The sequence below is a fragment of the Catharus ustulatus genome, chromosome 8 (assembly GCF_009819885.2).
Source record: "Catharus ustulatus isolate bCatUst1 chromosome 8, bCatUst1.pri.v2, whole genome shotgun sequence".
Taxonomy (NCBI): domain Eukaryota; kingdom Metazoa; phylum Chordata; class Aves; order Passeriformes; family Turdidae; genus Catharus; species Catharus ustulatus.
The window spans coordinates 18,947,888-19,018,560 of NC_046228.1; the positions used below are offsets into that span (position 1 = coordinate 18,947,888).

General features: G+C 46.2%; 2 protein-coding genes and 1 long non-coding RNA gene across 4 annotated transcripts; 1 reads left to right on the forward strand and 2 right to left on the reverse strand.

Annotated features, from left to right (window-relative positions):
- Positions 1-2,554: 2,554 nt before the first annotated feature.
- On the reverse strand, positions 2,555-19,677 carry PKD2L1 (polycystin 2 like 1, transient receptor potential cation channel). 2 transcript variants are annotated; one of them, XM_033065551.1, is made up of 15 exons: positions 18,599-19,677; positions 14,731-14,844; positions 13,281-13,408; positions 11,912-12,168; positions 10,865-11,089; positions 10,276-10,504; positions 9,719-9,889; positions 8,824-9,005; positions 7,698-7,818; positions 7,017-7,115; positions 6,177-6,298; positions 5,746-5,863; positions 5,378-5,514; positions 4,484-4,613; positions 2,555-3,518 (listed from the first exon to the last, which is right to left on the reverse strand). In XM_033065551.1, exons 1-15 carry the CDS (start codon positions 18,891-18,893, stop codon positions 3,330-3,332), a joined length of 2,517 nt encoding a protein of 838 aa, XP_032921442.1. In that variant the 5' UTR covers positions 18,894-19,677; the 3' UTR covers positions 2,555-3,329. The 2 variants fall into 2 exon arrangements, with proteins under 2 accessions (XP_032921442.1, XP_032921441.1); XM_033065550.1 differs by having other exon boundaries at positions 4,466-4,613; positions 18,599-19,676.
- Positions 19,678-22,334: 2,657 nt separating this feature from the next.
- On the reverse strand, positions 22,335-28,730 carry LOC116999202. Its single transcript, XR_004418537.1, has 3 exons — positions 28,437-28,730; positions 27,494-27,618; positions 22,335-22,433 (listed from the first exon to the last, which is right to left on the reverse strand). It is a non-coding gene; the product is annotated as an uncharacterized LOC116999202 (long non-coding RNA).
- Positions 28,731-34,108: 5,378 nt separating this feature from the next.
- Positions 34,109-55,977, forward strand: SCD (stearoyl-CoA desaturase). Its single transcript, XM_033065552.2, has 6 exons — positions 34,109-34,471; positions 38,573-38,858; positions 45,983-46,113; positions 49,332-49,537; positions 50,745-50,977; positions 52,213-55,977. Exons 1-6 carry the CDS (start codon positions 34,445-34,447, stop codon positions 52,410-52,412), a joined length of 1,083 nt encoding a protein of 360 aa, XP_032921443.1. The 5' UTR covers positions 34,109-34,444; the 3' UTR covers positions 52,413-55,977.
- The last annotated feature ends 14,696 nt before the right edge of the window (positions 55,978-70,673 follow it).

The following is a 70,673-nucleotide window of genomic DNA, read 5'->3' on the forward strand; positions in this document are numbered from 1 at the left end:
CATTTGGTGTATCAGTATTATTTCTCAACAAGTTTGAAAACACAATTCACAATTGCACAAAAGCAAATGCTGGGGACAAGTAATTTCTGTGCCTGCTCTAGGACACATCATATACACGGCAGCACGGACAAAGAACAGACAAGGCACGGTGGTACGGTGGCGTGAAGATGTACAAGAAATATGAGATTAATGCAGGCATAGGCACATGCCAGTAACAGAAGTTGTTTTACACTGAGAAGCACTAGCACTACTAAAATCACAGCACGGGGGAAGTGGCCTTTCTGCCAAGAAGCAGGGAAAGATCTGACCTGGGAGATCACTATAGCCTGCAGTTCTTGTGTCATCTCAGCCAGAGTTGATTTAGGGCTCCTCAACATGGCAGGCTGACTGCTGTCCCCCAAGTCCAAGGGAGAAGAAGCTGCCAGGCTGTTCTTGCCAGAGAGAAAGGGAGAGCCCTGGCAAGCTGGGCTAGAGTCTCCTGCATTCATCAGAGACAGGAAGAGTGAGAGGCAGACATCTCTCCCAGCTGCAGTGGCCCTGTGGAGATTCCCATGCTCTCCCTTTGCAGGGGAAAACTGGCTTCCCAGGTTTCAGGCATGAACAAACACTGCACGTTACCATTTTGTTCCTCCTGCAGCCCTCAAGAGCAGACTCAGTGCCTGGGAGCTGTTGCCTGATGCTGTTGGTCACTGTCCCATGGATCTGAGTTCAGCTGTGGCACCTCTGCACTTCACCTGCCTTCTCTGATAGATATGGGAGTCCCTGTGCAGAAGGGAGCAGGGGGGTGAATGTTGTTTTCTGCTGTACAGTGACAGGCAGGGCTCCTACATTCTGCTGCTGTGGCTGCAGCATCTCTGTCTCAGTGGGAGGTTATCTGTGGGGATGGTCTTGGGGCCTGGCACAGCTCAGAAGGGGAACAGAGAAGAAACACTGGGCAATGCAGAAGGGGAGGTTCTGAGTCACCTTCTCTGTTGAACAGAGCAGCTAAACAACACTTTCGTCTTGTGAGAAATCTGAGGCTTTGTAAAGTCAAGCTTTACAGATAGTAAGTTTTACCTTCATTTGCTTAGCAGAACCTGATTTCAGGATCCTATTACCCTCAGAGTAGTTATTTCTAGGTTAAGGAGATCAGCCTCAGCCAGCATCATGTCTTACACTGGCTACTAGCACAGGTTCAACCACCTAAAGCAGACAACTGCTGCTTGGATCTCTCCCAAAGTGCCAGACTTAGTTCCTAAAAGATCAGCATCCCAAGCATTTGATATCTGTGCAGTAATACGGACTCCGAATCTCATTCAGTAATTTGAGTCCATGGAAAATGCAGACACTCTTTTAGAGACCTCAAAAGAACAACAATTTTTTTTCTTACTTTGCAATTATTCCTTGGTACTCATAGTCCGCTCTTGAGCCAGGATCTAAAACAAGGTCTTACAAATTAATTTGTAAGAACTTTCCTCTGTGCCTTTCAACACACAGAAGACCTGATGAATTTGCTACAAAGGGCTGTGTGCACTATTTAAGCTCGTTATAGAGCACATAACTCCTCTGCTGAATTACAGTTTAGCATATGAATTTTCTGTTTCATTAAAATTTGGAGGGGGAAAAAAGCCTACTTCAGGAAGCTTTCCTGACAGGCTGTTTTCTTCTGAGTAAAATAATAGCTTCAATGCAGGGAGGAAGGAGGAGGAAGTAAGCAACACCATTGTTCTGTTTTCAGCCAGAAAAGCTGAAGGTAAGAGGTTTTGCTCAGTTCTGGGTTCAGTAGAACTGGGAGTCAATATCTCACAGATAAGTCTTGTTCCCAACAGCAGGACCAGCTGATGATGGGAAGTGAGTCATGAGACCCCCACAGTTCCTGCCTCCACAGCTCCTGTCTGAAATCTAAGCTCCCTGTGGGTTGGACAACAATCTCCTTCTCACAGCTCCTGCTGGGCCCTTGTAGTTGAATGACATTGCTTCAATTTACCAAGACTATCTTGTGGCTGTGGCAGCCCTGAAACCTGGGCCATCTGAGGACAGGCTCATCCTGAGGTCCTCCAGACATTGCCAAAAAGGCTTTCCCCAGAATGCAGTGACGCATCCATCTTAAAAAAGGTGGCAATAAAAGCTTCCCCTGCACAAGATCCCCACTAAACCTTTCACTGCACTGCACAGCACACTTGAGAGTGTAGCACTAATGAGAGCTGTTAGCAGTGGTCTGGTACAGCTGACATTGCTATTGGCTTTAAGCCTACGGACTCTATTTGAGGTTAACTATTGCAGAATATCAGTGATTAAGGTATTTGAAATATATTTACAATGGCCCTGTAATAGCAGCAATAGTCTGCACAAATTACAAGGAAAGAGAAGCCTCAGAAAACAGAAAAGTGCTTGGAAAAGAAGTATTTTGCATGTGTTAAAAATAACCTGACACTCATCTCACTTTCACAATATTCTTCAATGCAAATGGTGTCAGTACCCACAACTGCAAATTTGTTTCCTTAACAAAAACAAGAAGCATCAAACTTTTTAAATGGGGTGTTAATTTGCAAAGTGCAAGAACCTTGAGATGCAATTTAAGGAGTGTGAAAATAAATGACAAAGATTTATTAGTGTCAACAGCTATATTAGAAATCATATAACCATAAGTTTGTTCCTTAACACTCAGATCTAGGACTCCACCAACTGCTTCTCATTTTAGAATATTTCAAACCTTATCCCAATTACACTGGTGTCAAGTCTTATTGTAGTTATCCAGAGTTAAGCACTAGTAGTCTCTTTCCTCAACAGTTGAATCTAAGGTACAGAGAAGGTTACCAAGGTAATCTGGAAACAAAATACAACCGGATTTAACCTGGTAGAAACCACTACATTTCTTCCCATTTCACACTAGTGATTATATTCTGCTTTCTTTACATGACAACCATACCTTTCTCCTGCAGACCATCGCGTGTTGGGAACAAGTTGCCACTCTGGACACAAATGTTCAGAGTTCTGGGGTCCCTACTTTTTGGAGAAGGCTAGATAAATTATATTCTGCCAGCCTGTTCAGAGACAGAAATCTAATACATCACCTAAGTGCCAAATTTCACCTCTTTCTGAGATATGGGTGCAGAGGAGAAGGTGAAGGGGGACAGAAGTTCTAGCTCTGTGACATGATACATCATTACACGGGAGAACAGCATCCCTGATTTTTCACATTAAGAGTTCCTGGCAACAGTGATGTCTGTGTCCAGCTGTCTGGATTATCCTAACAGTGGGGGAACAACTGACAGTGACTTGGTACCATGGCAGCCAGACTGGGAGCACTGGGCTGTTGAGCACTGCTATAGAAGTGCACATCAGACTGGCTAGAGGTTCTTGGGCACCTGAGAACCCAGCAGACTTGACTTGGGTAAGATGTGATAGACCCCATTTTGGGAAGAGCTGCCACTCAGGTTGTTTCTCTGTATGTGTTCCATCCCCCAGCTTTCTGCTTCTTCTTTCCCCAGCTGGTCTAGGCTCTGGGGGTGCAGCTCTTCCTGACTGGCTTCTTCCTCCTGTGAACAAGAAGAAAGTGTGACCTGCAATGTCAGCAAGGTACCAAGAAGTCTAGCAACACTCCAGGAGAGACGCAAGGTGTGCATGATACTAAAATATCTTCCCACATTCTCTCAGAAATTAGAACAAGCCTGCTTGTCCATTAGAGATCCAATACACCTTTGTGAGCACATGCCACAGAAATTGTGGCAAAGCAAATCTGCAAACAAACACTTGCAGAAGATTTTGGGCATGTTCACATGAGAAGTAGCACCTCCCAAAACACTCTTTCAATAGGAAGGGATCACAAGACTACTCTGTGAAAGGGGGGTTTCTTTCTGACTCTGCTAGGTCACTTTGTGCTGTTTGGCTATTCTCATTATTGAAGCCACAAAACCATGAAGCAGTGACATGGCTCCCACAGCCTTGCTGACTTTGACTTTAAAGCTGAAGATTCAAAATACACTGATTGAGTCAATATGGGCACTCTTTGTCAAAAGTCACAATTCTGCAGTGATATAAGCACACAGCTGACCAATCTTCTGCCACATGTGTGATAAATAATCCACAGGCAAGATGTTAAGATCACAGTTCATAACAGCCATGAGCTGCTCTTGCTAGAAAGGACAGTTTGATCATTTTAATGTCTGAGGATGAACAGTCAGAAAGCAACTGAAGAAAGCAAATTTCATCCACTGCCACAGGGCTGGGGTTGGCCTCAAAGGAGCCAGAAGGTGTGTTTAAAGGTACTAGGGTTAACTGTGGGGACATGAAAACAAGAGGGTTTGTGTCATTTTGCTTAAACAGAAAAGGATTGATCATACAAAATGCTGACCCTGCCCAAGCCTTTTTGTCTTAAGTCAATGAGGATTGGAAAAGCAAAGATGGTTCCAGGCCCATTTCTCCCAGCAGAGCTGGTCATCTGATCTGAAAAGCTGGTTCAAATGCATGGTGGAGGGCTACCAACCTTGCTAGCATCACCCACCGGCTTCCCCAACAGATCCTTCCTCTTCAGCTCTTTTCTTTCTGGCACATGGAGCTTGTTCACCACTGCATCAATCTTGGCGCCAATGCTGTTTATGGACTGTTCCAGCTGCAGCACACGATGCAGGAGGCTGAGGGAGACATGAAGAGCATTTGTAAGCTTTTTCTTGTGATGAATAAAGGGATTTGCTGCAGATCTCTCCCAGAGAACTCAAATAGAAGTGAATGCTCCCATATCACTGATCCACACCTACTGGTGACATAACTCTCTGCTACACTGTGTTTTCATCTGTAATTAGTGGTTCTGCTTAGGATGAATCCCAGCCCAGACATAGCATAATTCCATTATTAAATATTGCACCTGCCTCTCCTTTGATATGGCCCTATGTGGTTTGCTCAGTGTTTCTCAGTAGCAGAACCAAGATACACTAATTCTCTGTGCTGTGTTTATCCTGCACTCCTCCTATGGAAGAAATAGAAAAATGTTATTCTTGGACCTGGAGGATAAAGGCCAACTAGGCTATAAATCAAGAATATTTGTTGCTATAAGACCTTCTGTAAAGGTATCAGCTTTCCTGGCCCAGTTATTTGGGCCACCTTCTGACCTGAAACATGACAGCGTATTGCCTGTGGCTAGGCGACAGCTGCAGAGGTTATTCAAGAGGCAGAAAGCAAAACTTCTCAACTCAGTCTTTTACAGGTACAAGCAAACTACATTACTAGAATAGTCCCAGTTATCTCCTGACCTGCTTATTTACACAGGTGCAAGATAAAAGGGACAAGATCTTACTGAACCTGCTCAGCACCACTGTAAAGAGTTACATCAGGTATGGAAGCAGCAGAAATTGGACCCCTCATTTGCAGGGTGTTTGAACTACTGACAGCACAAACATACACTTGGAACTCTTCTTTGGAGACCCAGGTGGCCTTATTGGTTTGGTTATTCCTTGCTTCCATGTAGGTCAGATTCTCATCCAGGTTGTTGTCACCATAGGATTTCCCCAAATTTTCAATCTCTGTATTCAGAGCAACCTGGAAAACAAAGAAACTCCTGCAAATATGCATCCTAACTCTGTGGTCAGCTTTACTGTTAATAACACAGAGCTTCACAGGCAGAAATAGACTCAGTTGTATCCACGTGGAGTTGGAACTGTATTTTAGTTACCTGCTTAATTTATATCATAAACTCAAAGATTCCTGAGGCCACTTTGGAGTGATGTCTACTGAACAGAAGATCTTTTTCCTTGCCCCTATTTTTTTTACCTTTTTTGCCTCCAGGTCATGCTTCATCTGCTGTTGCTCCTCTTCATCAAGGATGTGGTTGCCATCTCTGTCAAATGTGGAGAAAGCTGCTGTAATCTCATGGTCTGCATGGCCCAGTCTGCAAAAGAATAGAAAGAGAAAACTCAAAGCATAGAATTATACTATTAAACTCTGACAGAGCAGGAATTTTGACATCAGAGTGTTGTTTCCTCCTGCCAGTGACAAACCTAATCATCCCAAATGGGCAAGAGATAGTTATATAAACCTATTTAGAACAGGAAATTAAACATTTGAGGAAAGATTTTTTTTTTTTCAGTCTTAACTTGCCCAGATCTGAGCTAACTGCTCTCCTTGTCTTGAAAAGCAGAAAATTAAAATCACATGTTTTACTACAAGAAAGGACTAAGTGCGCATCCCTCGAGCTGACTCACTCCTTCAAGCTGTTCTTGAAGTCTTCAAAGTCTAGTTGTTTTGTACCATTCTGCAGGGTTTTCTGCACATCAGAAATCCTCTCCTTCTTCAGCTTCAGCCTCGTGAGTGTCCGGTTGTAGCTCTGTTACCAAAGATACAGACACAGAATCACGCACACAGAACAGTGAGAAGTAGAGCAGAGTGGGCAATGTGATACAGGTGAGCATATGCTAAATAATACCAGGAGTTTTCAAGCTTCCTGCAAGCAAATAAAGCACTGCTGTATGAACCTCATTTCTAAACTAGAATCATGCCTTTAGAGTGACACTAACACTCTAACCCTTTGCTTTTCTCATCCCAGATCTTCCTTTATCTGATTTCCCAACACATCAGCTGCTTAAGATAATGTCTCAAATACTATTCTTTGCAGAATATTGGTCCCACAGCAGAATTGTGAGTTTCCAGAAACTTTTCTGGAATTTACCCATGGGAAAGCCAGATTTAACCTGCTAGATTTGTGCCACTGTAACAGGCTCAGCTTAGCACAGCAGGACTTGCCATGTTGTTGATCAAAGTACATTTTATGAAGGACCGAAAGAGCTTTGTCTAGAGACATCTTGGGAAAAAAAGTCTCTCAGAAACACTGCATCAAGTACAGGATTCCCCCAACAGCTGCTTTCTCATCTTCTTATTGACAAAGGGTCTGGAAGCTTGGTTTGTCCCAGAAAGAAATTGTGACTCTTGTGCACACAAAGAAAGCATCTACTGTTTCTCACTAATAAATTCCATTTAGGTCAGGGACTTCCAAAAAATGCTTCATGATTTAGCTAGAAAGTAGCAGAGCTTTAATTATTCATCACCTGCTTCAAGATGTCAGAGAGCTGCAGCTCATCCTTCTGGCTTGAAAGCTCCTCCTTGACTTCTGAGTAGGTGTCATTGATGATGGCCAGAAACATATTCTAGGAAAAGGGGAAGAAGTGAGATGAATATGCCTGAGACATCTTGCCGGCTGCAGCAGCTGAAGCAGCAAGAAACAGGCACAGCAGTGCAAGACTTAGTTAAGCAGGGAGTTGTTTCCCTGTGGGGTATCTCTTGGGCAAATTAAAGAGGGAGAAGAAAAGGCCCATTTCAGCCACACCGTGTTTTCTTAAGTTTTTACGGTTAAAGCAGTGGCTGAAAGTACATTTGTTCCCACCTCAAACGCTACCTTTGTTATCTTCTCTTGCAAAATCTTATGTTAGGTATGGACTTCTGACACTGGGTGTTTAACCTGGTTATGATGAACATCCCTCTGCATCCATTGCCTAGGAAGTCAGTCAGTTTCAGTCTTCACCTTCACAGATGCTGGCCTTTAACCACCCTTATAATCCAACCCCCAACTGTAGTAACAAACTCTTTGCCTACTGTGGTCTATTTGCACTGCCAAGTTATTGTAACCAGAACTCCTTTTCTAAGCATTTACACCTAACCCAGGGATTGTCAGGAGGGGTCTCTCAAACACTGCTTTCAACACAGGGACAAAGGAGGACTTCGTTGCTTACCAGAAGCACAAAGAAAACAAAGAACACATAGGTGACAAAGTAAATAGGCCCAAGGACCCTGTTGGCATTGTCAATGGAATTGTAGTCAAAATCACCAAGAATGATCCGAAACTGGGTGAAACTAGGGGAAAGAAAGAGCATAGGGTCATACAAAGGCACAGAAGTGATGCAAACAGTTCTGAAGTGAACCTGAACCTGCCTGCAGCCCAGATGGGCACAGGCACAATGTGCCTGTGTGCCCAGAGCACGGTCTAAGTCACTCCAGAGTCGCAAGTTAAATGCATCCATAGTATTTCAGGGGTGAAGCAAGCTGATCTGGTTAGAGCAGTGGAAAATAAAACATGGTTTCCACACAAATTCGGTTTGTCCAAAGCATGTTTTCGTATAAGTAGGAGTCAAAACCAAAACTTCCCTGATTAAAGGCATTTGACTCAACAAAGCCATCTCTTGCAAGAGAGTTTGTGAGACTCTGGAGGGATGTTAGAACTGGACAGTGCTCTTCAACCTTTTGTAGTTCATAGCCCCTATAATGAAGAAAGTTTAAGTATATTGATCCTAAGCTTCCTTATCTCAGTTTTCTCTTGTAGAGCCCTCAAAGGCAGTACCTGGATGCCCAGAGGTCTGTGGAACACAAGCTGAAAACCATTGCTGTAGCAGATACCTCCGTTAACATATCATACATTGCTTGAGCAGGCCCATGGACTGCAGGATTGTCTGAGACAGGATTTTAACTCACTTCCCCAACGCTCCCTTCTGTGTGTGCTCACCACCCACTGGTCATCCTCCATCTCAGATATATTGATCAATATATGTGGGATTTCTATGGAAATAGACATCCTTAGCAATATCCACCATACCTCTTGTCCTTACTGATAAACACCAGACAAACAGAAATCTGCCCTCAGTTTTCTCATTGCATTCTTTTGCCCAGAAGGCTGTGAGCAATTATTATTAATAATAATATATTAATAATAACATTAATTATTATTAATAACCATTGTGGCTTTATTACTATGACATACAACAGGTGTCTGACACTGAGATTTGCAACTGGAGGGAAGAGTGGAAAGCAGTTAAAATGATTTTAATAAAATTATGGAAACATGGCACTAACTTACTCACTTACATGCATTTAACAAAGGTACTGAAGTTTTCCACTTGTGTCCCAAAGAGAAGGTAACCCAGCTGGGCATAGGCAAAGAAGACAATGAAGAACATAATGGCAAAGCCCAGGATGTCCTTGGCACAACGTGCCAGCGTGGAGGAGAGCTGGGTCATTGTTTTGTTAAAGCTAATGTACTTGAATATCTGCAGGATGGAAGAATGGGGACAAAGTTAGGCCAAACCATCAGCAAGGTCAGTCCCTCTCATGTATGCAACATGCTTACTAAAACAGGAGGTTCACTACAGGACCAAAGTACTGAGGAGAAAGTTGGCTAGGGAATGGTGGCTTAGTCTTCAGGACATTTATCCCAGGTGTGCCACCATCCTTCTCTGGGTTCATAAGCATATGACTTTGTTCCCTCTGTCAAAGGAAAATATAAACAGGGACTGCTAGAGGGACAAATCACTTAAGGCTGATGTGGACCCCCTTGGTGGCTTTCTGCCACACCAAAATACTTTAGTTGAAATGCAAAATCCATGTCAACAGATGAGTCATTTCCAGCTCTTGAGTGACCATCATGAAAAAAAAAAACCCCATGGTTTGCAAGATTATCCTCAAAAATACCAATATAGTACAGGATGGACAAAGTTACATGGTACTCAGCATTTTCTAAAAACACTTTTACACCACAGCATCTGAGCTCATATTCCTGTTATCTCAAAATAACTGACCTTAGAATGCAGGGTGGAAAGTTGCCCAGATTTACTGCAAAACAGAGCATATGACTGGGAGGAAAATTCTCTGTTCTGTAGCTGTTACACTCATTTACTCAGAGGCATGGAAGAGACAACCCTCAAACTATCTAGAAGGAGAGGCCTGACTGGAGACCTGGCACCTCCCAGACCCCCTACAGTACCTTGATCCAGGCAAAAAATAAGTTGACTGCATTCATATTGTTATACTGTGTCTGCCAGAATGCCAGGAATTCAAAGTCTGCGTAGGTGTTGGGGCGTTTCAGCAACTCTCCTAGCAGCCTGTTCACCTCAGTGGTGCGAAAGATGTGAAACCCAATAGCGACAATGGAGAGCTGCAAAGGAAGAGGAATAGTCTGCAGTGACCACTGTTCCTATGCCTTCCATGCAAATTAAAATGTCACAGAACTCACTGGAATCCCACTTCAGAGCTGCAGTCTAGTGGTGGGCTATAGAAATATGGTCTTGATGTGCTGGATGATGCCCTGACTTCACAGTCTCTTGAGCATCTCCAAGAAATAATTTTCTCCTAGCAATTTTTCCAGACACAAGAGCGTGTGTCCATTTACTCTGCTGTCCATTTTAGCATTAGAGAAAACATGTGAAAAAAACATGTGACAGTTCTGGTCTTGTCTAGATTTATTTCCACATTCCTTCATTTATTTTGGCTCTTATACATCCTTGCCATTTCTCCCCCAAAAAAGCGTGCAAGGATCCTCACCAGAATGACAACTACATCCAGAATGTTCCAGATGCTGGTGAAGTACTGAAGCTTGTGGATACGGAGCTCCAAAGCCTCTTCCACCATGTAGTAGAAGATAAAGACACAGAATACAATTTCACAGGCAACAATGAAGAAGTCCCAGGCACTGACATATCGTATAAGCTTCACTGTCCGGATTTGCCAGGATGGAATGGCACCACCAGTGGCTGGAAACTCAACCACTAACCTTGAAGGGAACAAGGAAACAATTTCAAACTAGGGAATGGATGCTCAGAGACAATTTTGAGAGGCATCAAACTTGAGCATGGGCTACCCACCAGAGCATGAGTGGAAGTGTTATGTATGTGTTTATGCAGCCATATCTCTGCTGTTTCACTGCCTATGATAGGAAAGGATGGAAGGTGATGAGAAGTGCAACTGGCTATTTCAGGAAGACCAAGACTTCTGAATCCATACGATTTCTACTGACATCACTCAGGCCCACCCCACTGGTGGACCATAATAAAATATTTGCATTTTAAGAAACAGATTGAGGCATTGAGGAAGATGCAAGAGGCTGAAGAATTTTTGTCAGGACTCAGCTTACCTCAGAACACAGAACAGATTGATATTTGCATTATACACAGAGAAATCAATAAAGACAACTCGTGTTCCCCGATCCAGCCACAGTTTCTCCTTCAAGACTTGCAGGGCTTCAGCACTCTCTTCTCTGGTCATCTTGAGGTCTATGTAGTATCCTCCCCCACTGTAACTGGTTAGTCTTCCCCAGTGGGATGAACCACCCAGCTCTTCCTCAGAATGGTACCTCCACCTGCAACAGACAAGGCACAAAGGCTTCACCTGCCCAGGCTTGAATATGGCCTTGTACACAGGAAAAATTGCATCTTCAAGGGGCAGAGCAGTTTTCAATTTAAGAATTGGCACCTAATTCCTACTCCTTATCTAACCCTATATAATACTGGTAACCACTGTGGTTAGTTTTCTGGTTTAGTACTTTCCAGCAGTGACACAACAGGATTTGCAACACTAGGGAGGGAAAATTCTGAGGTTTGTTGGCTTTATCAGTCTTGTTTTCATGGAGATTATTCTCAGGATCTGCTCTATTGCCTTCTACCACACCATACACAACCTGCTTAGAATGCTCTTGTATTTCCTAATGAATGATAGCTTCTCATACATGGATCAAGATTCATGCAGTAGAAGAGTTATTAAACTGCAGCTGCCCAACATTATTATAGAGAAACAGGTTGCCAAGATAGAAGGGATGCACTTCCTTTTCTCTGGCTCCTGAAATCCCAGAGAAAAGCAAATAGTAACTTACTAGCTGAATGCCAGCTTGCCATCTGATAGATCTGGCCCCAAAGGTCTGTCTTTATTCTCACTCTCTTAAAAATAGACAACAATTTCTTCTTATATTCCCACTGGATTTTTCATGGCTTTCCCAGCGTGAAAACTCACTCTATTGTGCTTCTCCACAAAGAGACACTAGACCTTATTGGTAGATAAAAAGGACTTTCTGCCTTTGACTGCAAAGGGAATTCCAGCCTTATGTGAGAAACTTACCCCCCAAATCCTGCAGCTTAGCAGTTCCTCATTGATCTAGAAGAGACTAATTTGGATTAGATGAACTTACGCCGTTCCATTGATGAGCCCAAAGGAGACCTTTTCCTCCTTGTCCTCGGAGTATACATCATAGCAGCCCGAGATTTCCTCCTTGAAGTCATCATGGACCACACAGGAGTTGTTCTTCACCTTCAGCTGTCTCATGCGTGGGACCCCCAGCAGCAGGTTCTCGTAATAGATGTATGACTGGGTGCTGTGTGCTGCCAGGGACTCGTTGTTGTACCACTTTGTCCAGTAAAGACTGTCCAGCAGGGGACCTTGTGCATACTGCAAAGGAGGCAGAGGAGAACTCCTTCATAGCTCACACATCGGAGGAATTTTCTTAGTCTGGGATTGAGGTAGTAAAACCTGACCCACTCCTCTACGGTCCCCAAGATGCAAAATACTAGCAATTTGTGTTGCATGTATTTTAAGGAGAAGAAAGACCAGGGTTGGTGGTAGAGGAGGAATGCTGGGCAGCAGGGTCAGTGTTGGTTTTTCACAGGCTGTGGCACCTTCTATGCCTGATGAAGAAACAAGAGCCCTACAAGTTCATTGTCTCTTCTACTTCAGTCAGCACAATTCTCAAGGAATTGCTGTGGCACAAGTTGTGAATGATGAAAAGCGTGTGTGCCAGTGTCCTGGAAACAGGGGTGGGGAAACAATAGTGCCATTGTTTGCTGGAGTGTTTTAATATGACAGAAAAGGGCAACTCTAATTGACAAATAATTTCTGGCTGTCAGAGATAAGTTGTTGTAATTAATCAATGGCCTTCACTGAGAATCTCATTATTCTTTCACTCATTCTTTGACAGAAATATGTTAGACCCTGGATGTTTTTTCCCTTTCTTATTCTCTTTGATAAAAGTCACTGCAAATTTTAATCCATTTTATTCCTAAAGAATCTATAGATTAGACAAGCCCAGGCATTAATTACAGGCTGGTTAATTTTGATGTTCTCAAAATGCCATGAAAACGGCTTTTACTGACACTAGCTTGAAGAAATTGAGCTCTAGGATTCAAAGTCACTTGTGTCACAAGGAAACCTGAAGTACATTTCTTAGCTTCTCTAGGCCACTACTTCCTATCTGTGCAATGAGCTAATGTTTATATCACCAAAATTATTTTGTTATGTCCTGTTTTACTGGGAAATGGACTCTTCTGGGCACACATAAAACTTAGCCTAGCTAGTATTCTGGACACAGTGCTCAGGGATAAATTATACTTTAAACCAAAGAATATTTTGCAAGCACATGTTATTGTAACTATTTCTAGTAGCTGGCAAGAACTTGTGGCAGCAAAATGTCTTGCTGAAATCACTAGACAGTACTTCAGCGGGAGCTGGATATCCCAGTCTAGCTGAGTTTCAGGATTCCCCTGGCAGGCCAGATGTGTACTCACCACCCAGAAGTCAGCCATGCTGCTGATGGACTGGAAGGAGACACGGCCATCTGTAGAGGTCTGCAGGAAGAGCTCAGACATCACTTTGGTGTAGTAATAGGCATTGGAACTTGTCATTCCATATGTCACTAAGAGAACAAGAGGAGGGTCCTTCCTTATACCTGAATATTGGAGCCTGATATGAATGCATTTATATCTTCACTTTCTAGGTACCTTATATTTTCACAGGCTGAACAAGGCACAGGAGACTAAATCTTAGGGCTTTTTCTTTCTTAGAGATTTACAAACTTATCTGCTCTGTGTTCCAGAGTTTAAATGGTCAGACTGACCAACTATGAGAGTTAATAGTGAGAGACAACCCATGGAGGATGCAACGGAACATTCTGGATAACAGTTTTTGCTCCCAGACAAAATTTCTGAGGGAAATTTTATTTCTCAGAACAAAGTCCACGACCTATATTTTGAATTTCTGATGTGAAGTCATGAAGGCACAAAGACCACCCTGTTTTCCCAAGTGAAAAGCTCCAGGTAAGTTTTCATCTACCAAGAAACTCCAAGAGGAGCAGACTCTAACTTCCACAAACATGTTGTTTCAACTCTCCAGTGCTCCTTCCTTCAGAAAAACATCCATCATGGTGATCACCAAGAGCATGTCCTACCCTTGAAAGGACACTAGGAAAATAAAGCACCTGACATTGAAGACACAACCCCTCCACACCTCCTGGACGAGTCAGTGTGTGACAGCAAGGACGTCTGTGTGCGTGTCTTGGTTCCTTGGGAAGAGTGACTGAAGCACTGTCTCCCTGGGCCAGCATGATAGTAACTTAGAGTGGTATTGTCTGTCCATCTCTCCTGCCATGGGGTCCATGAAATATAACCCTCTTCACTGTCCCATGCCACAGGTGCTCACTTGTGATAACAAATGAACCTTTGCAAAACCAAACAGCCATTGTCCTACTGACACAAAGTCTATATTAGCATTAGCATTCAGTACAGGGACACATTACATTCAAGAACAACAGAGTGAGCTGCCATCTGCTTTATCACCTCAGCCACCCATCCAGTCTCAGAGGGGAAAATCTCCCTGAACTGTGTCTTTGACACCAGGAAGTTTCTAGAGCTGCTCTCTGGTTGTTGAGCATCTGCTGTGAAACTGAGAAAAGGCCTTAGGCAGATTCTCCTGGGACTGAGGAGTCAATGGCTAGAACTGATAATAACAGTCAGAAAATACTGCTCAAGTCTAACCAACATCAGTTAGCATTGGTCAGTAATTTTGCTTCTCTGTGCAGCATCAATTCTGTAGGTTAGTGACAGCTTTTTGCTGCAGTGAGAGCAAATACAATCAATGTAACATTTACAGCAGAGCAAGGAAGACTAGTAAAAAAATCTCACATTATTCCCCTCATTATGCACACAGAAATGGTGCCTATGAGATACGACAGCTACTTACATAGACAGATGTCCACCAAGAACATAACATAGACCAGCAGCTCTCGCAGGGTAGTCTTCACATAAAGCTCCCTGTTTTCCGCTGTGTTCTCAGTCAGTGTCGTGCCCCACAGACCTGTTGGGGATAAAGAAGGGACTGAGTTTTCACAGTCATTCTCAAGGGCCATGTTAGGAGCTGTAGTCCTGTTCCAAAAAAACTGTTGGAAGTTGAAGTTTTGTCACTTTTCAAGGCCAAGCCACTTTTAATTTCAAAACTTGACCTATAAAAATGTTCTAAATACCCCTAAGAACAACCATTCCAGCATGAATAAAAAAATTGTGGCTAACCAATGCTGAAATATACTGGCTTTTTATTTTGCTAAATCCCTATTTAGTTTTATGTTTCTTCTGTTTTCTGTTCATTATACCCTGATTATTTTCCTGACTGTTTTTCAGCTTACTCTTTGCAGAAGTTCAGTCTTTGTTACAAATGCTCTTGAAACCATAATATTTCATCTTGGTCACCCATGTGCCAACAGCTGACCTCCTGAGAGGCCTTCCATTGCAGAATTTGTGTTAGCTTTACAACTATTTCTCCTTTTAGGCCCCAAATATTTGTCTCTTGCCTACCTAAATCTCGCAGTTTTGTTGTTCGTCATAAAACACAATCAAATCACCCAATCAGAATTTTCAGCATAGCATTTAGAGCCCAGTTATCTTCAGGATATCTAACAATGGAGCTTAGCTGAAAATCCAATACACCAATTGAACCAGCTAAAGATCCTATTTCTTCACACAACTCATTAAATGTCACCAGGGTTGTCAATAAGAGAGAAATGCTTCCTTTAGAAGGAGCATTGATATTTTGGGTTCGATGAACCACCTAATACCATTAGTGCATTTGTTTGTTCTTTTTTTAATGGCTTTCTTTTGTGATTTCTGGAATGCTCCTGAAGTTGAAAGGCATAAGAACTTTCAATTGAAAGCCTAGTGATAAAAGCCATGTCAATAATTGCCATAGTCTTGCTACTTCCTGCAGCTCCTAGAGAGCTCAGCCCTGATTCCTATCCCCAGTAGGATGCAACAACCATCTTCCTGCAAACCAGGATCAAAGCTGATCAAAGGCCCCACATTTGAAGTCATCTCTGGCAGATGACAAACTTCTTTTTTGTCTGGAGTAAGAAAAAGTGTTCTAGTGGTCTGTGTGCATTTATCCTGTCATTTTGATAGCTCTTTGGCATCTCAAGAGCTTAGAGAGTTTTTTGCACCTTTAACTACCATAGTGACTGTTGCAGCATCTGCTGTCACTTCTGGGCAGGCAAACCAGGCTGTTCTGGACAATCCAGACCAGCAACAGAAATGACAGCCTGGAGATGATCTGGATTGACTCCTGTTGAGGAGAAAGTATCATGTGATCTACAGGAATCTGCACAATGGAGAAAAACATGGGGAAACAATTTGCCCATCTGTTCAGGTTACTTTTAAATGACTACCTTCATCCGTAGATATGACTACATCACAATCTTTTAACAGGTTTGTTTGGGGTTTTTTCCATGAGCAGGGAACCCCTACTATCCCTATGTTTGGAGCAAATGCACAGCAAATACACTTCTTTACTTTGAGAACAGAAGTGTACTCGGGAACACCTAAATTCAAAGACACTCAAATATCCTTGAGAGCTTGGTTCTGAGACTTGCCCAAAATGATACCTGGAGGACCATGAAGCTGCTCCAGCCCTTTCAGATTGCAGGCAGTAGTTGTAATACTGTATCAGCTGAGGTTTATTTTCAGCTGTGTCTTTAGGAAACATGCCAGGGAAATCTATCACCTCATACATGAAGCATGTCCCCCACTCTGTGTCTCCTTTGGCACCACCTACCCCCTTGAGGATGCCGCTATTTTGGACATGACATTTGGAGTAGAAGGTCTCTCAAGGCTAGAAGATACCCAGTCTGCCTTATGAATGACCATCCAGCACTCACACAGCTGAACAAAGAAAAAATAACAGAATCTAGAAAATAGGCTATGAATGCAATTCATTTATAAGTCTCTCACCTTCCTGATAGTAACAAGTGACTGACAAGAATTACTGACAACACCTACATTATCTTTTGAGTGTGTTTTTAAACCAGGTTTGTGACCCAGGTGAGTGACTCACAGTCTCAGGTACAGCTGGAGATCCTGTTCCAAAGGCAATGGGAAGCTGGGTATCCCTCATCAACCACCCTGCACCCAGATACCCAGCAAAGTCTGTCTATGGGCTGGCCATGAAACAGCAGAGGTGGCAGGAGGCAGGCAGGAACCAGGGCACAGAGTTGCTTGGACACAGCTTAGAGAGGAATGGTCCTGAGCACTGGCACTAGGAGCAGCAGCTACTCACTACTAACCCAGAACAGTAACTGATGAGGACAAGAAAAAGCTTAATAATCCAACTATTACCACTAGCTATGGATGTGTAATCCCAGGAAATGGTTTTTAAACAAAATCCCAATCTCTCAAACTCTCATTGTCTAACTGACTTATATGTACTACTTCAATTTTTCATGTGAGACACCAAGGTGACTAAATGGAAAGGGGGAAAACCAGCAATGGAGAGGCAATTGAAAATGATGAGCACCTGGTAAAGATGCAAAGGAAGAAAGCAAATTCTTTGAGGAACATGTTCCCACTTCAGTGAGGCTCAAAGAGCCTTTGGATTCTCAGCTTTGGTATTTCCTACAGCCCTATTTACCACCCTTAGTGTCAGGACACACTGCTGCAACTGTCAGAAGAAGAATATGATGCAGTGTCCTGACAGTTATTATCATTTGCATACTCCAAATTCAATTCTAGCAACTCACAAATGGAAATTTGATGTCAAAGTATGGATATGTTTTTCCGTTTTAAGCCTCAAACAATGCCTAAAAGAAAACATTTCAGAATAAACCAGGTAAATGATACACTGCCTAAGAGTAATCTGTAATTAGCTACCAAACTCACTCAGCACTGTTCCTTGGCCAGGAGAAATCTCTAAAGCCTCTGCTCTGAATTCCATGTGAATTAATAGTGTTAGACTGTAGTGGCAATGACAAAAGTATTGATCACATAGAGGCTGTGCAATCCAGGACTAAGCTATACTGTCAGAGGGTACAGCTCTGAGAAAGGTTCTTGCCTTCCAAGAGAGGGCAAAAAAGGACACATTGGCAAGAGTTTATTTTTTCTTTGCTTTATCTTTCCTGTTTTTAAAATATTAGGATTTTTTGCCTTCTATAATAAACTGTTCCAATAATGCCCTTACCCAGGATTGTATCCTGACAGGAGACTTTTCTTGCACCTGGGGTTTTGTTTGCCGCTGAATAAGCCCACATAATACTTCATTCCCCTTTGTCTTTTAAACTGGAAAACAGCACCTCTTTCTTTCAGCTATCTTCAATTTGACACATGGCTGTAATCCCCTACATTTCAGTCCTGACAGTGCTAGATTTTCTCTGGTAGATATGTCTATCAGTTCTTACATGACTGTAGCACAGGGGCCAGTACCACTCCACATAGCAAATGCACACTAAGACAAATAGTCTCACCACCACAGTGATGGCTCCTGGGGATTCAGAGCACCTAAGCTCTGCCAGCAGATTCACTGCATGACTTTGAGCACACCACTAAGTCCCTTACCTTGCAGTAAAGGTAACAGCACACACCATGAAGCTATAGCAAGGCACACAGAACAAAGATGCTCCTTTCAGGTCAGCCAGAGATGATCTCTGGAGTAATGCTACTGCATGTTGAACAGGTCCCTGGGCTACACAGACACTGTGAGGTTTCTATCTTCTGCATCCCTTCTCTTCCTCCCCTCCTTCCCACACCATTGCTCTGAGGGCTAAGTCCCTTCTAATAAGATAGCAGAGATTTACCTCGGATGCCTCTGAAGATGTAGAAGCAGCACTTGAGGAAAGGACTTGTCTTCCCAGTCACAGCTGTGCTCCCTTCTTCCTGGAAGGGCAGTGGATTCCCAGCCTCTTCAAAATTCTCATAGGGATTCTCCAGCATAGACTTGGGGTTGTAGATGGTTTGAATTTTCAAGGAAGTAGAGGGAGAGCCATTGTAAACAGGATTGTCCCAAGCTTTCTTTCCCACTGTCTCCAGTTCATGCACCTCTGATACTTTAAAATGGCTCTCAGCTCTGTTGTTTAGGTGAGACAAATTCATGACTACTCACTGCCAGCAGAAGTACTTTCTAACTGGAATTGTACGACTGCCTGCCCAGGATGGAATTAAAAGTTAGCAGAGAGGTAATCAATGCCAAACAGCTTGTCTGCCTCAGCAGCCAGGAGAGGGCACACCAGCAGCTCCCCACAGACTAAAGCATCCTCTCTTTCTCTTATATCAGCTCAGCTGGTGACACTGGTCAGAGGGGTGGCACTACCCATTGTTAGGAACCACCGTCAGTCCTGTTATCTCAGTCGCCCTGGGAACACCGACAAGTCCAGGAGGAGCCTTCTCTGCTTCTCACCGGCAATAACAGACCGAGATGCTGTCCTGAGAAGAGGAGGCTGTGGGTGGGGAGTGGCCGGGCCCCTCGGGTGCTGCAGCCGGGTCAGTTCCAGAGGGGACCCTGTGACAGAGCCCTGGGAGAGGGGGCAGACAGCAGCCTTGGCTCAGGGCTGGGGGCTCCCACTTTCAGTGAAGGGCCAAAGAGCAGGAGCACCCTTCCTCTTCCTCGGCTGGTTGTAAAAGCAGGGGTGAAACCCGGAGTAAACGCAGCGGTCGTTTTGGAAACTAGGGGGTGGAATCTCCTGTTTTCACAGCATTTCCACAAGCCCTGCATGCCTGCCAGCCCTGAGGCAAGCCTGATTGAAAAGAAACCCTACCAACCAAACAAAAAACCCACCAAAAAACAAAACCAAAACCAAGCAACCCACAAAACACACCAAAGTAACAAACAGGCAAAACTGACCATACTGGCCACCAGCAAGTAGTTGTGCCAGGGTCCTAGAGCTTAACCCTGGGACACACACTTGGTGATGAGACTGCAAAAGAATGTGTAGCCTGAGCCTGGTCCTTCCTCAGGTCTGAATTCAGAAGAAGTGCCTCTCCTTGGGTGCTGAGGGTTGCTATTTTTCTGCATTACCCAAGGAAGCAACATGACTCTCACACCTGAAGGCCCAAGTCAGGACGTTTTCTTTGTATTCTAATGTTCATACAGGTGATGTTGCCAGTCTAGCGAGGATATGTAGAGAAGTCCCCTAAGATCATGGCACTAAGCAGCTGCTTGAACAGCGGTGAGACAAGGGCACTAAGAGGGCAGCCTTAGTGGCTGGAAAGTCACTGCAGGTCTGGGTTGGATCCTTTGACTGAATCTGGTATTATTAGGGCCTGTTGTGTTTTATTACTCCCTAGCAAGATGAAAGCAGTGGCATGGAGTCATCGTGTTCAACAGATGGGAAGCATTTGCAGAGCTCCCAAGCAGCAGCAGCAATGCTAAGGAATGAGGTCCCAGTGAAAGGCCACATGCCAGAGCCAGACATCCAGTTGCACTCCTGGGCCATACAGCAGATACCCCTGCCCATGCACAAGTAGCTTGGCTTACGTGCAGAGCTGCTGCTTTGGGGGAACACAGTGTTTTTTTCACAGTGCAGCTCTTGCTACCTGTGGCACAGCACCACCACACATCCCACCCCATCTTTCAGGACCCAGGTACGGTGCAGATCTGCTGTCTCAGTGTCTGGGGCACAGAGCAGGAGGTGAAAGGAGGGGAGTTGTCCTGTATTAAAAGACCAAGTCATCCACCTAGCCCAGAATACAGGTCATGGCTGTGTCACCTGATTTTGAAGAGCCTAACACAAGGCAGAACCAAGAGCACTCTATAATTAAGGAAAAACATGCAATGCTTTACAGGCAGCATGAGGTGACTCGATTTATGTGGGTCTAGAAAGCTCCTTTGCAGCCTGTAAACTTGAATGATGGGAGATGTGTCAGCTGGGGGAGAATACAATCCAGACTTCAAAACCTCATAGATCACTCTGCTCTGCCCTCTGTGGTGTTTGATGTAAGCCCATGTGGAGCAGCAGAATTTCCTGGCTAAGGAAAAGTACATGTCTGGTAGCATCTGTGAGCACTTACCACACATCTCTTTTCCTTACAGTGCCTTGGGCCTTATTCACCAAACTTTCATTCTTGTGAAAATCAGCCCAAGAGAATTTCTCTTCTCCACTCTTCTTTTTTCCTTCTTTGTTGAGATTCATTTTTCAGCAGGCCTAGATGAAACCTTTCAGAGATACCCAGGGAAGACTGCTTCTAAAACCACAAACCACTATCACAATGGGATCCAGCATGTTGGATAAGACAAAGTACCACAGCCACATAAGTTTTTCTGTCAGTGTGCCAAGCACACAGACCTTTAAACAATATCTCACAATTAATTCCTTTGTGTAAAGAGAGCACCAAGGAGTTCATAAATCTGCCGCCCCCCAAAGAAAAAGCACAATCAAACTTGAATTAGAACTACAAAGCATTTAGATTTCATGCTTAGAAAAAAGTTAATGAAGAGCAGTCACTTGTTGGGACTGAAGGTGACTCTGCTCACCAGACCCAAGAGGACAGGCTCTCCAGGAGCTCACCACCCACTGCTGAAGCGGCACTGGCACGAATGTTTTCACCAGCTAGAGGTGATGCTGGGACACCAGTTACAGACCAACTTTCTGTGAGCTGGTAGAGGACCAGGACAGAAGTATCCAGCTCTACAACAGAATCAGTTTCATCACAGATTTTGAACAATACTTTTAGTTTTCTTCCAGGAGCTTAATCATTGTCAAGGAGGTTTAAAGTTTTACAGATGCCTCGTTCTTGACAAATCTGGTATATAAGTTTAGCAGTACACAGTATTCTATAGTCATCCTTCACTGCAACTAAAACAAACAAAGAGACACGATCATGCATAAATAATTCTATATCCAAGTTCCTGTTTTCTTACTTAGGGTGCTATGTTAATTCTTTTGGCAAGAATCCACTTTCAGCAGGTTCTCATCAACACAAGCATTTGGTTCCCACTTCCAGGCAACATAAACAGAGCTAGAGATAGTTGTTATCTCTATGGATTGCATCAGGAATAGAGAAAGGGAAAGTGGTGGTGACAGCACTAATCAGCTGTTAAACATCAGAAATGAAAAAACAGACTTTCAAGCACAGTACCTTGGTGTTGAGTAAACTGTTTATGACACATTTTGAAAATTTTCCCAGCAGTGTATTAACATTCATATGTTTTCATTACTTTTCATTTGAATGAAGTCTTCTCTGCCGATTTCTTTTTTTCCATCAAACAGCTGGATTTTATTTACATTTAAATAATACCATTCTTATGCTAGTTATATTCAGAGGTTAAGGAATCCAACCACCTCATGAGAGCCTTGATGAGGAACCAGCACAAAAGGTGCTTTCTGCAGACCAAGATGTAAGAACTGTTTCAGTAAACAACCCTACATGTCTCCAATCTGTCAAGGTAGATCTGCCTGAGGAGGAGAAGGTGAAGAGAGTGAAGCTAAGGACAGATTGACATTGACCTATAGAAACTTGTTACCATGATGTACAACTTAGCAATAAGTTTTCATAAATATCTGTACAAAGACATATTTACTAACACTTACATATTTCCTAATACATTGGAGAGCTCTCTTACATTCATGTGCAGTGGCTTTCAGTGGGACACTGGCTGGCTGCAAATTCACAGGGACTCTGCAGGAGCAACTCCACCTGAGCAGAAAGAAGCAGGGACAGGATAAAGTTATCAGGTCCTTTACAAGATAATGTTGATTTTCCCTCTTTTTAAATATAGAACTAAATTTTCTTGATCTCTAAGTACAGTTTTGATTATGAAGAGCCTTTGCTGTCACTCTGCATGGCGTTGTTTTCTTAAGGCTTCATTTTGATATATGGAATTGTGCATATCCCTTGTGTGGGCATGTTAACACACACACATGCAGCAAACACACTCTGTGCTCCTAGGAACTGTCTGGGCCAACTGGCATTGCTGGGAGAAAGTCTGTCTGACACACCGTGGGCAGTGATGAATACCCAGGTGAGAACCACACCTTAAAAACCAGAAGTGCCTGAGGAAGATCAGCTTCAAAACAAAAAGTATTTCCTCCTGTGCAATGAAGCCAGCTCTTGGGTGGCAACCAACCCACAGTTTACTCCCAGAGCTGACCAACACTTGTCACGAATCAGGGAGCTTCCACCAAGGGGGCTCAAGGAGTCACTTCTCGTAGGCTGAGCTGCTGTCAGTGACGGGGCACGGTGCTTGGATACAGGCTGCTCCTTCGACCCAGATTTATCACAGCCAGAGGGACACACAGTCTATGTCCTGTGGCATATCACAAGCAAACACCTGCCACTGTCCCTACAAAGAAAAAGCAGGACTCAGACCAGAGTTCTTCCCCAATCCAGCTATCTGCCAGATGTGAGAGAGAGTCTGTATAAAACCCCTGAGAACACAGCAGGCTGCAAGCTTGTGTTGAATAAGCCTGATGAGAAGAAGGAATGCTGATCTCTCTTGGTTTTTGGGGAATGTTGCATTAATACACACAGGGGAACAATAGCAGGTTGCATCAGATATGAGATTGTAGTTCCCATCAGCTTTGTTCACAGAAGCAAGCATGATGGAGAATTACAATTCTACATCCAGCTTTCTGATGGAATAGCATAACTCATATAATGGTAGACTAGTAAAAGAAGGTCTCTGTTGTGGAATTGTTTCCCTCCTCCAGAACTTGTGTGCCTGCTGGTGTTTCCACTTTCAGATGCACCAGCACTTTTTAAAACATTCAATCTCTGAAGCATAAGCAATGCCTATTGGTTTTTCTCAGTTTATTCAGAGTAAATCTTGCATTGAAATGTTGTTTGATTTCATTAGCTATTATTTCTACTTCAGTGCTTTCCATCTACTCCCCAGTTACATGCTTACGAGCTTAGTAAAGCACTTAAACTCACTATTGTGACCACCACTACCAGGTTTGCTGGGCAGTTCTTAGCGTGTGGCTACAGACTGGCACAGAGTTGCCGTGTTCAGGAAGCTCGCTCGGAGCATCTTTGATCTTTTTGAAGCAATTCCTTTTGGATTCCTCTTTTTGGAGGAATCCCACGGGGATGGTGTTCAAATCTCTCAGCAATGGGAGTCCAGGCCATTTCAGATGCGCACCCCTCTCAGCTGGGGTGAGAATCTTCAGCTGAGCCCCGCGGGATGCTCCAAGGAGGCTCCCGTTCCCCCCCGGCCGCTGGCAGCCCCGCGGGATGCTCCAAGGAGGCTCCCGTTCCCCCCGGCCGCTGGCAACCCCGCGGGATGCTCCGAGGAGGCTCCCGTTCCCTCTGTCCCCTGGCAGCCCCGCGGGACCCTGCGGGCCGGGCCGGCCCCGCTCGCTCTGCCCGGCCCTGGCCGCCAGGTGGCGGCGGCGCTCCGCCCGCGCTGTGCCCGGGGCGCTGCCGGGCCTGTCCCGTCCCGCCCGCCTCACTGTCCCCTCTGTCCTGCCCGCCTCACTGTCCCTTCTGTCCTGCCCGCCTCACTCCCTCCTCCCGTGGCCCCACTTTTCGAGGCCGTGGTGGCCACTGCTGAGCGCGTAACCCAGCGGGTGGCACACACTTTACGGGCCGGGCCGGGCAGTGCAGTGCCGGGACTCGCCCGTCCTGTGCCCTCCGTGCCGCTGGGCCCCCCGTCCGGTGTCCCCTCCTCAGGGGCTCTTCTGCCTGGAACTGCTTTCCCCGGTAGCCACAAGCACTGGAAATCCCAATTGCACCAGCACTCACCCTCCACACCACATTGGGCTTGTCCTTTATCAGACCCAGTTACTGCCCGTCACCCTGGCTAACAAGGATAATACAGGCAGAGCCAGCACAGCCTCAACAAGACCCAGCCTGTCCTTGGCAGGACAGAGCCACAGCAATATTCTGCAGCCAGGCTTCTTTAAATGCTCAGCAGAGCATTCAGCTATCAACCAATCCCACCTAAAGAGCAGTGCAGGTGTTTGGGATGAAGGGAGTGTAATTTATCCCACCAAGGAAAACTTTTTCTGGCTAGTTACTGATCCTTGCATATCGTGCTACAGCATGAGTGGCAGACATGCTAGGGAGGACACACCGTGGCCATCTGCTGAAAGTTGCCAGGTTCTTTGCAGTTTAGTCATTGCATGTTGACTTTAAGAATACTTCTACCTCTCAGGGCCTCTGGCAAGAGCAGGCAATGCAGCTATCCCATGCAGAATAATTTAAAGAAAGTCCGAAGGGTGGGGCTGGGGGTATAAAACTGGATTAGCAGTTCAAACTTAAATCCTCAGCACTAGTTAACTGTCATGTAACTCATTCCTGGACAGGGAACTCACTCTGCCTGTTCCTGTCATGCCTGAAGCAAACTTTAGCAACGAAAGATACTGAAATCAGGGTCATCCAGGACAAAGCACTAGGCATCTCTGATACCTGCTGCAGGAGTATGTCTTTCCCCCTCCTCCAGCAGCTGCCAAGTGTCAGCAGTTGACATTTTGGTTGTTTTTCCCATAGTCTATGGCTAAGGCTCACATTAACACATGCTGAAGAGGATGTAACCTGTTCCCAGGGGTGAAAGAAATGTTTGGGATTCATCCAGCAGCACCAGAAGAAGGGCAGGGTCCCTTCATCTGAAGGCCTGGCACCTCCTGAGATCCAGCTGTGAGCCCCAGGGAAAAAATGTGAAAGAAGGAATCCTGACATCTTTGGAAACCAAAGCAGGAACCCTCTGGACACTAAAGAGCTGCTCTAGTTTCACCTCAGCACATCCTGAGCTCATGCCACTGTTTTTTGGTGGAGGGTGCTGGCCTAGTCATGGCTAGAGACCAGAAAAGCATATTCCTCCAGAGCTGCAAATTATTCACCACATTTCTATATTTGTTCACTGGTTCTCTGTAACCAAATCATTGTTTAGATGGAAATAATTTCTCTGCAGCACAATTATATCCATTCAACCTGCACAGTCCTGTGCTGCGCAGTACTTATTTTTCTCTGCTTATTCCTTACCATGTAATTCCAAATAATCCATTAAGTTTATATTTTATAAGTAGGAAGACAAGATGGGAAAGGCTTAGGGAGCCATTTGAACACCCAGAGTCTATCATCAGTTTTGGGATTAGGTGCTGCATGTGATTGATGTTAAGGGACAAGCCAGTCACCGGATTGAGCCAGTTTTTAAAGGACATATTTGAGTGATTGAGAAAGAGTGGTGAAGAAGGAGCTGGGGCCAAAATGGTCTGTGGCAACATTGTGTGTTTGCAAACAGTTAGCTCCTGTCTGTGTACCAGGGCTTTCCAGACTCATTCTAGCTCAGCATTCAGGTGTGTTAGCTGGGATCCTGGAGTACCTGTGGGTGCTTTCAGCATATCTCAGAAGCTGTGATCAGGTGGGGACATCACTGGGTGGGAGACATTGCAGTAGTGGTTTGAGAGGTGCCATCCTGTCAGGCATTTATCCCCCAAAGCTGTGCAGCTGAGTATCGCGCACGAAACCAAAACTTGGCTGCTGCAAGACAGGCAGCAAAGGATTCTGCCTGGATTCTCCCTGTGTGATATGTTTGCTATTCAGGAAGGCTCTTCAAGTTTTAGGGTTGCTAATCTTTACATGCAAATCCTTTTTCAGAGTTGTTATTCCCAAGGCACACCACAGAGTCAGCAGGCTATTTAAAAAGCAAAATGGCACAGTGGACAAACAAAGAAAACCCTCAGACCTTGGGTGTCCCCAGTGCCAATCAGAACCAGACAGTCACTCCCTGTGTCTATCATATACCACTATTTGTACTCCTACACTTTGCTCTGCTTGTAGTGTGGCATGGTGAGCACATGCTCCACTGTTGCCCCCAGACTCTTACCTGCAGAACTGCTGTGTCACCAAGTTACTCTCCCAGTGCAAGTTCAGATAGTTGACTCTCCACCTCAAACTAGAGTTGTGTACTCATCTAGTGAATTGCATCCTATTATTTAGTTCAGTCCATGTATCCCATTTGCCAAGATCTTACTGAAAATCTAAGCAGAGTGACCTCCATCATATTTTCTACTCTTCATAGTCCAGTACAGTCTACAGAAGGAAGTTTGGTCTTTCTTCATGTGTATCAGCAGGGAAATTAAAGTAGCTCTACTGCAGCTATGGATCCCAGGGTTGTTCCAGCAACCCTCAGACTGAAAGTGGGAGCTCCTAGCCCAGTTTTCCAACACCTTCACAACTATCTTCATCTAGGTAAAATTAGGAGGATAAGAGCAGTTGTGATGTCATATAACTATACCAAAAGCCATAAAATTCTGCTACCTCACCCTTACCTTACTTTATTTTCTCAAAGAATCAGGAATAAAATCACCTGGCATTATCAATTAGAGAAGGTTGAAGTAATTTCTGTGCCAACATTAGTATTCTTGAAGTTTATTCCTGAATCCTCTGCAAACATGATCCTGTCAAACACAGCTTGGACAAAGGAAAACACCTTCCAAAACACACCAAATCCTGCTGTGTGAATGCATGTGGTGGTCAGTCGTCTGCTCACCTCTCCAATGCCATGAGGATGAGACTGTAAGAAAAACCTTGCAGACTGACATTTTGAATGAGACTGCTGCATTAGTACCGTCACAAGACTTAAGAGACAAAATAAAGATGCTTTTAAAAGGTAACAGAAGTAGCTAAGAGCAGTTGATATTAGGCAGCAGGGTCCCCTCAGTGTTACCTGCTCAGGATTTCTTTTACACTTGCAACAGAACTTCATTAACACTCCAAACACAACCACCAGGTTAACATGGGACATTTTTACTCACCAAAACTAACAGGGACCCAGAAGTCTGCAGCCCTTTACTTTAAGTGAGGAGGTAGACAGGGAAAGGCAAGAGTATTTTCAGCTCCATTCTTTAGAGGAGACAGGGTAGACAAGTTCTTTAAAGACCTGAAAAGGCAGCAAAACCAGGCAGGCAGGTAAGGGAGCAAGCAAGGAAACCTAGAAATGTTCCTGGCCAGAAACCTAACAGCTTGTAGGACCTTTCTTCTTAAGCACTCAAAATGTCTTTACTGGGCCAGCCATGCATACTGCTGCAGCCCATACACCATGGTGGGGGGGCACTCTGCTCAGGGGGGAATCCTGAAGGATTTTCAGTTGCAAATGGACTTAGACGAAGACACAAGCACCACCCTTGTAGGCAAAAAATATCCCCAAACCAATAAAATGCTGCTGACAATACATAGCTCTACTGGGATAAGCAGAGAGTGGAAAGAGGAAAAGCAATGCTGGCTTCTGGAGTAGTACAAAGCTCCCTGCTTTGAGGTTTTCATCTGTGTGCCACTGATAAGCCTAGAGAAGGGCTGATTGGGCTGAGGATCCAGCAAGTTTTTCCCTTGTCCTTTCTGCTTCTCATGCCAGCAGCATGTATGCATTCTCAGGCCAACCCCACCAGTGTCTCCCTGTCAGGGTATGCCTGCTTCCCCTAACAGGAGTTTATCAGAAATATCAGGATAAAAATGAACATCTGAAGTTCAGCCAGCAAGTATGTAAGGGGGAGATGTCTCACAAATCTTTAGACCCCAGGTTATTTTTAGCTTTGATAAACTACTTTTGTTCTCCTAAATGTTGCGGCAGTCATCAAATGGTCAGACTGCTGTTGCAGCAAGGAGGCAGGGTAGAAAGCAATGATGCAGACCACGCACACAAACAGGATAAACAGTGGCATGGGACACTGTGCTCTGCCCAAGAGGCAGCTGCAAACTGACCTTGGATGTGTCCTCACCATTCCCCGTGCTGCAGTTCCCCCTGTGCTGACGACGTGGCAATGTGTCCGCAGGGGTCAGGCTTACAGCCACGCAGCATCACCTCCTCCCACACAGGTGGAGATCCACCTGCGGACACAGTGTGTCTCGTGGGTGTGTTAGCTGTGACTAAGCCGGGCTGACACCCAGAGACAGGACACCCTGGCACTGCCCACGCCGTCTAAGCTGGGTCAGATCTGTCACCAGGAGGTGGCATTTCTGCAGATCCCTGCTCAGCACTCCGCGGGGCTGGCAGCAGGCGATGGGGTACCGGGGAGGGCGGTCGCAGCCTCAAGAGAGGGGCAGGAGGTGTAGGCTGCAAATGTGGGAAAGAAGGCATGGAAGGCCTGGAGGAGGAGAGAGGCCAGCTGAGATGAGCGGAGCAGGCTGCAGCCCGAAGAAGGGAGGCTGCAGGGGCGCAGCGGTGCCGCTGCCCAGCGAGTGCAGGGCGGGATGGTGGCGATGGGCACTCGGCATGCGGCTCCTTGGCACCTGGCCTGCCACATCTGATGTGGGTAGGACACCAGAGAGCACCAGTGCTGAAGAGAGGGTGGCAACACAAAGACCGCTGTGTTCCTCTGGTCCCCATCCCTTTCTCCCCCTCCTCTCCCAATTTATTTACCCGAGTTCAAAAGACAGCCTCACAGTCCCGAGGGGCTGGCTGAAGTGGCCAAGGGGTGGGCTGTGAGGTCATCTTCAATGAGGGCAAAAATCCAGTATCAACAATGCTGCCCATTGTATGGCCCTGTTTAGACAATACCGGCTGGGTTCTTGCTGCTGGCAGCCCGAGGACTGGGAGGAAAGCCTGTTTGGGGTAACTGGAGGGGAGGAGGGTGGGCAGGGTGTCTGGCATTGAGTCAGACTGAAAGGGATGGAGCAAAGTGCAGAGATAAGCACCCTATGCCAGTCACCAGCATGTTATCAGCCTAATGCTTGATGCTGATAAGATTATCTTGGCACTTATTCTCTCATCAATAACAGGGAATTTAGCCATCCTGATCATAGCCTGGAGCCATGGCATCACCCCAGTTACATTTGCATTCCCTTCTAACACAGGCAGTAAGACACAAGTGATTTCAGCCACTTTATTGACTGACTTTAATCCCACATTTCCTACTCAGCAGCAATGGGGTGGCAAGGTAAGCATCAGCTTCTTCCAGCCCTTGTCCTTCCAAAGGCAGTTGGGATATTGGCCATTGCTATTCCTCCTGCTTCTCCCAGCTGAGGAGCACAGGTAATCCATACTGAGCTTAGCCAGGCTTGAAGAGTGAGGATGGAGCAGGGGATCTTCAGGAATTTGTGGGAACCATTGGATTTGAAGAGCAACAGATTATGTTTTAAGGTGTGTGTGTGTGGTGGGGGGAACATGATAGAAAGCAAGCAATGACCAGGATGCTGCCAGTTCTCGTAAACATAAATAGCACTGTCGGTAAATACCATGATACCAGGCTCCTCAAGTCACTGTGTCTGCAGCCAGGTGACTAAACAATTCTTAGCTTTCCATTTCAAATATGAAAGCCATTTGCTACCTCTCCTGGACAGGAAGAGTGTGGGAAAATATAACACAGGATCATCAGCTTCCAAAAGAAAGCATAGACAACATCAAACAAGGATGGTGATCCCACGAGCTGGCATCTGATCCCTGGCACCTGAACCCCTAAAGATCTGCAGCTGCCATCATCTTTCAAGCAGGCATTAACTCTAAATTCTTGTAGTCTGAGCCAGGTCCTGTCCCAACTCATTCTGTAGCCATGGTCCCCTACTCTATTTCTCTGCAACACATAACTGTGCCCAAAAGTCAACTTGTCAAAACCAGAGACACCTAAGAGACCACTGGCAGCAGTGGTGAATGATGGCAGTGCTCACGTGCTCTGCAGAGTGGCCTCAACACCTTTGAAGAGCAGATTCTTTATAAGGGTAAGGAGGAGAGAAAATATTGGTGAAAGGACAGAAAGCCACCCCAGCACTGCTCTTTGAATTAAAGACCCATGGCATGATTCTCCTATGTCTAGAAAAAGCTCTAAAGTTGGAATTGCTTCATACTTCTCCAGGCAATCAATGCAAGAGATGCAGAAAATAATCCTAGGAGAATTTTTGCAAGCCTTTATTTTTGGCATAAGGTTCATTTTTTACCCCAGTTTTCAGCTTATTCCCTCATTACTTGAGTCTCTTCTTCTTGTTTCAACTTCCAGCTGTGAAATAGAAGATGAAGTGGGAGACAGGGAATGTTGTTAAAGAAGATAAATAAACAACATTAAACGAACCTTGCAAAGCCCCTTGCAGCAAGCATTTTTGTTTCAACAGTTTTGGAGGGGGTAACTGAGGAGATCCAATAAAATTTCCAAGATGTCAACATCAGATGAAATCCCCTTGCAAAACTTACTGCTAAATGAAAAAGCATTTTTTTTATTTTTAGGGGAGAATAGGAGGGAACGTGCTATGGTAAAAGAACCTTACCTTAGCTTTGATGCTTTTATCTGCTTTCTGGCACTGTGTAAGCAAAACCAGGGTGGTTAGTGCATCCCAGGACAGGAATGTGACAGTTCTTTCTCTTAAGGTGTCTGCTCACTGATACTGCCTTGTGGTAAACTTCACTGTTGGTTTGTGCCTCTTTTTCTGCAGCCTTGATGAAAAACTGTGAGACCCTCTGACAAGAAGAATTCTGCACGAATTTTTCACTAGCCCAGTGCCTCAGCTGTATCGTGAATCTGTGGGGAGGTCTTAGGAAGGTGGAAACAGCCTTACATTAGATCATGCATTTCTAAAGAAATCTGGTGCTGAAGTTCATGTCCTGTGCTGCCCATGACACGACTCCGCTCATTCCTGTCCTGTACCATGGCCCTGGCATTGCATCAACTCTTTTATGAAAGACTATGACCTTGGGCAGCAGTCACCCGATGCAGAAAAATTGAATCAGTTTCCTGAAGACGATGGCTGAAGCTAAATCTTCATGAAGCAGTGTTGGTGTACACCACAAGCAATGTAATTCTCCTGAAGGCTCAGCTGGATATTTCTCCCTGGAAGAAGGGAAAGGCCTGTCTGGAGAGGTAGAAACTAGAATGGAAAAAGCCCAATATAAGCTGTATTGCTGTGTTTATGTAGACATTTCTGTTTTCACACGTGGGTTGCCCAGTGATCCCCTTTTGTCTCAAGCCTTTGAGCAGCAGAGCTGAGACAGAAGTCTGCAGCTGGGACTCAGATGGGCAGGGCCGGGTGGTGGGGCCAGGGGTGTGCAGGGTGCAGACCACTGGCATGGCCAGCAGCTCTCCACAGGAGGGAGTCTGGCTGGCAGAGCATGGCAAAGCCTCTGGCCCACACAGGGCCATAAAACCTTTCGACAGCACGGCCAGATCTGCTGCAATCCAAACATTGGAAAAGCAAACCATGCTGCACACTCTCCACTTCCTCACCAAGGTGTCAATGCCTGAACCTCGTGGCCACGTTCAGGAGCATTAGCCTGTTTCAAAGGCAATGAAAATGGCAGCTGGGGAAGATGGCCAAGCTGTGCAGGGCATTTTTCAGGACTGTCCTTGGCACAGAACACTTGAAACCTGCCAGGTGAGCACAGCTTCAATGATGGTCGAGATCCATCTCTTCCTCTATGCAACAAAAAAAAAGTGCTGGTGACCCCCCCCCCCTCCCCAGACTAACTGAGCAGGGGAATATCCAGAAAATTTATTCCTGTTGTGAGGGAGCAGCCAAATGTGTTATTAATTATAGGTGATAAAAGTCTAGCTGCCTTGTATAACACCTCTTAGTTGCACTCCATGTCTGAGGAAAGAAAGCCATGGAAAGGGAAAGGGTCTGAGTATCTGCGAAACTGCAAACCTTGAATTCCCCAAAGCCTCACTGTCACCTACTGGTAGCAATTCCAGGTCTGCTCCTGGTTCATGACATTGAGATTATTTTCCCCATGTGTTATAAGGTGGAGATTACCTCTTTAAAATCAAGTACCACCTTATTTTTTAAAATTTTATTTCTTTTCTGGTTTTCTTCTGGAAATAGCAAGAGTCAGGTTTCCTTAGGGTAGTTTTTAGCTCAGTTTGTAGTTCTTTCAGCACTCACATAGAAAATAGGTGGAATCTTTAATTTAAGTATAATTTCTCCTGAGTGTTGTTAACCAAACTTTTAATGGACAGTCTTAAAAGAGACGGCTGAAAGTCCCTCCTTTCACCATCCAGGAGCATCTTCTGATTTGGGCTCTCTGTTTAAATATTGTGTCTCAAAAAGTAGGAATGACTCAAGATCCTAATATCAAATTTAAACACATACTCCTCAGAGACCTCTTCATCCGTCACAGTGAAATGAAAAAGCAGGGACATATTTCCCCCTTTGCTGGACACCTCTAAATCTGGAGAACAAATGAGCTACTGTTATTTTTCATTGTCACTTTTCCTTTCCAGTGATTGCAATGCAACTCACTTTTGACAGCTGCCACTGAATAAGCCACGATGTGTCTGAGCAGGATCATCCCAGGGATAGACTCTGCAAGATCTTGGTTGTCTGTCTGCACCTCGTGTGGTCAGCTCCACCACTGCAGGAGAGCTCCAGACAGGATATATGTCAGAGATGATATGGGCACACTTTTGGCTTTTCACATTCCTGCTCCACTCCCAAAATGAGTCATATGTCAGCAGGGGACAGAAACTGAACACGGGACACGCTATTGAGTAGGGCAAGGAGCTACAAGAGGTCCTGCCTGGCCAGGGCGCTGGCATTAGGGTACCCCGAGCCTTGTGGTAAATCACTGAGGTGCCTGGCACGGTGACCACACGGTGGAGTTAGAGCTGCCTCCGGGCTCTGCCACCGAAAAGGTTTGATTTGTAAGGGCCCTGATTGTCACTTTTAATGGTGAAGGTCTCTGTGGGATAGAGTTTGAATTTCGGACAGAGCTTGGATTTTGGACAGTCTGGATATTGCCGGCATTACTGGCTAGTGAAGAGGTTGTTATGGAAAATAACTGATGGCAAACTGATCGACTACTTTTTCCTTCCATCCTCTGCTGAAGGCACTGTTTTCTGGAGAGAACAGACAGAATTCTTTTTAAAATGTTACAACCAACAGTTTCCAAACTATTTGTGCATATCGCGATGAACGTCTACACAGACATACATGCTTATCCGGACACAAGCTGTGGGTTGCTTTTCTTTGCAGAATGATTTCTCTAGACGCATATACATGTTGGCTGCTCCCCAGACAGATCCCCAGTACAGAGCAGATGTTTCATGCTGAATCCCCTTTTTCTCCCGCCGCAACCCACATCCAGCTGGGGAAGGGGCGCGGGGCTCCCTGACACCCCTCACCCCTCGGGACCCCCTTATTTCTTGCGGGGCAGCCCTGGCGGCGGCGGAGGGGGCTCTGGGGGGAGCGCGGGGCTCTCGGGGGACAGCAGAGCCGCGGCGGGCGCGGAGCGGGGCGCGGGACCGTGCGCGGAGCGGGGCGCGCAGGGTGCGCGCCGCGGGGAGCGAACAGCAGATTGCGGGCAGCCAATGGCGAGGGCAAGCCGAGGTGGCACCAAATTTCCCGCAACCAATCAGCTCGCGAGGGGGAGGGAGGGGAGGAAAAAAAAAAGGAAAGAAAAAAAAAAAGAAAAAAGCAGCCAGGCATCATGAGAGAGCCTGGCCCTCGTCATCCTCCTCTTCCTCAGCATCCTTCCTCCCTCCCGCCCCCCTGCCCGCTCCGCCCCGCCTCTCCCCCCGGCTACGCCGAGAGCCGAGCCCCCGCCGCGATTCACCGCCCTCCGCGCTGACCCCGCGCATCCCAGCCGCGGGCAGGGGGTCACCAGGAGGCCGGGGCGCGCAGAGCCCGGCCCCGCCAGCCGCCGAGCGAGCAGCCCCCCTTAAATACCTCCGCACCCGCCTCCGCCAGCCGCACAGCTCGCCGAGCGGGGAGCCGACCGGAGCCAGCCTCTCGCAGCGCCGGGACCTGCGCGCCCGCGTACCGCCGCCCCGGAGCACAGACAGGGCCGCCCCATGCCTGCGCACTTGCTACAGGAGGAGGTGAGCGGGGCCCCGGGGTGCGGGTGCTTTGTCTCCCCCTCGCCCCTTCCTCCCCCATCCCCGCGGCTCCGGCTGCGCTGCGCTGCTGCTGCCCTGGGGACACGGTCTGGGATCCGCGCGTGTCTGTGCGCACACACACACACATACACACACACATACACACACATAGAGACACACACACATACACACACACACACACACACACACACGCACACACGCACACACGCACACACACACACACACACACACACACACACACACACACACACGTCTTCACACGTGTGTGCCCGTGTCCTCTCCTCACCGCTTCGCAGCCGTCAGGCGAGGGGTTCGGTTCTTACTTAAGACATCACCCAAGCCTGATGCAGAGCCCATGGATGAAGCGGAGACATCCGCCTTTCCGCCTTTGCGGTGCTCTTCCTGGATCCTGTGCCCTCGGTAGACTGAGCATAAAATTCAGGTTTATTTTGAAAACACCTATGGAAGCATGCTGGGTGCCTGAATGGCACGAAGGGCTATTCAAAAAAATCTTTTGTGCCAAGAAGTAATAGGTTTTTTGGTAATACACAGACTAGGATTTTTTAAAATTTTCTAGGTTCATTTTCTTTGTAATAAGAAAGGGGTTTCACTCGCAGTATTTTAAAACCAAACATTGCAGCAGGAAGCGTCTCTAGGACAGACGCAAGGTGAAAGCCGGCTGCCCAGATTAAATGAATGACTGTGTCTTCATTGCTTGAGCCAAGCAAGCATGCAATAGCGAGACTGCCCATTTTTGGCATAAGAAGGTCAGAATAACAACTTGACACCAGCAAGATGTTTTGCGCTGTTGGATTTTTAAAGATTTTCTTTTTAATTTTTGACCCTTGTGGCAGCCACCCTTTGCCCAAGGGGAGGAGGCAGGGGCTTGATTCTGGCGCTTGTGCTCTCACCTTCTCATCCTTCCCCCCTCTGCCAGTGCCTAGAAGTGGATGTAAATCATAGCCCTGCTCTTTTCCTGTCACCAGCACACGCGGTCTCCCTTGGTCCCTTTGTGCCATGACCTTCCAGGGATGCTGTGATGTAAAGTACTGTACCTTTCTCCCCTCCCAAAATGGATGTCAAGGCCAGTGTGCTCAAACCACGTTTCATGGTTTTGGCATGTATTTTGGGTCATATCCTGGAAGCCGGAAAGAATCCTGTCCCTGGGTCATGCTGGGCATATTCAAATAAACTGGACCCGAGATTCAGTGCCCTGGGGCCCGTACACCGTACCCAGTGCAGGAGCCTTTGAGCTGCAGCTGGTTGTATAAGCTGGCTGGGTGCCAGGATCACCTATGGCGTGTTCAGTGCTGGGGAGGTGGGGGTGTAGGTGGGGAAACACATCTGTTCTGCAGATGAGAGCTGCAAAGTCGTTCAAAAATGAGGGAAAGCTAATGAAAATTATTTAGCTGGCCTCCTCCTTCACTCAGCCCTAGACTCCAGATCAATCTCCATCCCATTTTCCTCTGTAGGAGCCACTGTGATCATAAGGGGATAAAAATCCTCTTTCTTATAGCTGCCCTCTCTCCCCCCTCTTCCCCCCATGCTCCTCCCACCAAGTCTGTAACGGAGTAGCTGTTTCACAGCTGCTTTATAACCCTTTTGTTCAAAGTTAGTTTACATGTGAGAAATGACCAGTCTGATTAAATCAGTGTAATTCCAGCAGCATAGGTATGCTGGTAAAATTCCTCATGTGGCTACTACAACTCTGGAAGTGAATTTTTCCTCTCTGCTCTCCCTCCTCCTCTGCCCCTGTGTAACTTTGACAGTGACATAAGCTATCATGGAGGAGAAAAATGCAACTCCCAACCCCACATTCTTACTCTGGAAGCAGCATGTCCATATGGGGTGTGTGTTACCCGTCTAATTATACCACCAGTCATTGCTGGGAATTTTTCCTGCATAGACAAGTCTTGGGTCTTTTTGGTAGATTGTCTTGCAGCCAAGAAAGAAAATGGTACCTTTCTGCCAAAATGTCAGATGAGAATATCTAACACTTGGGAACAGGCAGGACTTCTCCTTGCCTAATGTCTGGATTAGAAGCCATTTCTCATGGCTCTTTTTGGAGTGCAGATTACCTCTAAATTCTCCAGCAGATGAGAGTATCATGCTCTCAAAACATTAACAGAGACAGCCTATAGCCGGGATGCAGAAGAGCCAGTCCCAAGCTCAGCAGCTTGCCTGCCTGCAGTGAAGGCAGCAGGATACTTTGTGTCCAGTTTTTCCCTTTCGAACTTTTGGTTCCCCAAGGAAAAACTAAAAGCGCTCTTTCTGTAGAGATCATCTTACTTCCCAAATGTGGGGAATCTGTCAGCCTTGCCAGCTCCTCCCCATCGGAAGGTATGTCTGTAACCCTCTAGTTTCAACCCTTGGGAAAGGGAGGAGTTGGGGTGGCCACGTAAGCTGCCTGGCTTGATTTTAATGCCTCCCTGAGGAAACTAGGCCGTGGCAGGATGGTGGTCTTCTATGAATCCTGAACACCTGACTGGGAATCTGTTAATTCAGGAGAGATTTCTATTGGGAAAAGAACTTTCCCATCTTGACCATGCTCCCTCCCCTAGTCTCAGCTCTCCTGTTGCTGCTGGCTGACCTTTAGTGCCCCTTGAATGTAGGGGCAGCGGTGCGGGCTGCAGAGGGATGTGTCCCTTGGGCGGGATCCCAGGGGGCAGGGATGGGGGTGATGTGTGCGGGACACATCCCACGTGTGTGGGACACACATCCCACGTGCTTGGCACCCCCAGGGTTGAGCCGTGTTGGGCACTTGGGCTCGGCGCTGACAAAGGGCTGCGAGTAGCAGCAAGCACATGGCTGGCTGGATGGAGATGGAATCGGTGATTCAGGGTTCAGTGACCTGTCTCATTAGGGTCAGTCCTGCCTGCTCCTTTTGTCATGCATGCCTGATCGGGCAGGCTGTCACTCAGCCAGGGCAAACAAGTATGTTCTGAGGGAATGTTGTGTCACAGTTACAGAAGGGAGCCAGGAGCCAAGCTGAGCCAACTTTGCTGCTTAAAACTTCCTCTCTGCATGCTGGTGGCCACAGATCAGAGGATTGTTTTCCTTTGCCTCAGTTTGCCTGTGGGTGGGAAATGAGAGGGATAAGAGTCTTAGCAGCAGGCATGCGATAAGTAGCTGCAGTTCTAACTAGAAGTACCTCACCTGACTGCCTCCATCCACTGATCTTCAAGCATGTTAGTCTTGCCACATCCCGTCTTGGAAAGTGAGGCAGAGGAGAGGCACCCCAGAGGAATCCCCCTGTGGATCTTCCTGATGTTCCCTTGTGATCCCTGGGGGGGTGACACAAATAAGTAGGATATCAGGAGCAGCCCATTGATAATACTGCTAGAATGATAAGAATATTATTATTTCACTGAAAAAAATTAATTCATGCATAATATACCATGAGAAAAAAAAGAGACACATATGATCAGAAAAGCATCTGAGTTTTTCAGAGGACAAGAGACTCATTGATGTTCCATTAGTCAATCCTGTACAAATACTTTCCTAAGGGCTTCCTTGAGATGAGAGGTGACCACCTGAGGCCAAGGCCAGCCAGAGCTCTCTTTCCTGGCAGTTTTTTCTGGGAGAACCCTTGCATACAGGGAATTTTTATTATAAAACTGTGTTTCAGATCATATTTCTCTTCCACCTCTTTGTTCATTTACAAGATTTCCTTTATTGTTGTCTGCTTATGCACAAGCCCAGACCACAAACCCACCTAAAACACCCACTAATAAAAATCCTTGCAGTCTACAAATGGTCTTACCAAAGCCACTGGTGGAAAAGAGAAAGCCATTCACTTTCAAGTATTTTTCTTTACTTTTGGCACCCTACCTACTATTCACCTCCTCTCCAGAAAGACCAGGTCCCTGTCCTCTCAGGCCTTGACTCCATGTGGCCAGAGCAGGCTCTTCTTTGTGCCAAGGGCTCAGCTGAAAGAATGGAGCCTTCCAGGGAAACTACAGTGAATCTCTACATTGCCAGTCTAGAGGCATGTGTTTCTATTTCTTGAATTGATAATCACCAACTCCTTGTTTTGTTTTCCCTTTTTTTCTTTCTTGAAAATACCCATTGCTCCTCTTCAAGGAGTTCTCCTCCAGCGCCAGCACCACTGCTGTTGGCACAGTCACCTCCCGGGGGACCAGGAATGGAAATGCCGTCGTGGAGAAGGACTTACTCAACCATGAGGACTTGGCAGGAGACCGGGGCATGATAGACGATATCTTTGATGAGACCTACCGGGAGAAAGAGGGCCCCAAGCCCCCTCTGCGATATGTCTGGAGGAATATCATCCTCATGAGCCTGCTGCACCTAGGGGCCCTATTCGCGTTGACACTGATACCTTCTGCAAAGATCCAGACACTGGCATGGGGTAAGCACATTCCTCTATCTGTTTCTTGGCAATTGCCACCCCTAAATCTTTTGGGTGGGTTTTTTTTTTCCCTTCCCACAGACTCGGGGATCAGAGAGAAAGAAGCAGGGGGCTTCTTCTAATAGCAGCTCTTCAGCCAGATTCATAGCAAGCTGTGGAAGGGCTTGCTAGTGTCTCTTGTAAGGTGATACATGAGAGGGAAAGATTTGGCAGGGATTTGGCTTGTCTGCTCAAAGAACAAACTTGATTCACAGATATTAAACTTGGAAATATCCTGAATGTGCAGCTGCTTCTGGGGTGAAGCACAAAAACTGTTTGATAGAGTATTATGACAGTGCCAGAAAGTTAGGAAGAAAGATGCTAGCAAGAGCACCTCAAAGGCTGTTTGGGGAGGCAAGGTACAGAGCACTATTTGGCATGAGACTACTGCCCTGACATGAGAACCATTCCTGTTCTTAACAGGGAAGTTTAAATCCCACAGAGCCTCAATGTGTGTATGAGGGAAAAGAGGCAAAATACAGTTGTGATGAAGATAAAAGTCAAGAATTAATTCTGAAGCTCAGGTATTGTATCATTCTTAAAAAAGCACAGATTAGCCACCGTCATCCCGGAACTGAGGCTGACAACTTTCAGAAAATAAATAAGCGTCTCTCCAGGCAGCAAATTCCAGTGGAAAGCACAACCCAGCAGAAGGTAGCTAGGCAAAGCTCTGCTTTCTCAGAGATCTTGTCTTGGGTAGGAACCAAACTTCTCCTCTGACTGCTTGAAAGACAGCTGGGCCCAGGGCCCGCTCTGCAGGAGAGCTCGCTTTCCTCGAGCCTTTGTGTGGACCCCTGGGGGAGTCCACAGGCCAAATGGCTCCCAGTAGGGAGGTTGAGAGATTGCATCCAGCCCCTGCCTCCCCATGTAACAGAACATCCTGAAAGAAAAAGCAACAGTCTAGATTGAGGCCTGCTGGGCTGGCTTTTGGGTTCAGTAGTGCTCCTGCTTCCTGGTCAGCCAGGCTGTGGATGGGCCCTGGGGCGATCCACCTGGTCTGTCACACTCTCAAAGTCTGTCCTCCTGATGGCTGTGTGCAACAAGTGTCACAGCTGAACCAGGAAGGAGATGGCTTCCTGGATGGGCAGGCTGACTCTTCCTCCTGAACCATATCAGCCTCCCTCCCACAGGCAGAGGTCTGGGGGATGGACTCCACTGCAGGCAACACCCAGAGTCTGGCTGCAGCATCTGCAAAAGCAGAAGCACTGATGTGTTCCCTTGTGCAGCCAGCTTGCCCTTTCAGGAGGATGTTACGAAAGAAGACTTTGCTGGGCCTTTCCCTTAGGAAAACCTGACAGGCTGTGCTTTCCCCTGGCCTGTCAGAGCTGGGCAGATCATGCAGCCTCAGCTTGACCTTGGAGGAGCATTTCAGGGCTCTTGGTCCTGTTCTGTGTGTCCCATCCCAGGATGGAGGCTAAGCAAAGACTGCTGGCTTCTCTCACTCACTGAACTGACAGCTGAGTCCTCCAATTCCAGTCAAATAACCTCAGAATGATGAGGCAAAGAAAAGGAAAAAAGTGAGTTGAATTTACTGATTTCATTTCAAGCTGCTGGTATGCTCCCTGATTTCCAAATCCGTGTAACTCTTCTCCCTTGAGTTCCCTTGGGATACTTCAGAGGGCTTGAGCATCTTTATCCAGAAAGTTAATGCTGTTTTGCATTCTGCTAAATTCCAAAATGGTCTCTGAGGCAGCGTCTTTGCAACCGTACATCTGTCTGTATGGCATCTCATGGCACTTCCCAGGAATCTGCTTTGCTTTTTATCTGATGTCAATCCTTCCTGCTCTCCTTGCTCAGTCAACTTGGATGTTGCTGTCCTGCCACTGTGAGGCACTGCAAGATTCCTTGGTGGATTCTGGAGTGACATGTTCAGGGAGTGGGAGGAGGACATGGTGTTTGGGGGAACTGCACTGTTCTGGACTGGCTGACGATCAATCCTTACCAAAGCTGGAGTAGCTCCACCAAGATCCCTGTCCTGCACTCCTGTTCCCTTTCCCTGGAAAGGACCAGCGTTCATGGTACCTTGCAGCCAAGTCAGAGTTCCCTTACAGTCCATTCTCCTCCAGCACTAATTGGAACTGGAATACTCTGATCCTCCACATCTACCTTCTCAGCAAGGCTTCTTGCTCCTTGCATTGCCCTTTTTTCAGCTCATACCTTTATTTGGCATATACAAGGCATCTGTGGCTGTCGTGTCAGTGACTTGCTGGTTTTTCCCATCACTCCCTGGTAGCAAGGAGAGGACTACAGTTCCCATGTTACACACAAGGATAGGGCAGCAGAGACTTAGGTTGCTCCTGGCAGTGCACCATGTACTCATTGCAGGCCAGCTCTAGCAACAACTCGAGTTTTTGCTTGTTTCTTTGTTTGTTTTTCAGATAATTTCTTCCTTAGGTTGTGTACATATAATACAAAATTAACATGGTCCCAGATGTTTTCTGTTGTGTTACAACAGACAGCTGGGGGCCCTGGTAGCTCATCTACCTTCTATAATTTATCCATTGCTTAGACCCACTTAATCCAGGCCACCATCTCCTTGATGTTCCCGTCCCTTTGAAACCAGTTATATTGGTGACTGTCCTCTTTTGTTTTCATTTCTCTGTGTGCTGATTCCTCTTTGTCTCTCAAGCTGCCCAGCCCTGCCTTCATCATTGTTTGCTGTTCTGCGTTGCTGTGTGCATTGTATCCCCTGATCTCTTTCTGGTACAGAGCTTCCCAGAATGAGCTCGGGTTGCTGATCAGGTGAGAGCTCACCATCACAAGAGCTCTCCGAGCCCGTCCAGCACTGCCTTTCTAGTCAGTTCCCTTTTATTTATTGCCTTCTCCACTGCACTTCTCAAAGTCTTGCTTAGTCTTTTCAAGGATCATGGGCAGATTTGACGTCATTTGCCGAATGGCACAGAGACTGAGTCCAAAAGGGCAGGATGCAAAGGTGATGCACAGTTTCTTCTCTAATTGCTCAGGTCCTCCCTGGAAACATGATTTGTAGGTAGTCTTTTTAGCCCTTGGATGCAGCAGACTGACAGTAATTGTCTTAGCTCCTGTTGGCCTGGACAGCAGTGTCTGTAAACAGTAACGGTTCCTCTCGATATGGTGCTCTGTCAACACCTCCATTCCCTGCAGTGCCAGAGGCTCTGCAAGCATGGGTTGATACCATATTTTGTTGTTGCTGTATTATCTTTGGATCAAGGTGAATCTTGCTGGATAATTTAGGCAGTCTGAAAATCTCAGCCCCTACTACCCCCAGAGAAATGACCAGTAAAGTGTTTACAACGTTTTTTTTTACTTGCCCATCAAGACTACAGCTGGCAATACCTTTGCACTTAGCATTCCCTGGAGGCTTGAGTAGCAGGTGGTGTGCTTCTCTGAGTGTGGCAGGGAAGTTAGATTTCAGTGACAGCAGATGCTGTTGCTCCTCCTAAACACTGTTCCCTTTCTGCAGCCTGTAAATTACATTGCCCATGGTATCTTTCTCCTGAGAGCAGCAGGACTTACCTGGCTAACTGGGACTGGCAGCAAGGAGGGAACAGTCTTGCACTGAGCAAAAAGCCCAAGGACACATTCTGGAGCAGGAGCACCTCTTCATGTAAACATCCCTGGTGTTCACTGCAGGTGACGATGCTTTCAGCACATTCCTAATTTCTCATCATAACTTGGGTCTGAATGTGGCCCTTAAAGAGGTAAAGCCTAATGAGTCACAGCTATGACTGAATATGGAATGTTTTCTGTTTCATTTTTTGGGGTATTGAGTGCTTATTACTGCCAGTGGTCATAATTCTTTGTATTCCAGTTGAATGTGTCACTGGGAATATCACCTGTGAGTTGCCAATCTTTTGAATCTTGTTTAGTTCAAAGCATGGTATAGAAGAGGACTTTGAATCCTCAGCTGATGGAGTCCCTAAGGCTTTCAGTCTGGGGCAGCATCACAGGGCAGGTGTGAAAATCTGTGCTACTTTATTTTACCTTCTCTACTCTCTTTCCAATTGAATTCTTAGTGGATGATCTTGGAGGAGTTTTTCTTCTCTGTGAGATGCTGATTCCCTGACTATGCAATGATCATCACTGTACCTGTTTGTGGGGGTGAACTCTCTGAATCATAAGGGTGCTGGATTCTTCTGTGTTCCACAAGGATTTCAGTCATTGTGCATATCCTGTCACTGCCACATAAACTCTTAGAGATGGCTGATGGATCTAATTGTCTCCAGGTAGGGTTTGGCTTTCTGTGGGGCTGGTGGCATGAATGCATAGACTGACAACCAGCTGCTTTCCCACAGAAAGTGTCTGCCCCTTAGATAAACTACAGCTTCTGTGTATGGGCAAGAGGCCAGGAAGCACACGATTAGAGAGTTATGGCCATTGTAGTGACCTGGGATGCAGGTCCAAGAGAAGTCAACATGAGCTGCTGAGGTTCATGGGCTTTGGATGGAGGCTGAGTCTGTTCTATGCCAGGACATCCAAGAGCAGTGGGTACTCCTCCAATTTTTTTTTCCAAAAGCTTCCAGGAAAGCCTACACAAAAGTAGACAGACAACTGGGTTGTCTGAGTTTTGGAGTCCAATGGTGAACCAATCACATCTCTTTTGTGATTCCCTGTGCTTGCTGATAATGTCTTTGTTGCTGGTGTCATCTTTTCTCAACAGGAATACCCACAGGCAAATTCTGAGAATTGTCTGTATAAAAGAGATACAGATGAGCTTCCTTTCCTGCAAAGCTTAAATAAAACAGTTGTCAGCCAAAATCATCTTCCTGGAGGCCTCTTTTACCAAAATAGACTCAGTCAGCATGTGAGGATTCACCAGATAAGAAAAGCTGAAAACTCAGGGCTATGAATCCAGGCCTCTACTCATCAAAACCAGCATTTACTTTCTTGTGCTATTGAAGATCATGAAAAATCACATAGTTCATTTGTGTCCCTGGTACACCATCAATTCATAGGGCCTGCTTGCCCTACAGTGGACAGATGGGCTCTTTCCCTAGTAAGTTGTCCTGCACATTCATTGCAAGGTGCTGTTGTTTATCATGGACTCTCTGTCCTGTGTTATCTGTGGGGATAGTACTGATTTAAAATGCATCTTTAAATTTAAAATAAACAGGTCATGGGTTGGTTCATAATTATCAAGTCAGAGTCATGAAACTGAGTAAGGTCTTCAAGGTTTCCAGCACCTGTAAGGCCAAGGGACACCTGAACCAAATGCCCTGTTCCATCATCCTTCACTTCTCCCCTTCCAGGCTTGGACATCTTTGTGAGCTTTGTTCAGCTCCGTTGTCTCTTGCAAAGGCTGGCTCCTGCTGTATTTGCATGCTTGTCTCTTCTGAAAGACTGCTGAAGTGCTGGGAGACACAAGGCAGAGTTGTGCTGGTCCAAGGCTTGTGCTGCATTCAGCAGCAGGCAGGGGAACCAAGGAAGAAGATGAAGATGAGGAATCACAGTCAGATCAGCGGACAGGGAAGGTCGCTCTTGTGCAGCGGGATGGAAGTGAGAAGGGTTCATGCAAGTTTAAGGGGGCAGAAGATGATGTTAAGTCAGTCAAGACAGGCTTTTAGTGGATAAGAGATTTGGTTGGGAATGTAGGAAAACAAAAAGGAGGTGACAGAAGGAAGACAAAGTAGGAGATGACAGGAAATACAGCCTGTATTATTTTGAATTAAAGAACTGGGCCATGCCTGGCACAGGTCTCAGATTCCTGATTCCAGACAAGTTTCTGAGTATCTGGTTTTCTGGGTTCAAGGTGAACTTGATTAGAGCCATTTGGCTGGACCGAATGGCTGAACATCAAGCACACTACCAGCAAGTCCTATCCAAAGACTTACGTGTAGGAATGAGGAACTCTTTTCATAAACGGTACAATTGGTTGAAATGTGCAAATTTATACCAGGAAAGTTTGCCCTGGAGGACTGGTAAGAAGGTATTCCTTCCCCCAGAGACTACAGGTGGATCAGTTGCTCTGTTCACAGATGTGCACCCTTCTCTGTGTCTGAGCTTGCAGTGCAAACCAGCTGTTGAATGTTCTCTTTCTGCCAAACTTCCTGACCCTTCCTTCCTAGAGGAAGAGTTAATTTGTAGAACCAATTTTCTTCTTAACCTACTTTTGTAGTGTAATGCTGCTATGAAACTCTTGGGGTCTTTTCTCCATTTTAGTTTCAGGATCAGATGCTGGAGCTGAGGTTAATTTCCAGGATTCCCAGGAGGACAAACAGGCACACAGACCAGGGCAAATATGAACACATGATGTATTGGGAGAGGGATGTGGTTTTTTCCTAGATGCCAAAGGGGCATGGAATTCCTTCTGCCCTGTGTGAAGAGGGCACACATGAAGCACCTCAAAGCTCAACAGGGCCCAGCAACACCTGCTCCTGCCATGGGCACAACTTGCAATGAATGATTAGCCCTGGGATTTCCTTCTGTGAAAGGTGCAGGAGTTGAGCAGTGGGAGGGATCAAAAGGACCCTAGGAAAGGTAACCTCTGGGCAGATTTTAAGCCAGTGCTAGAGCTGAGGGTGAAGCCCAGGCTTCAGTGTGAGGATAGGTTAGATCTTTTTTTTTAGCCAGCTTCTGCTCAGAAATGGAGCAGAAGGAAAGCCTAACCCTGGGCTTGAGCTGTCCCCCTCAAAAATGCTAAGATTATCTACCATCTCTAGGTGAACGTAATGCAAAAGAGATTTAGTGGGGAGTGATGAGGTAAGAAAGCAAGAGCCTGGATTATTCGGGGTGGAAGGAAAGGGAGAAGCTGTTCTGGTGGACTGCAGTGCTTTTACCACAGTGCTTTATGGAAGCAGCCACTTTATACAGTTTTGACTATTCTGCATCGTGACAGATTGCACTGTGCTGAAGAACCAACCCTTGTAACAAGTCTTCTAAGGGGAAGCCTCCTTCCTTGTTAGAGATGAAGAGCTGAAATTATTTGCCCCACATTGCTTGGGAGGCCTGTGGTAGCTTGGGCACTTTCACACTGAGTTTTATTGCCCCAATTTGTGCTCTCCATGGATTCCTCTCTTTCTTATACAGCTTTGGAGGAAAACCCACCTTTGTGTTGCTCTGCCTGAAGCATTGCTCTAACTGCTCAAACACTGTCTTTTCCTTTGTAGCTGTTCTGTGTTTCCTGGTGAGTGCTCTGGGGATCACAGCTGGATCTCACCGCCTCTGGAGTCATCGGTCCTACAAAGCCACGCTGCCCCTGCGCATCTTCCTGACTATTGCAAACTCCATGGCCTTCCAGGTAAGCACTGGTCCTCAGAAGGAAGTGCTCCCATGAATCCCTGTCTCAGATATGGGACACAATCTGATGAAGAGGTTCCTCTGTCCTACTACCTCTTGTTAGGAAAAACACAGCCCTTTCCATCTAACACTGCAGTGCTAGAGTCTGTCTCGTTGTCTTTACGTTGTCTCATCAGAGGCTGACTCTGAGACAAACACGATGGGGAGAGGACAGCTGGCCAAGACCAGGGGTAGGAAAGCTCTCCAAAGCAGGAATGTACTCTCAAGGTGTGGTCTCCCTGTGCTTGCACCAGGTCCCATGAAAGAGGTGTGGAAGTGTTAAGTGTTGTCCTGGTGTTGCCTCATTTTCCTTTTGCTGTGTGGCTGATAAAAAGCCAAGGATGTAGAATTCTACTGCATTTAGAATTTGCTACTTCATAAAGACCAATAACTTGTTGAGATTTAGGGGATGTTTCTCTTGTTCAGAAGGGTGATATTTAGGACTAATCATGTTACAAATCACAACACTGGCTTCCAGAGAGTTATCCCAGGCCAGTGATATTTTAAGGAGAGAAGGGTTGGGCCCGTTCAGAGTGGCACAAGTGACTGCAGGCACTGTTAAGCACCTTGGCAGATTGCTTCACCTCTAAAAGAGCACTAACCTCAGGATATTGCCCAACTACTGTGAGAGTACTTCACAGTCCCCAAAGCAAACAAAACTGCACATCTGTACAAGTCAGAGTGAAAACCCAGATTGGCATGGCACAGAAAAAAATATCCTCTCAGGCTTGCTGCTTTAAGTCAACCCTAACAACACTCCATCCTCCAACTGCACTGAAGGGTTGCTTGTCTGTGGGAAGTACTCAGGAAAGTGTCAGAATGCAGCACTTTCTGCTACAAAAAGGTGAACACAAAAATATCAGTGCTGTGCTCTTAAGTAATTCTCCAGAGGATATCACTTTGTTTACATGTAATCAAAACAGAGTAAAGTTTTTTAAGCATTGAAGAACTTTCTAAAACATCATTGAATTTCTTCTTCTCTGATTGTACCAAACAGCAGTCTTTGATGAGGAAGGGGAGGGACCAAGCTGCTGATGCCAGCCAGTGGTCCAGCACTCAGCAAGGCAACGAGATAGGTTGCTGTGTATTAGCTAGTCCTGTACAAAGACCATCTTTCACAGGGTTATAGGGCAGAGAGGGAAAGAATTTGCTGAGCTATTGCTGTAGGGGATAGGAATAGACAAAGATGAGAGACGGACAGATATTTCAGCTTCAATAGAAACTAATCCAAAGTTTTACTGAAAATTCTATACTATTCCCCACAGATTTTTTTTTAAATAATTACTTTCAGTGAGATCAAGAAAAGATTTATGATGAATTTATCTCATTCCTATTAGTGGCAGCAGAGGAGATCAGATTTTAAGACCATGGAAGTTTATGGACTGTCTTATCTTAGATCCTCCAGAAAATGCCTGTTGGCTGCTCAGAGACCTGTGACTTGTAATTTCAAAGAATTTGTGAATTCTGCCTCTAAATGGCTTTTCCACCTGTCAGCTGCAGCACAACAGAAGCTCTCATGGTTATAGCCTGTAGCTGGAAACTCCCAAGGAAAAAGACATTCTCCTTGGCTTTGCTTGCTCTTCTCAGAAAGTTATGAGTTTCAGTCAGGGTTGCAGTTAGAGGTGGTCCCAAAATAAGACGTGTAGAAAAGATAATGAGCTAAAGTTTGGGTGAAGACACAAATTTTTCAGGTTTGAGACTCCTGATTTTGTTCGTAGACAGGGTGTGGTGGATAAAGTCATACCATGATCCAGCTGCATTACATGGTCTCTTTCCAAATTTGTGCATCCTGCCTCCAGCAAGATGGGGAAAACCTTCCCCTATGTGCAAGCCCAAGCTGTCTGTCAACTTTCAGACTGTGCTTTCTCATGTTACATGGTGCTGTGTAGGGTCACTGGTGAAACTCTTCCAGCATAGGTAGTGGTCGAGTTTCTCTGATCACTAGATAGGGAGGGCAGTTGAGCCACCCTCTTCTGGGGGAATACTGAGTGACCAACCTCTGGCCAAGACCAGCAAGGGTAGCTGGTACTTGGAGATTTTTGGCTGGAAGGAAGGCAGCAGTTACCAGCATTTGGAAACAAGCAAGAGTTCAATCCTGGCCCATGTTTAACATTGCTTTCTTAAATGCCCTGCAGGTAAATCATTTTATCTCAGTTAAAGGAGGAGTGGTTACAATACTTGAAAGGGACTTGAGGAGTCGTGTCTCTGTTAGAGGCTCCCTGTGTGGACAAGTCCTTTAGTCTTTCGAGGCAAGAAATAGGGATGGTTATGCCATTTCCCTACCTTCAAAGTGCTTTCAGAAAAAGTCCTGGGTATGTAGGAGATTAAGGAGCCTCTTGTGTAATACAGGTAATAGTGCCTTGGTTGGATCTCTATTTCATGTTTTCTAGGATGGTGTAATACATGGCTTTAAGCTCACTGAAATCTTGATACAAAGAAATGATCACAGGCTTATGAAAATCTATTCTTAAAACCAGCCAAAGCAATCATTTCATAATACAAATGATAAAAGCCTTGACATTTTCCAAACTCTATTGATTTTTCTGCTTAAAAGGAACAGCAATGGGGCTGAAGAGAGGTATTTTAGAGAAATGGCATTGAAATGGTGTGTTTGTTCTCTTTCTAAAAAGAGACCTTAATTTTAAGACTGTTTGATTTCCACTGGAAAAAAAAAAAAGTTAAAAAAAGCCTCACCCCCCAAATTAAACACCTGATTAGGCAATCCCAGGACAAGCAAGGCAGGATGACCTATGGGAAATGTCAGGTACAGGGAAGGGACAGGTCAGCCCTGGCTGACACTGCGCAGGGATGGGGATAGGGACAGGGATGGGGATGGGACAGGAGCCGAGCATAGGAGGGTGGGGCACCAGCCAGCCAATGAGAGTGGCTGCTGCAGGGGTGGGGCACAGGCTGACCAATCAGAGCCTGCAGCACCATGGGTGTGGTGCAATCCCCAGCTCAGACAGCAGCACTAAGGCACCCCTGGAGCTGTTTCCCAAAAAACTAGAGAGGTGCAGCCAAAACCCAAAGGTCAGAAACCCCAAACCCTAATGATATGTAATGCCACTGGTACAAGTTCAGGTCAATAGGATTTAAGTATTTGAACATTTCAGGCCATTTTGTCATTTGAAGGGAATGTCTCCAGCCCTGACCCTAGGTTTTCACTCTGTTGACTTGCAGAATGACATCTACGAGTGGGTCCGGGACCACCGTGTCCATCACAAGTTCTCGGAAACAGACGCAGACCCTCACAACGCCATGCGGGGCTTCTTCTTCTCCCACATTGGCTGGCTGCTTGTGCGCAAGCACCCCGATGTCATCGAGAAGGGACAGAAGCTGGACCTGAGTGACATAAAGGCTGACAAAGTGGTGATGTTCCAGCGCAGGTGAGTGGTGGGGTCAACCCTAGTTGGGAGGGGGGGGATGGAGCGGGGACAAATGGGCTGGGAACTCGAGTGGTTTTGATGGAATGTGAGACGATTGAGGGCGTCATGTGAGAAATGTGACTCTTCAGCATGCCCAAGGCTTTGCTGTGAGATGAACCGTGAGAAATGAGCTGTTCCTCTCCTATGGGAACTGTTTAGAATCCAGTGTTACCTCTAGCCCTCCCACACTCTTCACTTGCCTGCCTGTCCTGCAGCATCTTGCCAGCAGCAGGCTGAGCTTCCACAAACCTCCCCCATCCCACACCTGCTCACCCCACAGCCCAGCTGCTGCTTCAGCTGGCCCAGAGCCCAAACACAGGTGCCTCAGAGACATCCTTGGAGATTGTACACCTTTCAGGCCATGTGTGTGCCCCTCTTCCCTCAGTCTTCTGGAAACAGTATGGTGAAAGAAGGGTTGAAAATGCAGATGTGAGAGGGACAGTAACTGAGGACAGTCTTGATTCACTGGTGCCTCTGGGTAGGGTAACTCTCAGCCATGTGGAGCTATACTAGGACTGATCCCCAGAGCAGGTGAGCCTATCACCACGTCTATGGGGATGAGGGACTGAACCCATACAGTAACCAGCCTAAGTCAGGAAGTCCCTAGTTCAGTGATTTTTCTTGTGGGTCATCAGAGTGGTTAACCTTCCTCTACTCCCATTCTTCCACCATGAGAGAGCCCACATGCTCATCTGTATGCTCATCTGTGCCATTGCTTGCACTTGTTGATGGGATGTATTTGTAGGCAGAGCCAAGTCTGCAAGGAGGAGCTGCAGCACTGGGCCAAAGCCAGAGAAAGGACCATCTGTGGGACTCTGGAAGCATGGGGCTGCCTTTACAGGGACCAATGTAGCTGGGAAGCAAATGACAGATGAGGCCAAAAGCAACAGCTGGTGTCTGGACTCATAGTGATGGGGGCGTTGCTTTGTGCATATGTGAGGACAGCAGGGTTTAGTCTAAATCTCTTGCCTGATGATAGGACTTGGGAATCTCCAGGCATGGCTTCTGCACTTCCAGAGCAAAAGATACAAGGCTCAGGAGTGAGGCATTTCTGCACTTGATTTTCCCTGCATAGCTGAGCATGGCTCCTCCAACTGGAGGAGTGAATCAGTCCTTCCTGTCCTGCCTCTGCCACTGAACACCTTCCTCCTGGTCCCTTCCTTTCCAGATACTACAAGCCCTCAGTGGTGTTGCTGTGCTTCACACTGCCAGCTGTAGTGCCCTGGTACTTCTGGGATGAATCCATCGTCATCAGCTTCTTCATTCCAGCCATCCTGCGCTACACCCTAGGGCTCAATGCCACTTGGCTAGTGAACAGTGCTGCTCACATGTTTGGCAACCGGCCGTATGACCAGAACATCAACCCGCGGGAGAACCCCCTGGTCAGCCTGGGGGCCCTAGGTACGTTCAGCATCTGTGTCTTTGCTGCAGGGGGACTGTAGGACAGGGACTGCTTCTTGGGGCTGCAGCTGCTTCTAGGAATTTCTATCAATCCAGGTGTCCCTATTTTCCCTGCACCCGTCCCTCCAGCCTTTGCATCTGGGGGTGTTTCCCATGCTGGCCAGTGAGTACATAAGGGCAGTGGGGTTATCAGCTCCCATCAGACTCTTTCCAGGCTGGAAAGGACTCTGCTACACTTAGCACCTTCTTATCTCAATGGCAATATTTTATTTACTCTGTTCAGAGGTCTCTCTGCCATGTTCACTAGACTGAAAAACGCATGCTGCAGTCACTGCATATCTGTCTGTGATTTGTCAACTTGAAAACCAGCAGATTCACATTTTGACATGTTCTCAGGACAGCTGGTGATTTTGGGGGTACTTGAGGGTAAGACAAGATAGATGCTTTCATGGTTTTTACTGAAATTTAGGAGATCTAGGAAAGTACATCCCAGGATCAGCATATGCCCTTATCTGTTTTCCCACGCCTAAATCCTCGTTTGATTTGCACACTGTATTTCATGGGGGTTCCACTGATTTCCACCACCAAAGCATTTGCTTGTGGAATTTTAATAGAGAGGGATTTGAACTGCAGAGATTCAGGGGTAGGAGCAGGAGTTGAGGGAGTGTCTTTGAAGGGGTGAGTGCTGAAGCCAATGTTGACAGTGTCTAGAACAGATGGTGGCTGGCTGGTGTAGATTGCTTAGTAGAAATGTCTGCTTAGTGTCTGCTTTCTTCCCCATCTGGAAATGTCCTTTGGATTCGGCATTAGGATTGCCAGTGTTGTAGGAGTATTGATTAGGTTGGTTTGCTGGGGGCTTGCTGCTGGTCTAGCTGGTAGCTGAATTAATACTAGAAGATTTCTTGTGATGCAGGGGAAAAACTTTTAGGAATCCCCTGGTGTTTTGATGCAGGTGGGGAGCCAGGGCCTTTCACCATTCCTTGCCACATGCTTGTTTTCCTCTAAAGCACCAAAAATCCCCTGTGATTGTCATTGCCTCATTTCGGCCAACCCTGGCATGCTGAGTCAAGCCCAAATGAGATGGGGCAGATTGCAGAAGGGTAAAATTGGGCTGAGAGGAGAGAGGAACCTGGACTCAGGCCAGAACCCATTACAGGAATATGGTGCTTTGGGTCAAGATAAAGAGTCTGTCACCTGGAGCTCTGTAACATCCTCTTCCTGGTTGTGTTTTTCAGGAGAAGGCTTCCACAACTACCACCACACCTTCCCCTATGACTACTCCACCAGTGAATTTGGCTGGCGCTTCAACTTAACCACAGCCTTCATTGACCTCATGTGCCTCCTGGGGCTGGCCAGCGATCGCAAGAAGGTCTCCAAGGAGGTCATCCTGGCTCGGAAAATGCGGACTGGAGATGGAAGTCACAAGAGTGGCTGAGTTCCTGCTCCCTTTCAAACACACATCCACACCTCTCTTTCCTCCTTTTTTCTCCCTTTCTTCCTTCCCGATCCCTCCAAACACGCTGGACGAAAGTTTAATGTTCTGTTAACTAACTACTGAATAATGCTACCAGTTTGCTTAAGATAATGATAATGAGTTTTAACGCCCCCCTCCCATGCTGCATTTTGCGTGATGTATTTAAGATCTAGGACTCTGCCTTTATAACACAAGGCCACCCTTTCCCTCCTCTCCTTTTCCTTTCTGTTTTCCTCTCCAGCCTCTCTAACCTGTCTCCTGTTTTACATTGTCCCAGTCTTTACCTGGAAGAGAAGCTGGTGGGAAGTTGCAGGGGAGGCCCATTGCAGTTGGCTATGTAATATTTAGTTAAGGGAAGCCTGTACCAGCCAGATGAAGAGTTGAGCCAAAGTCAGTGACCCTTTCCCTACTACCTTCCTCCCAAAGTTTCTGCCACTGTCCCTACTCTTTTCTCAAGGGCTGCTGACAGACATGGCATGGCTAAACTGCTCTTCCTGGGAAAAGCAGCCCCATCCTTTGCTCTTGCCATCAGAAAGAAGAGCTGTTTCTTTCCAAAATGTTTCTTGGGAAATGTTCTCCCCTGCTCCTCATCACCTAGCCACTCTGGCTGGGGAGAGGAGAGTGCTCAGACTCTCTCAGATCCCCAGCCAGGCTTGGAGATGCAGTAACAGCAGTGGGCACTGGAGGGGGAGTGCTGGTGGCCTTAATTCCCACTCCCTCTGGTGTCACAGCTTCCCTTCCTGCACTGCGCTTTGTGCCATGAGGGACTGAAGGCAGAATGTGACTCTGAGCTCCACAGTTGTTTTGGAGAGCCACAATGAGGAGGAGGACAGATGGAGAGGTGTGTTACTGGCTGTCGAGGGGCAGCACAGTCCATAGCGAGTTTTGCTCACCTCCACTGCTGAGATTTTTGCTGGCAAATGGGACTTTGCCAAAATGGAGAGGAGGAGAAGGATGTAAACCAAAGCTCCACCTCTGAGTTAAGCTGCTTTATGTGCTGGAGTAACAGGGTCCCTTTTGGGTGGCAGGCAGATCCACATGTTTGCTGAGCACAGGGACAGGACAAGGGAGCACCTGCAGGCGTAGGGAGGAGTGAGGGTGTCTACAGGAGCAGGTATTTTTATCCTTGGGGGCTCCACTCAACAAGTGCCTGAGAAACACCAGTGTGGGGCCAGGTGGCACAGGGGGCTCGAGGAAGTTGAGACCTCAGGGTGAGACACTGCCACCAGTGTCAGCTACCTCTGTGCTTTCTTGCCCCGGGTCCCCTGTGTTGGTTTGCTGTTCCCTGCAGCCCAGAGGGAGTGGGAAGGAGAGGCAAAAACGACTCCTTGTTAGTCCCTCAGCTTGCCTCCCAGCCCCCTCGGCGAGCCATCTCGCCACCTCAGGCCTTTGCTAGTGAGCCAGGCAGCGAGGGCGGCTGAGCCTGCAGAAAGGTCAGTTACATCACTGAGCTGATGTGGGCATGCAGCTGGAGGCTGCTGGGGAAAAAAGTCCGTGTGGGTGTTGTTTCCTGCAAGTTGCAGAGACCAGCTTGAGTTCAGGCGGTCGCTACATTCTGGATGTTGTGGCGTCACGCCCCTCACTGAGCTGAACATTCTTTTTCCCCCTTAATTCTCCTAGTTATTATTAATTTTTATTACCATTATTATTATTATTAGTTATAGCAATAGTACTGTTTTTGTTGCTTCATTGCATCAATCGGAGCTGGAGGAAAGCACAAGAGGTAGCTGGAACAAAGTGATATTGGAGTGGGGTTTGCAGTGTCTCCCTTATTCAGGCAGGCCAGGGAAGGCAGAGACAGTGCAGGTGCCAACTTCCTCACCTCAGCTCTGCCACGTCGCAGCCAGGGAAGCTTCACGGGAGAGAGTGTCTGCAGCTTTGTTTCCTCCTGCTGCAGTGAAACTCGCCAGGAGCCAGGATAGTTCTGTGATGTTCTCCTCAACAAGAACAAGCTTGTTACTCAGAAAATGAGTCTGTCTCCTCACCTTCCCCTCCCTGCCACCACCACGACCTTGTTTTCATTCAGCAATGGGACCCTTTGAGTTTTCGAGCCGTAAGGAGCGATGTGGTCTCCAGCCAAGAGGAACAAGGACAAATGGAGAAGAGAGTCCTTCAGCTCCTGGTTTCAGGGGACAGTGTCCTCACTGCTCTGAGGCTCTTGACTGCCTAGTTGCTGGCTGGAGCAAAGGGAGTTGTGGCTAGAGCAGTATCCCACCATTTGAAAAAAAAAACTAAAAAGCCCTCCAAAAAAAGAGGAACACTGTTAGCTCTGTAATTGTGGGCTGACTTTGCTCTAGTGTAAACCCCTTTGAACTCGTGGAAGTCCCTAGAGAGGATGAATTTGCTCCAGCCAGTAATTTGAAAGGGGAGTGGGGAGAGGAGAAGGGGAGAATTATTTCCTTGCTCCTGGTGCCCTTAAGGTGTAGTGTGACATACCCTACAGTAGAGATGCATGCTGTGAAATGCAGCAGTATTTCACATCCTCTCAGCAGAGAAGTAGGGCTTGACATCAAGGGTTCCTTTCAAATTTCAAGTGCTGATTCAGGTCCAGAATCTGGAATGAGAGTGGAAGTTGAGGAGCAGTAACCAAACAGTCCTGGTGTTTGTCCAGTCACTTTAAAGGTAGATTGGCAAATATCTCTGGGTGCCTTAAATCCTTCTTTAATATACATAGAAGTATTGACAGCTATTTGCAGTTTGTTGGTTTTTTGTTTTGTTTTTTTTTTCCTGAATTATGAACATTCAAGGGGTTTCTTAATTATTTAATTGCCTACATTGAACTGTGGGTGCAGGTGATTTTGAATGTATTTGAGTTAGAATTTTTGTTAGATTAAGAAACAGATACAACACTTTAAGTAGAACTTTGTTTGAGATATATATATATACCTATAAATATATATATATATTTTTGGTGGCATGTTTGTGTCTTGGACGCATCGTCTGTATGTTTAGCCTAAATGAGTCTGTGAAAGGTGGAAGAAGAAAAAGCAGCAGTGGGACCTCATGGCTGAAGCAGCTGGGACCTGTTCCCAGCTTAACAACTCGCTCACTGCGTGATCTGGGACAAAGTCACTTAAAAACGCTCTGTGCCTCAGTTTCCCTATCTGTAACGGGGGGTTACACCCTGCCTCCCAGAGGTGTGGTGAGGCTCATGCCAAGCAGCTGAGCACAGGAAGGAACAGTACGAACCACACACACCGCTGCTGGCAGAAGCATGGACTGGTTTGTTTTCCAAAACCGTTCCCAGCCCTGCTGGTATTGTGAAGAGCAGAAGTCTAAGTGTTGGGTGTTCAGGGAAGGATTGGAAAGTTGAATCTGCACATTGTCTAAGCTCTGTCACTGTTGAAATGTGAGTAGGATACGATTTTTCACAGCTTAGGGATTTCTGCATAGTAGTATCTCTGTTTTGTGTACTGAAAAAAAAAACTTTTTGAAATAATTTCTACTAATATGGAAACAGACATCTGGTTGTGCTGATCTGAAATTTTATTTGTTCATAATAAAAATGATAAATGTTACTTTAAAACTTGTTGGACTGATGACGTGGTGAGGGCTGGGTAAAGCACGAGATGCTCCATCAGGATGGGGAATGCAGTGCCTTACTGTTTCCAAACCCTTCTCTCTTCCAGAAGAACCAGGGGAAAAACGCCTCTGGCTCTTTAAGCATCATGAATGAGTGGATTATAATGGCTTTCATACTCCAGCGCAGGCCAGGCAGGCACACCCCGCCAAGGCTGCCCCTGCGCCTGGGGTTACTGCAGGTTAATTCCAGCCGGGGCCCCTTGCCAGGGCCTTGTGGCTGGCGGATACACATGCGGCACAACACGTAATACCGGCAGCCGCCTCCCGCCAGGCGGGTTCAGCGGCCTCCGCCAGGGGAATTTTCCTCATGCAACAGCGAGTGTCCCTCATTATCCCCACCCCTTCTGCAGCTGGAGGGAAGTGAAAGGAAAAGGGGGAAATCCCCTGACCAAGCATCACTTGAATTGACAGTAGCTTCCCTGCACCCCCACCCAAACGCCTTTTGATCACAGCGGCGAGCAAGGCCATCTCCGCATGGCACCAGCGGGCAGAGGGGATGGCCTTGGTTGTGGTGTTTGTCACCTGCCGCACACAGGGACCCCTGATCCAGCCCATGCTTGCTGGCACTGCCAGACCCTTGCAGCTGGGCAAGCTGAGTCCCTTGGAAAAACAGTCCTGTGCTTTGGTTTCCAGCTGCAGCTACTGCTGCTGGGAAGCCCTTTGGGTGGGAAGGCCAGAGCCAGCACACTGCAAATTGGAGCAAGGGAGTGAAAAGAGAGCTACTCAGACAGAAGGCTGAGGCTCTTCCAGCAGCTGTGTTCTCACCTGGAGGTATGTGACCAGCCCAACCAATCTGACATGTGGCTGCTTTGAGCTGTAGAAAAAAGCAAAGCAAACACTCCTGCTCATCAGCTGGTTACAGCACTATTTCCCTGGAAATGACAAGAGAAATGCTGCTTCTGGTAATCTGGTGCACTTTTGATCCCAGTCGTGACAGCACAGCACCTCCTTAAAACAAGTGAAACAGAGAAGGCAAGTCAAAACTCCTGATTATTCAGCCAAGCCTAAAAATAAAGTTAATGATCCCTCTGTCTGGATTTCATGAGTGCAACTCCAATCACAGCCTCTCCCTCCTCGTTAAAGACTGTTATTAAATCCCCTGCCCAAAAGATGTTTTCCTACACTATCAAGCCCTTCAGCAGTGCCAGCTCAGCATTTTTAGGTCATTGCCTGGAAGTATTTCATGCATGACCATTCCTAATTTCCTGTGTTGGAAACCATTTGGGTTGCAATTCCAGTGCACCCCAACTTTGCTCCTCTGAAAATCTTCCACTCACCAGAGAAGGAGAGGGAAAGGAAGAGTTAATGTACAAGCCAGCTCTGCTGAGTAGCAGAGAACATGCAAACAAGTGCCTGCTTGTTCAGACCCAAGGGAGGGAGCGCAGGGAGGGCTGCAGGCTGTCAGGGGAGAATTTGCTACATCTTTTTGCTCTGAACACAACGTGCAGTAGATGCCAACGTGATCTTTAGGGGAGACCAGGTTCCAGCTGCAATCCACCCCCCAGGGGTGGGCTGCAGTGAACAGTGAGGAACCCAGCGTGTCCAGCCCAGGACCCTGGGAGCAGGGCCAGGGACGGTGGCCTAGGGAGGGCGGCAATGCCCCCAGGAGCTGCAGGGCTGGGTACCCTCTCTTCAGGGCTGGGTACCCGCAGTGCAGGGCTCGGCACTCGCTCTGCTCCAAGCCACGCACTCCAATCACAGTGAGAAAGCACCGGCTGCTGCTGACCCTCCATGCGGACCCCACACGCCCGTGGGGACTTTGGGAAAGAGGGAACAAAGTCCCAGAGAGCACGCGGATGAGATGGCACCACAGCAGCCCTGCAGAGCAGAGGGATGGATGGAGTGCCGTGCGCTGACTGGGTGGCCTCAGCCCAGCCGCTGAGGCAGCGCCGGTCCCGCGGCTGCCATGGCCGCAGCAGGGCTGCGGGGCAGCACAGGCCCCGGGGCAGCCGGGGAGGCCGGGCACAGGCAGGGAGCATCGGGGGAACACCCGCAGTGGGCCGGCCTTCCCCGGGGTTACTGCCGGTCACCGGGGCCCGCAGCCGCGTGTGTGCAACAGCCCACGGCGCCTGACCGCGCCGGGCCAATCCCGCCCCGCCGCCCGGCCCGGCCCGGCCCGGCCCCGCTCCGGCCCTGCCCCAGCGCCATGCCCGGCCCGGCCCCGCCCCAGCCCCTCGCTGCGCCTTCTCAAATAAACCACCCGATGCTGGAGTCGTGGGAAATCCGAGCACTTCAACGCGTGTTTAAAAATGAGCTCCGGTTTTAGCTTTAAAAAGACAGTAGGAAAAAAATCCGGGAGGGAAAACATTGTAATTCCGTGTGCGTGTGGACGCGTGCAGTCACACTCAAATACAGACACGTATATACATACATAAATAACACAAAAGTATCATTCATAAAGCGGAATACTTAGATTCAGGATAGAGGCTTAAAAGTACGATTTTCATATAAATGTTAGCTGTGTTATAATCTGGTAATTTTGTAACTAAATTTTGAAAGCTGGCATTACATGGAAAAATAAAATCCTCACTTTTATTCAGTTAATTCTTAACTGAAAAAAACAACCTTGTAAAACTGTGTCTTTTATTTTTTAAACTGCATGGAAAGATACAACACTTCGCAGAACAAATAGTATTTCATAATAGAGAACACAGTGACGACAGCTCTTACATGCCACTTTGGCTTTGTAACAAACACAGCTGTTTTACTTTTTTTTTTTTTTTCAGTTCCCTTAAAATAGCTTTTTACAAAACTCTGCTCTTTATCACTCAAATAGAAGAAATGCTTATCCCCTTTGAAAATGCCTATGAGTTTCAGACACCTTATATGTTGACTAAGTGAAATTGTAATTTTGACAAAATGATCCTACTTATGTGTTCCTTCATCTGCAGAGAGGTCTAACATTCTGTCACATTTACACAGTTATAGAAGATTAAAAATTTCTAAGCTAATCACACAATTCTGGTAACCCCTGCCACATGACTTTTAACATTCAGAAATGGGAGGAGACTTACACAGTCATAATATTTCTCTTCTTCCTCATGAGTCTTTTTGAGTTCCTAATTACATACTGGTGATTCAAATATCATCTGGTTTTCTACCATATTATCAGCTAAAATAGATTTAGCCTGATTCTGAAAGCCAAAGAAATCATGCCTGGATACATTGTTCTTGGGGAATCAATGGTAGGTACATCATTAGAAAGCCAAGATAATTCTTTTAGAAGCCTTGAACAACTACAACTGTGACTGAGGTCAAGATGTTTTCTCACCTCAAGCAGGTGAGGAACATCAGGCTGCCCTTCACTCACCTGCCCACTATCCCCCTTCAGCCAAAAGTCTTTCAAGATGACTCAGAATTCACATGTCTCTTCACAGGGCAAAGACGGTGGGGACAGGTTTCAATTAACTTCAGCAATTTTAAACATGTGTGAAATCCACTTTGGTTAAATAAGCATCCTCTAGTCAGGGGTGACAGGGAGGTGGTGTGCTCACAGTGACTCAGAGCAGCAATCTGAGATCCCTGTTTTAGGAAAGGGTGAATCATCTGCTGGTGGTGCATCTGTAACTTCTATATACGGATACCTGGATTAGTTTTTGGATGCCTGTCTTATTGGCATGGGTCAATTGGATGAGTTTGGTGCAATGAGTTCCACACCTGGATATTAATGAGGAGAGCCCTCAACTCTAAGCATGAGCTCTGAGTGCTCAGAATGAGAAATATGTAATCTGAGGCATCTTTGTGACTTTGGCCTATGACTAAGCTCCCTTGTTTGAAGCTAAGGAGTTTTAAAATGCCCCAAAAATTATTGGAAATTTGAAACACACTTGACATATAAGCATACTTTTGTTTTTTTCCTACTGGGGGTGACTAACTTCTGGAAATTGTTTCTGATTTCCACAGCATCACCAGGTTCATCCATGCTTTAGTGAGACTCACAGCAAACAAGGTCCATAACCAGATGGTAAAAGCAAAGATATGCCCTCTAACACACACAAAAGGTTTGTGGACACAGGTCTGAGTGGAGCAGACCTGGAACAACCTCAAACAGCTTGCAGGCTCTTCCTAAACAGCCTCTCTGGCTGCCACTGATGGAAAACATGACATGTCAGGCATGTACAGCGGGATCAGGAGTAGTTGCCAGTAGTTACCCTGCTCTAAATTCTGCTTTCATGACTGCCCCTGTTGCAGCATGAGGACACAGAGGGCTGGAATCACTGTGGATCCCATGATCCCACCCAGCTTTGGAGGCAGTGCTCCTATTCCTCCACGTCACTCCTTCCAGATCTTCCAGTTCTCTTCCCCAGGCTTTGTTTGAACACTTCAAGCCTCTAAGAAGGCCAGCCATCAAATTATCAAGATGTTTGATGGCACATAATAAATATTGAATCTTTGAGAAAGAAGCTCATAACTGAGTTTGCCACTCCTGACGAACAAAGCCATCCCAAACTCATAAATGAGTATGTTCTTCAGACTAATAATCACATAACATACTGGGATTGATGCTGTGGAAGATACTGCAGACATGAAAGTTTTCAGGAAATAAGTCTCTAGTACTGCTAGTAACAATGTAGCTTTGTTTAAATATTTGTGTGGGATTTATTTTCTGTGTTTATGAGATTTTTCTTTGTCTCTAGTCTCTCCAATGCCAATTAAGCTGAGTCATATGCTGGCAGAGTGTAAGAGGTTATAATAGAGAAGCATCAAAAAAGGAAATTTTTGTCTCACAATTAGCTTTAATTTGGCTTCAGAAAGGTGAACAATTGAAGGAAAAATTTATAAAAACTTTTTGCATTTATCTGAAAACAGAGAAAAAGCTCCCAGCTTTCTTCCGTGGTTGATTGTTCATGTGGCAGTTTCAGCCTTAAGTGTTTGCTTTCCTTTGTCTTTGATTTGACTCCTTCCATTCCATGTAATAGTAGGTAAGAACACCACCATTGCACACAAATACAACTGAAGAGTCTTTTCCAAGAGACATCCAGAAGCATTTCATTTTGAAAATACCCAAACCAGGAAATTTCAAAATGTCCAGAACATTTTTTTTCTCCTTCTGGTTTCAAACACTGTTTCAATTATGATGACCACATTTTCTGCTAGAAGGTGGCTCCCTCAGTGGAATTTATCCAGTCAGAAGGATGATGCAGTTTTATATGCCTTGGGTTGGGCCAGCCTCTAGTCTGAATCACTACTAGTGAATTTGTTTGGTTCCCACTCTACTGTTGACTTCCTACGTGATGCTGTGCAGGTCTCTTAGTCCTCCAGGAAGTGGGAAAATGCTGCTTTCCTCCTTCCCAGGTTTTCTGCTGTCCTCTGCTCTGTGGACAAAAGACTTCATGTTCCACATCTAGCACAGGGAAGCCAGAGCATGGTTAGGGATGTTTTAAGACAAACAGCTGTCACAGAAATCTCCCATCTTACCTGCTTTACTTAGCGTTCAGCCATTCTTGTTTCTCTGAAGTTCACAAGGCAAGTCCTCAGGCCATTCCTCAGTCTTTGAGGAAAACCAGAGCCCAGTATCCCCTCCTTTGCTACTGCAGAAACCCTTGCCATAACAAAACTCCTGTGCAATGAAAGATACTGAAACACTGAAACTAAGAACCTTCTCCCAGGAGATGCAAGCACAGTTTTTGGGTTTTTTTCTCAAAAGAGTCAAATCAGTTCCAATTGCACATTTAAATACATAATGTTTTTGAATGATGAATGGGTTGAGGCACAGCTCTCCTAGCTTGTTCTATGCCCTCATCTTTATCTGGATGCCTTGAGCTAACAGAACAGCACAGACTGATAATAAATGTTTCTGCCATGAGAATTGGACACATTTAATTTCTTAACAGCATGTTTACTGTCAGCTCTTTCTTCTATCTGAGCAGATACAGGACATCCTGCAAGGATCACTAATTGCCTGACACATCTTTGTCAGTAACCCCTTAGCTGAGTTTTCTCTACCCTGGTGAGTTACTTTCATTCAGCTGCACTATGTGTTGTGCTGTGATAGATTTCTGTTAGGTTGGAGAAACACTTCTGCGTCTCCTGCCCAGTACTGCTGTGCCACAGAGCAGCAGAGCCACGAAGATGGGGCACAGGAGAACTCTCAGCTCAGCCTCTTTGCCCTTTAATTGCATCCTAAAAATACAGCTCCTTCCCATGTGGCCAGCACACACAGACATTTCCAACCCAAATGTCGCCTGGGCACAGCATATGGTGTCAGTGCCAATGGCCTCTGGCCTTCAGTCCCCAAGAGATAAGGCAGAGAGCTCTCCTGGCCTCGTGACATCAGCTCTAGCACAAGGGTGGTACCACACACATCCCTATAAATGTGCTTGCTGTTCACTGCCAATGTTTAAATGCATAAGACTGCTCCAGGCATATAAAAGTGACTGTGAGAAGACTACTGCAAAGAAAGAACTGACTCCTGTCATGAGGACACCACAGTGCAGCCATAAAAGAGAACGGTGCTCACTTAGAAAGTGAGTTAGCTTAAAGATAATTACCCTCACCCTTAGTGTAACATATTGAGACACTCTAGATCAGCTGGCATAGATAAAGCACCTCCCAGTAAAGGCTCAGATATGTAACAACTGAAAAGGTGCCTCCTTTCTGTTGTATTTGCAAATAGCTTTTCCGTGGCTGTGAGGACAGGGTTAGGCAGCTCTTCCTACTGGAGGAGATAGGGACACTGATACAAAAATGTTCTTACTGCAAGATAACCATTACTAGAGTACCATTGCAGAGAAACCAGCAGCAGAGGCTGAGAAATAACCTGGCTGCCGAAGAGCTGTTTGACTGAACCGGAAGGGAAAAGTGGGTGGGAGTTAATTTTCCAGTTAAAGGAATGACAGATAACAAATGCTTTAGTTTCCATGGCTGGCAGGGTGTCTATCACAGTGATAAATAAATAAAGAAGCGAAGGCACTTGGCAGTGCAAAACTCGAGTGAAGTCAATGCAGAGCACTGTTTGTCAAGAAGAGCTGCATGTGCCTCTGATTTCAGAAATGACAGCTCTGTAGTAAGCTGGGTAAGGAGCTTGGCTTTGTGAAACAACCTGTAGTACTTCATTTAGCACTTAAATCCAAAGCTAGTGACTCTGCTTCACTGACATGTCAGCATGGCCTTTTCACACTTTCCTGCTGGTTTATACTCTTCATAATACAATTCACAAGCTACCACATATTTTAAATTTATAATTCTGTGTGGGACTTCTGAATGTTATTGAAAACTAACAGAAAATGCCAGCGACAGAAAGACATGGAATGTATGCTAACCTACACACCTGTCAACTTCGCCTCTACATCACAGGAAATAGCTACACAGTCAGCTGTCACACATAACAGCACAACTCTCTTGATTTTTTCCACTGTGCTATGAGGTGAATTAATGAATTTACTAGTTCAGAATGTTTCTCCATTTTGGTCCTCTTGAAAAGCCCACTTCTCTTCTTTCCCTGGTTACAGCAGTCAAATTCCCCCATGCATCCTGGTTGCCCTGATGGTGGCTGTAATGTGGATCAGAGCATCAGGTTGCTGACAGACCAGATCCACGGGGTCTGCTGCAGTTGCACTGAAATCCAGCCCTCCAGGTAAGATGGGAAGCAAGATCTGAGGGATTCTGCAGTAGGAAAGGGCCCATGTAATGGTGATCAGGAGCCCTTGAACTTCTCTATCTCAGTGCTCCTTTAACCCAACCCTTATTCCCATCCATTCTGGCCTTTCAGGACAGGAGCCTCTTCAGAGGGCCAGACTCTGTGGAAGTGAAAAGGCAAGGCTGGATTTAGGAAGAATTTCAGAGCATTTACCCCTTTTCTTCACTAATGGCCACCAAAGATGGTAATACTCCTTTCTCCAGGCTAGCTGGCTGGCTTTGCATTCAGGCTGACCAGCTCCACACCAACTACAGCTCAGACTTCTTTGGAGATGCTTGCTGTGCAGTCAGCAATAGGGTTTTTTCTTTCAGCAGCAGAGGACCAAGACTCATCTGGGCAAGACCAAAGAAAGCCAACCAGGAGCACTAGCAAAGGCACCAGTGTGAGTCAGTGCTGCTCAAAAAGGAGCCAGACTGAGACCTGCTAAAGGAGCAGACTGTCTCATTAACCACACATATAGGAAAGCCTCAAGCAAACCTATTCATGAGTAACCAGCACTGCATGCCATGTGGCTGGGATCCCACAGAGCTCTCTCCTGGTTTGAAAGCTTGAGCCATCCTGCTCTGATAAGTTCCCATAAAGGGCAGAGATGTAAACTGGTATCTATTGGGTGCTACGCAATTGCACTGCTTCTCCTAACCCTTCTGGGGTCTGCAGGGAACTCTGTTCTGCACCAACAGCCACGCTGGAGCTGTCAGAGGAGGTGATTGCCCCATGGATGAGAGAGCTGGATCACCCCAACCTGCCTGCAAAACATGAAGAGGAGCTGTGGCAGAGAGTCTTTCTATATGTCACATATAGGCTCTTAAACCAGTTGGAGTAGGGAAATGTCAGGTCGATCCATGAGATGACAGCATCAGTGTGCCCAAGTACTGGTATTCATCCTGCTTATTCCAAATGAATTTGAGCCCACCTCAGGCCATAGTATCACATATTCTGCAGAGGACATATATGTTCCACCACCAGCCCAGCGAAATACTACCTCCTGGTATCACAGAAGCCCCCTTTGTACAAGTTTGTATGCTTCTATAGATTCAGATGGAGAAATAGTTGCCAAGAAATATTACAGGCTGAAGTCAAGACAGATATATGCTAAGAAGATATTATGTGAAAGTTTCCTAGGGGCTGATAAACTTCAGAGATTACTAATCCTCATGAATTTGCAAGAAATTACAAATTTAGACCACCAGCGTTTAGTGCTCTGCAAGGCTCTCAGCACACATTAGAGCCTGCAACAGGTTGCATAACTTGGATCACACCCAGGAGGGCAGTGGCTGCTCTACACAGATTAAGAATACAGAGTTATGTATACAGGTGGGGAACAAAGTGCCCTCTGAAGGAATTTCTAAAGACCTGCCCAGAAGGCAGTGGTGCGTCAGGATGACCTTCTGCTTCCAAGCATTCACATTGGGATTGGCCTTCTAATGGCTGCTCCAACTAATGAGTGAACATGAATAAGTGATGTGTTGTGAGAATAGTTATCTGCATTACTAGTAACACCTTGATTCTATTAACAGCAGCTAATGAATAAAAGATACTTCAAGAAATAGAAGTTGTAATCTGTGTTTTTCCCAAAGAGTATTCCGTATCAGAGAAAATAGGACCTTGTACTTCCTGTTTGGGAAAAACATGTTAAAGAGAGTGTGCAAGCATAACTCTTCATGGTGACACCTGCAGATCCAGCTGGGACAGACAGTGCTAGCACAGGACAGCTTCTGTGAGCAGACAAACCATGAAATGGTTTGTGGAAAGCCCAGTGAAACATGCGCTACTGTTTGCCAGAGAGAATTGGTGGCTGTGGGAAACATGTTCCTCCTCCTGAAATGTACCATAGGAAATTCAGTCAAATTCAGCCCCATGGAGGGACTTGACAGGAACTGTGTGCACGTCTGTAAGGGCAAGATCTGTTCTAAAGGAGAAGGTCCCATGTAAGAGCCAGCTAAGTGTTTTCTGCCCTGTCACCCACATGTTGTCTTCTCTTCATGCTTCAATGCATGGCTGGGGACCATGAACTGGCAGACTCAACTCTGCCACTTAGTACACTCTGCAAACATGGGCATTGCTTGAGTCTGCTGCTTTACTAAAGCATCTCCATATGCCTTGTGGCTTCCACAGATGCCCAGAGAATCTGTGCAAACTCATCACTTCTAATGCAGAAAAGTAACAAGTGTTGGAAGTCATGCTGCTGCAAATAAGTGAGACCCATGACAATTTATCTTGTAAACCTCCTTTTTAATCTGCCTCCAGGTAATCTTCATTCCCATCTCTCCAGGGCTCTGAAGTTTGTGCCTCCAATTAAGCAACAGCCAGATTTTTCCATTTATAAAAAGAATGTGAGGTTGTTTAACTAACTATTGCAACAAAACCAAAGACCAAAGGTATCCTCTGACTAACCACAGCCAGCAGCAGATGCTTTGAGACCTATAGAAGAACAGCCACATTATATCTGGACCTCTATTTTTAATAACTACCAATAATCTCACCCTCTGTGAATCACTCCTTCCACATAAGTGCTGAAAGGTTTGAGCAGATCACACAATCTTGCAGCTCCTACCCCAGAGAGAGATTATAACCCAAGAGGAAAAATCTCCATCTAGAAATGCAGGCACAGAGCTGCCTTGCAAGAGATAGCCCAGAGCATTCATGGCAAAGATTAAAATAAAATTTCATTCTGAGAATCAAATGCAGTCTCTTGCCACTAGGTAATATTTTCAAAATTATCTGTCCAAAACGTGACAAGAGTGATTAAACTAAAGGAACAAAGGCTTTGACAGAAGAAATTTCCTTCCAGATTTTCTGGTGCTGTTTCAGCCTGATCACTGAAATCCCTCATGCACACCTGTGTGCACAAGTGTGCAGGAGCACAGTGCTAGCTCATGCCCAGCCATTCAAGCAAAACTTTCTGCTTGATGAGCCTACTGCCTCCACTCCTTCAGTACCAGCACACAGATATCAGCAACATTATGATTTATTAAGAAATACAACAGAGTTTTCCCAGTGTTTCTCTTCCCCCACCTCTGTCATCACTGATGAGGTCCAGGCTCTGAGAGCTTTCTGGCTGCTGGCAGCTGGAGCTGGTAAGCTGTGGTCAGCAAACATTTGCAATCAGCAGCTGACTCCCCACTGTCACCTGCCTGCATGGGCAGACAATGAAATACTCGTTTTTGTGCCCAGCACCTCACTTTGAGGGCAAAAGAAGCCCCCCCCCAGGCTGTGGGACCTCCTGAGCCTATACATTGCCTACAGCTGTTGGATCTGCTTAGCGCTCAGGTAAAAGAAGCCAAATAGTGTATGATTGAAGATCAGGGAAAATGAGCTGGCTCAGCTATGCTTTAATGATATTAGTCACGAATTTTTACTCACTCCATGTTCTCAGTGCTTGCTTTCCTTTTTCCTCTAATCTCTTTCATCAGTGTGAAATGAGTGATATCAGTCCTGCTGAGACAATCCTGAAAATTTTGCTTAGCTTTGTTACTTCTGTCTCAGACTTTAAGGAAAGCCTTTGGGGTGTAAGCACCTGTAGAGCTAGAGGAACTGATTTCCAGTCCTCTCTACCAGTGCCAAAACATTGTCAAATCCCCATAGTTCTAGCAGAAGCCTCCCAAATTCAGAATGCAAGTTTACCATGCCTTTACCTCTCCCCGTGCACCAGCAAGTATGGCAGCTGATGGCATGGCTCCAGTGCCCTCTAAAGCTTCCCCATGGCTGCTGCCAGCAACCTAACCAGATGTCAGCTCTTGTGGCATTTAGAAAGCCTTAAGGTATCAAGGGAGAGTTCTCCAAGACTATACTGCCAGAAATGCCAGAGGGAAGTCATCAAGAACACAGATTAAATCCTGTCACTTTAGGACTTAAATTAATTACAAAGGAAGGGAACCTGGATGAGGTAATTTATACACCTACTCAAGTTAAACCCCAGTTACATCCATCCCTCCACTCAGAGAAATGTCTCTGATCTGGCTCTGTATGCAACAGGGTGAGCATATCAGCTTCTCCATCAACAGGGCAGAAATTTCCAACTCCCCTTGGCCCCCGTAAAAGTCTAATGAGGATTTAAAAATTGTGCTGTTTTTCACCTGATGCACAAAACATGAACTGGACCTCATTCCCATTCTGCCACTGATCAGCTGAGCAACCTCAGCCATGACTTCCTGCTCCTTCTTCACAAGAAGGAACTGCACCTAGCCCTATGCAACAAAGCCCTGCAGCAGCCTGTGATCCTGCTGCACCCATTTAAGGAATAACTGGACCTATCCTAGATGGCCAGAGGCCTGGCAGAGCAGTTGGGTTTGAACCATTCACAGCCTATTTGATTCTGCAATCTTGATTAAGAACTTTTTGCAAATAAAGGAAAAAGTCCATTTCAGCCCCAAAGGCCTTTAAAAATTTCACATCAGTAAGTAATAAAAGAGTTTGCCAACTGTTTATTTGCCTGGTGATAAAGAGCAGGGATATAGCCACTGCCTGCTTTTCAGATATCAGAGATATGATAGCTGTTCAGGTCTCGTAGGGGACCCAATGCACACTGTTTGAAGATTAAACTCTGTCATTTTCCCTCAGACCAGTTCCTGTCAACCACTGCAGGGACATGGTCACACTAACACAAGTGCCAGATTTCTGTTTGGCTACAAGCACCAGGGAGTTGCCAAATCTTTGGCTGACCACAGAAACCTGAGAGCAGTAACCCTCAGATAAGAGCAGTGCCAGGCAAATGGCTGGGTGATGCACCCCCACACTCTGACATGTGAGGAACAAGGGGTTACTTAAGTGAAATGTCCTGACCAGGCACTGCCAGCACACCAACCTTCACTAAGGATGATATCACCCCACCAAGATAGCAGCTCAGTGACAGACCTCATCCGAGGATGGCCTCAGTCTCCAGCACCTCTGATGGCACTTCCTGGAGCTCTGCCCCTTCCACCCCAGTATGTGAGAGTCATCAGCTGAGACACACTCCTGGCTTGCCCAAAGAGATCCCACAGCAGACCTGCTCTGTCATAGGGAAGAGCCTTCAAATGAACTATTAAGATGTTCAGAGACCTAAAAACCATAGCTTTCCTATGCCTCTGGAAGAGGGAACAAAGGCACTTAAAATAGCAGCTCTGTCCCCAGAAGTAATTAATAAATTTCTAGACCCTGATGATATCCCAGCAATAAGCAGAGAAAGGCCACATGGGAGGTGAGACTGCCATATCATCATCAGGAGACTTTCACAAGCCTTCATTGCATGTAAGGCCAGGGACAAGGGCACTGCTTTCTACAACAGCAGGAGACCCTAAACTCTCAGAAATATTTATAGGCCCTGGGGTCTCAGGGTTGCTGCAGGCTCCCAGTTTCAGAGCAGTAAAATTTCCCTTACGCTATCCAGAGCATGCCTAATTACAGAAAAGAGATAGAAACAAGGGAGAATTAAAAAAGTTAGGTCTGCTCAGCCAAGTATGCTTCCCTCCCTTACAGCAGACCATGCATTGCTTTGCTTCCCTTCCCCTCCATTGTACCAGTTATAATAAGTATTCAAATTTATGTTTCCTCTTTTCTCTAGCAGCTGCTTTACCAGCCTTAAACAACAGCCTAAACCACAGAGTTTCTGAGGCTTAATCTCCAAACCTGCATTACGGTTTTGCTGCAACCCACCTTTCCCTAGCACATATCATCATTCCCTACCTACCCACATGCCCCAATGTTCCAGAAGTTCTACCCCCATAGTCTCCTTCTATAGGAAAGTCCCATTGCTCAGCTGCCTTCTGTTCTCTAGAAATCCTTATCCCCCTGGGGATAAGGCATAGCTGAGGTTCAGAGGGGGTCAGTCTATCTTTTTTCAGCAGAGTAGTTTCCACCTTGTGCTATTTTCAGTACAAACTCTAAAATGCACAGGCTGAGCCCCTAACTAGGCCTGAAAGAAATTTATTAACATATTTGACTGACCGTAAGAGAATGGTCCACCATCTTAGCCTTGCATAAAGGACACCCAGCCCAAGGCTTTTATAAAGGAGTGATTTTGGAAATCCTATCAAAGACAGTGTGAAGCAGAGTTTTCAGAGGGGAAAGACTCAGTTTATTTTTCAGAAATCAGAGATTTTATGACTGGTTTTTTTTTTTTCCTTAGATGTTTTCAGAGTTTTGCCCTTGGAAACTTGGTAGTAATTGCTAGTTCCTCAGGAATTCTGGCTTTTGTTCTGTCAAGATAACCCAGCAAAGTGGGAGGAAAACCAGCTCCAAATTAGCATTTAGCTGATGCTACAAACAACATATTTGGGGCCACCCTATCCCTGTTATTACAGGGCTTAGCACATTTTGATTGTGCGTGCTTTGACTCACCTCAGATGAAGCCCCAGCTGTGTCTGCTGGTGGTCCAAGCCAGAAGAGTCACTCAGCTATCAATGAGAGGTATCACATCTAGTGCACACTGAGACTAAGGTCACAAGAGGACAGGGCACTGGACATTGTTCCCATTTGTTGGGACACCGAGGGCAGAAATCTCAGAGGACTGAATGATTTTTTGGAGGTCCTACAACCTCCCTTGAGGCACATAAGACGCTTGCTCCTTTAGTGTTTGAGGAAGATGGTGGACATGGTAGGATGCTGCTGAAATCTCATCTACTACATCCTTAATGCAGTTGTTTTGGGAGAAAAGGGGAAAGAGACCCCAAGTTTAGTGGAAATGCTGACAGAGTCCTGATATGCAGGTGCTTCCTCTGAGAGGAGAACCTTTTTACTGGGGCCAGCTTAGAAAGCAAGATGCCCTTTGATTAGTCAGTTGTTTTCTGGCAGTCGGGCCAGAAATGACTGCAAACTGCTTTGCCTTTGGCCAGACATTTGAGAGATTGCCACATTATTTATTTAATAAAGGAGTGAAGAAATCTGAACTGGATAAAAATAGCAAGGCTTAGATTAGAAAGTTGTCAAATGAGGAACAGAGGTTCACTGTTGCTTTCCTTGCCTAGTGTTGCCAGGAGGCTCCTGCACAATGTGGATATGGGCCTATTGAGCTGGGCTGGAGG

Bases quoted from the DNA above. Each gene is read 5' to 3' on its own strand.
- PKD2L1 (XM_033065550.1), bottom strand. From the start codon at position 18,893: ATGAATTTGTCTCACCTAAACAACAGAGCTGAGAGCCATTTTAAAGTA. The intron at 12,169-13,280 runs GTGAGTACACAT...CCTCCTTTGCAG, and splicing joins GCATGGCTGACTTCTGGGTG to TATGCACAAGGTCCCCTGCT. The intron at 11,090-11,911 runs GTAAGTTCATCT...TGTCTGTTGCAG, and splicing joins GGGCTCATCAATGGAACGGC to GTGGAGGTACCATTCTGAGG.
- SCD (XM_033065552.2), top strand. From the start codon at position 34,445: ATGCCTGCGCACTTGCTACAGGAGGAG. The intron at 38,859-45,982 runs GTAAGCACATTC...TTTCCTTTGTAG, and splicing joins GATCCAGACACTGGCATGGG to CTGTTCTGTGTTTCCTGGTG. The intron at 50,978-52,212 runs GTACGTTCAGCA...TGTGTTTTTCAG, and splicing joins GGTCAGCCTGGGGGCCCTAG to GAGAAGGCTTCCACAACTAC.